The sequence below is a fragment of the Siphateles boraxobius genome, unplaced genomic scaffold, assembly GCF_051911475.1.
Source record: "Siphateles boraxobius isolate OS27281-9 unplaced genomic scaffold, OSU_SipBor_1 1, whole genome shotgun sequence".
NCBI lineage: Eukaryota > Metazoa > Chordata > Actinopteri > Cypriniformes > Leuciscidae > Siphateles > Siphateles boraxobius.
Genome location: NW_027508699.1, coordinates 701222 through 773310, shown reverse-complemented (window position 1 = coordinate 773310; position 72089 = coordinate 701222). Strand labels below are relative to the sequence as shown.

Below are 72089 nucleotides of genomic sequence, written 5' to 3'. Positions count from 1 at the left end.
ATTGGCCAAGTCAACAGGAAGAGGCCGGATTTCTCCAAGGTGATAAATGACGCTTCCCCCCTCCGCTCGCTCTGTTACTTCGCCGGTCTTTGTGTCATAATGTAAGGTCTCGCCTCCGGGCGAGCTCTTTGCCTTTCTTTTATTTGTTTCTAGTTTAGTTTGTGTTTTTCAGTCTTAGATAAGTCTCCGTGTTTAATTCCAATCGACGAGTGAAAAGAACACCGCGTGACATATCTCTTCAGCAAATCCATCTACAAGGGACCTTTAAACGAGCGCGCGCTCGTTTTGAAGGAGAAACACGCGCACGTGACCACGTGGCGAGAGACGCACACACGCTTCTTCACCAGCCATGCGAAGATGTGACGTTAACTCCGCGTGATTTCCCCGTAGAGATCTTTATTTCTTTTCTTTGTTAGTCAAAGTTTTGTTTTCCGTAGTCGACTCTGTTCACTTCCACAAAGTGAAACGAACTTAGCCGAACTATTTTCCTTTGGTAATGTTACCCCAAAGACTTGGAAACTCCGTTCAACATGCGCGCCAAGCAGCCCCCAGTGACGCTTCCTAAAGGACTCCGCTCACGCACGCGCAGGAATGCCGCGACACAGAGAGACCCAGAAACTTAAGTATATCTCTTTATAGAGCTTCTAAGAAGCATTAAGATGATGTTTTCGTGTTGTTACAGACAGGGGACTGTCAGGGGGAATGTTGCCAATGCTCTCTCTCTCTCTCTCTCTCTTCCTCTTCCCCTCTCACACGTGCCCCTCTCCATTGTCCACACTCTATGCATATCTCGTTCATCGATGCCTTATCGTGTATTGTTGTTTATTATGTTTGTAAATACATATATCCCATGTAACCGTAGTAAATACATAAGTAGTTCTGCCTTATTAAATTCATTATATTCATGTGATTGATGTACTGCCTTTTTGCTCATTTTCAAGTCCCTTAAGTGCCAAAAGATCTTATAGCAACAAGCTTACAAATTAAAGATACTTTAAAGAGTATGTGTTTATAGGGCAGGAAACCCAATTCTTGTGGCCACAGAATTGCTTTTCCTGAAATCCTATAAAGTAAGATGATATTGTGGAGTCCCACAAATATTAGTCTGACAATTGAGCTAATTAATTTAGCCTGTTTTGTAAGACGTGGTCCGTGTAGTTAATTGCAATCAACTTGTGGTTAAGTGCAAGGATACACAGACATGCATGCAGGTAAAATGACATCATCCCTTATCGGGAGTTTTATTAACATGTAAGACTGATCTAATCCAAACATGTATGAATAATTATTAATTACCAATTATTAATTATGATATGCAAATTCCCCACGGATTAGATCCGCCCCAGAGTCTTTACATAATTGGTGGAGAATGCAGGCACATTTTAAACTTGTTTTTGAGCAATTCAGTTTCAATCGATGTCTATATTGTGATTTAATATTATCGAACTCACTGGCTGACTGATTAAAGGCACAAAGCCGAGTCCATTTCAGCACATTAACAGCTGGAAATAATGTCTAACATTCCTTTTGCCATTGTTAATAACTAAAAGTAAAACTACAGTTTCATAGTATTAAATTTGTCCAACAAAAGACGAAGAAACCTCTTTTGAATTGTGACATTTTAATGTTAAACTCCCCTGTCCGAACGAGATTCTTCTGTCAGGGTGAAGACTAGATTTAGTGAAACGATGCTCTTTCACTATTCTTAAGAAAGGCCTGATATTATAATCGTTAGATTAACGATAAACTCCTGGTTAAACATTGACGTAGCTACTCAATTGTAAAAAACCTAAAGCATATTTAATCATAAGTGCTATTTGATAATATGTCATGGGAGTCGAAAAAACAGACGAATATTTCCTGTTTTATTTTGCACGACGCAGCGAAGCAATCCCGCCAGACGTGTTTGTTAAAATATAGCACCAAAAAAATCCAAAACCTAAAAACATTTTTAATCATAAGTGCTATTTGATAAATGTTATTTGGATCCGAACGACAGACGTATAATTCCTGTTGTCCATATTAGTGTGTGGAAGCGAAGAAATCCTTCCGTGCACACGTGTGTCGAATAGAAAAAACCCGCCGAGGTTTAAAATTCATAAGCGAACACGTGTGAATCATAGCGCTAATTGTTGTATGTGGGAATCAAAAAACCGATGCCTAATTCCTGTTGTCCCTCTGTGTGTGTGTAGAAAAAATTCCTGCCACGCCGTTGTGTGAAATATAGCCGAAGAAAAAGAAAAAAAACCCGCTGAGATTTTATTTTGGATAAGTGTGATCTTACAGAAAACAAAGCGTCTGCACGCTCAAATTTGAATCACACATGGAAGCAGGCTGGCTGTTATTCCGCTGACAAACACTAGAGGGCAGCACTGAGGCCTAAGTGCTTGACAGTTCTCGAATTACGCACCGCCCCCTGACTTTACCCTCCATGAGCGAAATAGCGCCATCTCGTGGACAGTAGTAACGAGGTCGTCCTTTCCTAAACAATCTCTCTCATCACAATTTCAGATTTTTCCAGTGAATTTCTGAAATTGTGTTTCTAACTTTCAATGCATGTGCAAGTTCCAGTTTTACTAACATGATTTCACTCCTGACTGTGTACACTTATTTTGAATTTGGTTCAAACCACAGTTGAATTTAAAATGTAAAAGTAAGCAGTAGCAGTTTCTGATGACCACTTAGGAGGAATGCGCCCCTTGTGGCCTCCCCCCTCTACGTCAGCTCATCACTTAGTTCCTCACATCATTCTTTTCTGAAGTGGCTTTCTCCCAGTTGGTTTTATTTTGGTTATTATCATTGATACCTCACCGTAGTCGTGATCATCATCAAATATAATGCCAACCTTTAATTTCCTACACTTAATCAAATTTGGTTTGAAACAAACAAATTTCAAGATCAATTTGAATTAAGTCTCCTTTCCTGTTGGGAATGGTTTTATGGCTTTATTTCTATATTTCCCTTTTCAAATTATTTTTAATAATTTTGATTTGATACGTTACGTTATGTATTTGATACGTTATGACAACTGTATCCTTACTATTCTAGAAGTTACTTAACATCTATGCATACGCTTGATTTGAATTGTATTTAAACCAGTTTGAATGCAATTTAAATCAAGTTCTCTGTCAGCCAGGTTGACCACTAGGAGGAAGTGGCCCAAACCCTTAGTGGCCCAAACGCGCCACTACAGCTTGCTTCCTCCTGTGCTCTTCCTGCTGCACTTAATCTCTTCTCTGAATGGAGGCTAGGTTGTTGTGATAATTAACATTGTCATAATTCCCTTTTTGTTTGTACCATAATTTTAGTAAAGCCTTTGCCTTTGATGACTTTTCTACAAAAAAAAATAGACACTCAACTTGATTTAGATAGAGAGAGCTTTAATTCACGTTGAGGTTCACTTGTCCTTCATCCTGTTTTGTGTTTGTAGGTAGAAATTTCTCTCGTGCTGTGGTGATTTGACAGTCATCTCTGCTTGGGGTCCAGCAAGCTGGTTCGTCTGACCTGCGTCACCAGCGCTGACTGAGCACGAGTCTCGGACTTTCCTGTATTTCTCCGTTGGTGCGGCCCGCAACACGACATCACCAATTTGGCACTGCCGGTTGTTTTCAAAGTCAAGTTGCGTGAGGGCACACATCGGTACAGATATACGGAAGGGCCCGAGAGACTGCTGTCCAAGTGTTTGGGGACTACAGAAAGACCAACCACGATGCTGACTCCAGCCTGAATGACCTCATTTCACCCCAGGGAAACTAGAAAAGGTATTAAATCCATCCACTTAGTATTGGCCACAGAATCTAGAGATTCCCCCGGTCATTGAAGTGTTTGGCTCCCTCCTCCTCTCCGAGCCACAAATCGCAGGCTTAGGCCTTCTCTTCCCCTGTAACACTTCCTGTGTACTATTAACGCCATTTCATTACAGACCTTTCCATCTTGGATGGTTGCATGTTACTTCAAACTTTGCTATCTTGCCATTGCTGTTTTCTGTTGTGCTCTGTTCCTTTCAGTTCACCTAGAGACAGAACCTATCTGAGACAACAAGGAATGCTGAATAATAGTTTGAAAACCAAGCCGTTAGCATCAACAGGTGATCCCTAAGCTACCGCCCTGTTAAAAATCTTTATTCAGGCCCATGCTGACCTACCCAAATTGTCCCACCAAATGATTTAACTGTCGGCATCAGTTAACCAAAATTTTCATACGCGGCATAGCCTGTTTTATAGCTTGTTAAACGTAGAACGAACCTGCATACAGATACAGATACAGATAGCTTTATTAATCCCCAAGGGGCAATTCAGTTCCATTGGTCTCTCTCTGTGTGTGTTGTGTTCCTCTCGCCCACAGTGAAGCCAGTATGTTCCGGTCCTACAGTCCCACAACCCGCTGGGACAACCTGGAGACATGGCTGAGATTCATGACACCTCCATTCCTGACCAAGGTCGCCAGTGACTCAGAGCCCCGAGCCAAGAGCATCGCAGACGTGGACAGGCTGATGGCGCACAAACCAAGCCAAAGCTCCCACGACAAAGACCGGTCAGACACGTCAACCTCACTTGCCAGCTCATCGCACAAGCATGTCTCCACGAAAGGAGCCGCATCGCCCTGGAGCACGAAGTCGCAACGCTAAGGATGCAAGCCGAGGATGACAACGACCCCGAGCTACAGAAGGAAGTGGAAAGACTTCAAACTGCCCTATCTGATCTTCATCTGCACATAGACCAAAGAGTGCAGTCAGAGAAAAGAACCAGAGAGGAACTCAACGAGAAACTCCGACAAAAGTGAAGCCCCTTGCAAAGAGCAGAGACTGAACTTAAAGAGACTCGAAAGCCACAGCCTGCAAAAGAAACTCGCAAGAGGCCCGTGCTAGCATCCACAAGCTCGTTCAGCAGAGACAAGATCTCGAACACGAACTTGACACCGTTCACACAGAGTTGAAACCCTCTTATAGACTGCAGAAGGACCGGGAAGGGGAAACGCACACCACAAAGTTTCCCTGACCAGCCAGTCCGCACCTTTCAGCCAAGAACCCAGAGCTGTACAAGGGGGTGAAAGCCCACTGTTCAAAACATCACCAGCCAGCCCACAAGAACCCCCGTCAGCAGCGAGGGGGGAAGAGCATTTCCAGGAGAGCCCCGGCCACTAACCACGGCATGGCTCCCAAAAGACTTAACAAGCTGGCCAGAAACATCCCTATGTCCACTCCGAACCATGCAGGAGGCAACAACGTGCACGGCACCCGCAGGACATTGACTTTCACTTACAAACTGTTACCAACGTCACCGCGTGGGACAGATTGTACCTGCTCAGAATCACGTCCAGTCGTGATGCGCGCAGCTTCCTCGACCGTCAACCAGAGACAGTCAAGTCGGACTACCAGCCGCTGCGGCAGGCCTTCACTAAAGAATTCTCTGATCCAGAATCAGACCAAAGACTAATCACAGCCATGGACCTCAATCAGTCCGGCATGGAGGATGATTTCAACTTCAGAACTTTGTCTCTCCGAAATCTGCACCCCACAGTGAGTCATCATCTAGACATCCTGGCCTGACCACAGAGCATGACTACTCAACAGCTAAAAGAAGCTTACACAAAGCAAAAGACTGTGTCCGAAAAGACTTTGAAAAACCCCACAATCTACTCTGTCTCTGAGCCCTACTCAGAGCTGCCTCTAGAGGGCGCCCCACAACACCATAGCCCTGTTTACAGAGAGTCAAGACCGTTCCAGGCCAACAGAGGGCAGCACTACTGCGATGGTGCTCGTCCAAGACACCAGAGCGAGGGCTTTGACAGATTCTGGGACCTGCAACAACCACCCGACCACCCAAAAGGTGGAGCCACATGGGAAACCGACCAATGGCCCAGAAAGAGCCGAGCCCCATCGACCAGACCATCAAGCCCAGACAGCCCAGAGCGGAACCCCTCTTGACATGCCACTGGTAAGCACAAGTCTGAACCCACATCAGAAAAAAAAAGTGCCGCCACATCTGAGACAGCTGAGACCCTGAAGTCGCTGAAAGAGCTTCTTCACAAAAGACTTTCCAAAGGAGACAAGAGGGACGAGACGGACATCCTATGTCTAAGCGTAAGACCTGAACCAGGCAACCAGAACACTGCTCGTCAGCCTCAGAGCACAGAGCTAACTGTCACATCACAAAATGACAGCATCACCCAGTCACCACAGCTGACAGCTGCCCAGCCTGAGCAGGACGGCACAAGCTCCCATGTTTTGGCTACCTGCCTCCGCAGCAAACCACATGAGACCGGCCCTAACCGCCCATCGATCACCACACCAGCCCCTACGCTAAGACTCCTGGGGAACCTGATCGAAAAGGGGGGTGGCCCGGAAACTCTACCTAGCCATCACTTTGGAAAATGAGGTGAGCCTGGAAGCCCTGGTAGACACCGGCTCAGACCTCACTTTAATGTCAGCTCAGCCCTTTGAAAGACTCGGCACTAAAGCTAAGAGCAAAGATCGAACTCTTATACCCCAAACGTGACAGCTGAACGTGCAGTCGTACAGCCAGACTCCAAGGTCACAGAGTTCCCAGGAACTCCAGCAGCCATCCATGGGTACACAGCCTCAGCACCAAGTCAAGATTCAAGTTCGCTACCCTGCACCTTCCAGCTCGCCAAAGACCAAGAAATGCTGCTCAACGATGCGTGAACTGAATACAGAAGGCCTCTAACACAGAAGGCCTCCTCAGAAAGGGTCCCTAAGATCCCATTGATTCCGAACTGCAAAACCAGAAGGCACACAGAATGAACACAATGCAAGACTCTGTAAAAGGGTCCCTGATCAGCATAGGACATAGAACTTGTAAAAGTAGATGAAAATGTGTGCTCAAAGAGTTGCAAAACTCTGCATTCGTAAAATTAGAATTTTACTGATTTAAAAATCTTAAATGGACGTGTAAATCTCAACGGCCAACAGACTATGAACGACTCTTTTGAAACAAACAGTTTCTAGATGCTGGTTGAATTGGCACTGCTAAACATTTCCATGAAATTGAAAGGTTACAGGAAACACTAGCTCCAAATAAGGCATACGTCACCTTGACGCCATAGTGTAGGAAAACCACCTGAGTTTAAACTACTGTAAACCTACAGGTGTGCATTTGATCATTGCGATCCAAACGGAACACAACATGCGATAAGCATTTTGATCACTGGTTGCTGGCTTGTCTAAATGCAGATAAAACAATAGCTGGAATTGACATCTCTACTGTAAGTGAAAGAGTCTTAGATTTCCAACTAATATAAGTAAGTTCAGCAGTAAAGCGTAAGTCTGTTTGAAAAAAAAAAAAAAAATCTCATCTCAGCAGCTTGTAAACTGTACCGATATCTATCCTGCTTTGGTTAAAGAAATCCAAATTGCAGTATTGCTAAACCTGTTTCTGAAAAAGAAAGCTCAGGACAGTGCTATATATACGTAGACCTGGGTGATGCTCCACTTTCTACAATGTAAAGGCCTTACAAATTATTGTTAGATTGATGTAATTCACCTAAAAATTTTAGCTGCATCTACAAGCAGAGAGCTACCTAGCGATCAAAACTGTTCACTCGCTGAAGAGCCAGCATTTATGCATGAGAGGGACGTAACTACATAGGCTTAGACAAGCTTTGACTTACAGCAAATCTATTTCCTTACTCTGTAAACAAATAGAATAAGTTGTGTAAAGTAAAGAGAAGAGTTCCATGAGTAAAATTAGCAAATGCCAAAACACATTTTGCATTTTACTAAATGTAACATCAAGTTCTTGAAAGACTTAAAGTATAGGCGCCCCCTTTTAACCCGTTTAAACATGCATAACTCATTAAAAAGGTGCAGACATTCTTCAGGTACTGTCGAATTGTTCTGACATGCTCTGGTTCCCATGACAACGACTTGTCACAGGAAGTGCTAACTCGTGATGTCACTTTGTAAACAATCCAGCCTAGGAGGCTAAGCTAACCTAACCTAGCGTCTATCCAGCTTAGGCTAAGCTAACCTAACCTAGCATCCATCCATCCAGCTTAGGCTAAGCTAACCTAACCTAGCATCCATCTAGCTTAGGCTAGGCTAACCTAACCTAACATCCATCCAGCTTAGGCTAAGCTAAATAATAACTTCTACAGTTAGCAGTTAGCATCATTTACTTGAAGCCTTAATTACAGCTGCTGTTTATACAGCCCAAAGTATTCTAGAATACTTTCTTTAACCCCAGTTAGGGTTTGTAATTCTTCACTTTCCGTACTTTCAATTCTGCTCAGCTAAAGTTCACCTTCACTAGTTTAGGCATAGTCCTTGCTGAGCACTGTAGGCTAAATCGCCAATTAAACTTAAGCTTAAGTACATGTAAAATGTGTAGCTAAAGAAGAATCTGTATAGTAATGAGAATTTTCATCAGCATGTTGACTAAACCTTTGAAGGGACACACAGAGTGGTCGTGAACACGCAACCGCTGTAACCCACCATGGAGTGTTGGTCCAAGCGAATTCAAAGTTTAGTCACTAGTGCTACTGACTATTCTCACATTCAGATCATTCCCGCTGTTTTGACCACTCACCTACGTTTTATTTTTATTTTTACTTTTATAATAATAGCAGTCAGCTATTACCTTGTCTTTTCGGTCATCTATATGATCCAATTCCATTTCCTCTCTTGTTGGAATGTGGTTCCATTTCCCATAGGGCCCAGAAAGGAAACAGAGACACCTTTATTTGTGATTTTGTTTATTTTCAACAAGTGCCCTCATTTTTATGACCCTGCAACACAAGTAATTTCAACGATTACTAGGGCATAACTATAGTCCTGAGGATTGATAATAAGCATAATTTGAATAGGAAAGCTGTCCTTTTTCCCCCTATCGTTCACTTCGTCAAGCCGTAGTGAACCACTACAAAAGTCCAGAGAAATAATTTAGTCATAAGAACCATCTTAAGTCATTTATTTAATCTCGGATAGGCCCTTTCCAGGAAATACTATCGGAACCAACATAAGTCTTAGCCTCCTAACATCCACAGCTAAGATAAGGATACAAGACACACTTCACTAGCTAGATACACGTGAAACGCATAGCTTTATGCTACATTCCTAGCGAACCCATTAAACCTTGTTTCTGAACTTTTAGGGTCATGCATTAGTCTCACCACAAGTGCGACAAAATGTCACAGAGCCTCTGCTTAACCTGACCTTAACGTTCCAGCTTACCAAAGACTATGACAAACAATGGACACTATGAGAAACCACCTCTCATACCCCTCCAACCACCCACGAACGCCGTCTGCACCCAACGACAACCAATGCCCCAGACAACCGACGTCAACCGGCACATGCTGCGTGCACAAGACAACATTCAGTGTTCTGCACCTGATGCCATCTCTGCGCCACAGCTTGTGGTGCCACAGTGCAAAAGGGGGGTCATGCCAATGTATGCCCATGACGCACCATGTGCTGCACAACGCAGCACCAGAGACACTTGCAAGACACCGAACCAAGTGGCATACCGGCGTCCTCAAAAGCGGAAAGACTGTCCTAGCCAACCAAGGACGACACTCGCTGAAATTTTTCCTCCCTTTCTCTTTCTCTCTCCCTTTCACTTTTACCAGGATGCTGCTGTGCCTCCAGCCAACCAGAGGGCAGCCGCAATCGGACATCTCACCAGGTCCGGCATCAGGCATTGTCCTAAGGGAACAACCAGGACTCCTTTTCTGCCGGACCCGCACTCAGAAAGTGTATGTGCCACCTGATCCTCGCAACGCCTACAGAACACAATACAGCTGGGTAGGGGCCGATGGACAGAAGACACCCTCACTCACGCTGAGGCCGATGTCGAGCACATGCTCAACGAACTTGAGAAAATGACTATCACACAAGCGGAGTTAGGTGGACACAACCACCGCTCCAAACAGTTCCGGGGAGCTTTGCCCGGAGCCGCCGCCACTCTGTTTAACACTTGTATGTCCAGTATGAATACAGTGAACCTACCCACCGTGAGGCGCCATGCAGCCGAAATCCAGACAGAGATTCCACAGATAAAAGAGCAACTCGCAACACAGAGTGCATCCCTGCAGACCATCGACAAGACACTAAAGGGGATTGTGGTAATTTTCAACACTCACAGCATTCTGCTGACCCAGAGATTGAACTCCATGAAACAGCTGTTTACTGTCTTCCAGAATGACTTTGCTCAAACTCAGCTGGTAACAGCCCTGATAATAGACACGCTGCTGGAGGTGAACTCCTCCATTGACAGCCTAGCCATGGGTAGAAATCCACCGCACCGGATACCCTTAAGCCTTGTGCAAACCGTGCTGGCTTCCGCCATCACCACGCCAGCTGTCTCTCTACAAATACACCTTGCCTACTCGCTGGGTAGTGCCAGCCCACTCTGCGTCGACCTCAAGCAGAGAGAAGTGGGTTTTGCTCCGGAACTTACCCATCATAGAGCCAAGCCGAATCTACCGGCTCAAGAACATTGTCAATGTCAGATTTTGAAAAGTAACACTCACATCAAGATCCGCACGCCGGACATGGTTGACTTCAACGACAGCTACACAAAGCTGTCCTTAGCTCCGAACCCGTACGTGTGCACATTGACCAAAGACACTCACTATCTCTGCCCTAACAAACCCTTCCTCGGAGACAACACTGACGGAATCTGCAGGCTGCAGATCAGCGACACCCGCTGCCCTGCCAAAGCTAAGCCTCGCACTCAAATCATCGAGACCCAAGCAGAGATTGTAGGTGACAGGGCTCGTTAACACTCCTGTGCGCACAGCTGCACTCAATTACAACCAGAATGACACTGACACCTGTGTGACCTCGCTCCACCAGAGCATGTGAATCCAAGTACCGAAAGGCGCCATCCTTCACCTTGACGACCTGGCATGGTACCATCTTCCAAGCAAAGAGCACAAATTAGAACTGGAAATCCCATCCTTCTCCAGTAACCACACTTTCACCCTAACTCCAGAAAGGGAGTTGTGGTTTGCGAAAGGGGGGGGGTCCCAGCAAATTGACATTTATCCTATCGATACAGCCCTCCAAGCTTTGTCTCAACTGCCCTACTTAACCACCACACCTGCTGTCCAATCCTGGATTGCGGCCGACCCTACGCTGTTACCTCTATCAACCACACCCAGACGCTCGACAGTCATCCTGCGCAAGAGGCTCAACGAGGTGCGAATATCTACAGCCAAGCCCACGGGACCCTCGGGAAGAGGGTACCACGCTGGGGGCTGCGTCGAACTTAATCAAGCTGAGCCCTCAGCCTCAGCCTGAGAGCACCTGCTACCCGATCATCATGATTCACCTGTCATCCGTCCATTGTGATGAGTGTTGTCCGATTAAGTCCACACAGGGACTTCATCAGACAAAAAGGGGGACTGTAAGGACTGGGCTAAGTGGGTGAATCTGAATAACTAAATACATTCTGCTAAAGACCAAAAATCTCTGAATGTAAATTAACCCAAACACACACACACAAACACACACACACACACACACACATTCCCCCACCAGTGAAGACCACACTCAGGACAGAGCGTGGTGTCCGATTACAAGACATTTTATGACTGATCGGAATGTCCCAAAGGAAGTGGATTCCAAAGCGAAAAGAAACTTCTTTTCTTTAAAAGACATTTAACCAGATATATTCAATGTGTTTTTATGTGTGTTCATTTCCAATGTCACATTGGAATGACTATGATTTTATCGTAGCTTAAAGTGAATTATAAATACCTTCATTATGCATTTTAAATATAACTGTCTATTCCCATAACTTGTACACATAGTTCTGGTCACCTCCAGAATGCTTTCGGTGTGATCAATCAGAATACGTACAGTAATATCCAGTAAAATATAGTTTACTATGTTTTCCATCTTTGGAGTGAAAAGAGACCAAAACTAACATCACTGGTGTTCTTAGATAACGGCGTTTACGACCCAAAGGAATGTTCACAGAACTGTGGCCCTCTCTGAATTCTAACCAAGGAGGAGAAATGAATCCTGTATTCATATATATATATATATATGCTATTATATATCCACTTGAGAATTGTATGAACAATGTATCTAAGTTCCCTATTTCATGAGTTGCCTTTTTGTGGTTTGGTCTATGTTTCTCGACAACTCTAATGCGATAATGTTTTAAACTTTGCCAACTAATGTTTAACCAAATCCATTTGTGGCAAGTTTGGTCTCGATAAACGCCAGTCTTCATTCCCCATTTGTTAATTGACATTACATTTTGCTAAACTTGTGACACATTAGTATTATAAGAATTGTGAAGATTCTGCTCTTAAACACCCTAATTTCGTCGGTTTCAAATGTCTCTCTCTTAGACAAAGAGCAATAAAAACCGAAGTCCCGCCTGTGAAATTCCAACCCTCTAATTGGCCAAGTCAACAGGAAGAGGCCGGATTTCTCCAAGGTGATAAAAGACGCTTCCCCCCTCCGCTCGCTCTGTTACTTCGCCTGTCTTTGTGTCATTATGTAAGGTCTCGCCTCCGGGCGAGCTCTTCGCCTTTCTTTTATTTGTTTCTAGTTTAGTTTGTGTTTTTCAGTCTTAGATAAGTCTCCGTGTTTAATTCCAATCGACGAGTGAAAAGAACACCGCGTGACATATCTCTTCAGCAAATCCATCTACAAGGGACCTTTAAACGAGCGTGCGCGTGACCACGTGGCGAGAGACGCACACACGCTTCTTCACCAGCCATGCGAAGATGTGACGTTAACTCCGCATGATTTCCCCGTAGAGATCTTTATTTCTTTTCTTTGTTAGTCAAAGTTTTGTTTTCCGTAGTCGACTCTGTTCACTTCCACAAAGTGAAACGAACTTAACCGAACTATTTTCCTTTGGTAATGTTACCCCAAAGACTTGGAAACTCCGTTCAACACGCGCGCCAAGCAGCCCCCAGTGACGCTTCCTAAAGGACTCCGCTCACGCACGCGCAGGAATGCCGCGACACAGAGAGACCCAGAAACTTAAGTATATCTCTTTATAGAGCTTCTAAGAAGCATTAAGATGATGTGTTCGTGTTATTACAGACAGGGGACTGTCAGGGGGAATGTTGCCAATGCTCTCTCTCTCTCTCTCTCTCTCTCTCTCTCTCTCTTCCTCTTCCCCTCTCACACGTGTTTCCATTGTCCACACTCTATGCATTTCTCGTTCATCGATGCCTTATCGTGTATTGTTGTTTATTATGTTTGTAAATACATATATCCCATGTAACCGTAGTAAATACATAAGTAGTTCTGCCTTATTAAATTCATTATATTCATCTGATTGATGTACTGCCTTTTTGCTCATTTTCAAGTCCCTTAAGTGCCAAAAGATCTTATAGCAACAAGCTTACAAATTAAAGATACTTTAAAGAGTATGTGTTTATAGGGCAGGAAACCCAATTCTTTTGGCCACAGAATTGCTTTTCCTGAAATCCTATAAAGTAAGATGATATTGTGGAGTCCCACAAATATTAGTCTGACAATTGAGCTAATTAATTTAGCCTGTTTTGTAAGACGTGGTCCGTGTAGTTAATTGCAATCAACTTGTGGTTAAGTGCAAGGATACACAGACATGCATGCAGGTAAAATGACATCATCCCTTATCGGGAGTTTTATTAACATGTAAGACTGATCTAATCCAAACATGTATGAATAATTATTAATTACCAATTATTAATTATGATATGCAAATTCCCCACGGATTAGATCCGCCCCAGAGTCTTTACAATGCCATATACATATAACGAAAAACCAGCAACAACACACAAAGACCAATATGCCATATACATATAACGCAAAACCAGCAACAACACACAGAGACTAATAAGCCATAGGCCTACATATAACGCAAATAGTGCGCAACGCTCGCGTGCCCAAAATTTCAACAATATTAAAGTTTATGCAGGAGGCAAATGCCTGCTGGCATTTTTCTTTAAGCAGTCATGACAGGAATTTTCCAAATAATCACATTTCACCTCCTCAAATTACGGTTGCAAATCTCTTTACACCACTTTCTTATGTGCGTATACACACACAAATGAAATGTCCGCAAGCACATTATATCATCAGCAGGTTCAGCATCTTAAACAACGACTAAAGAGCAAATGAAGCTTAACTTACATTTCAGAAACACGCACGGCAGGCATTCATCGCAGCAAAGGTCTTAACTGCATCCTCTATTTCGATTCTCTGTGCCAGTTCATGTTCTATGGAGATTGTTGCCAGTCCATTAACTCTGTTCCCTTTTCACAAAACGTTCCCCATTCAAAGCAATCGGGACGTCAATGTGAAACAGCCAGCCACCACTGTCAGTGAGCCGAGCCGCCGTATTCAAGCACTGAGGGCGCGCGCGCCGCGCCCATACCTTCGGTTCAGTTTCCCGAGCCCACGAAGTGCGGCGAAAACATTTTCGGTGTAACTGCCAGACGGTTCAGCTCGTCTGCGACAATCTGTGGGGTATCCATCTTCATTGAATTTTGATATAAGATAGAGCCGGCCAGAGCACAGCATAATAAGTAGCCATGCGGTTCACTTGGAGGGCGGGGGCAAAAGCGTCGGGTTATTCAGTGTGGATATACACACAGACAATGACACGCCACGCCCCCACTGCATGCTAGAATCTCCGAAAACAAGCCGATTTCAACCTCAAAATGTAAGCTTTTAAATATACCAATACTGCTATCTCAATAGGGTGACCAGACGCCCCGTTTTTCCCGGGACAGCCCCGTATTTCCACTCTAATTTTAGTGTCCCGACTTATTCTGAAAAAATCATGTCATCAATCATCAATTTCATCGTTAATATATATATATTTTTTTATATATAATAGGTTTCGTTTCCGAAAGGCTAAGTGAATATATATGTTACGTTCAAACCGTGTAGCGGGCGCATGACAGAGAGGGAGAGACCTTGTGTGTGTGTGCTAGTGTGCCTAATGAAGCGCATGTAAGACGCATTAATAGAGGGAATGCATTAACGTCACTTTCCCGCCGGAACACGCCCCCTCAGCCGGACTGAGTGGCAGAAGAGCAGCTGCGTGACTGGATTTAATAGGGGAAACTGCGAAAACGCAAGTAAAACAAACGATTATCAGTTTAAACTAAAGATTGGACTCAATATAGTGTTCCTTACAACTTACTAAAGATCCAGTGATCCATGGATATTAACATGCAGCCAGGAATCGTGTTTCCTTACATTTATATGTGCCTGATTTCGACACCAGGGAAATACATACAGCAAATTTGCCTGTGAATGCTTTATATAAATACAAAATAGGCAGGTCTAAATCCAGGTGATCACTTATCAATGTTATATATATCATCATATCGTCTAGAGACTTAAAACTTGTATAGTTTTTTGTCAGTGTTTATTTAAAAATGTCAAATTATACAGAATATACAGTGGTAAATATTTGATTGATGAGTTGTCACTGCAATATATAACAATACAATATATAGAGAATGATTTTACCACTAAATTCAGCATATTGACACAAAAAGGATAACTGCAAATCCACCTTTCGCTGCCTGGAGTCCAGTTGTTTCTATGAATTGTAGCGATCTATTTGCTTCTCTGTTCTGTAGCTTTAGGTAGTCTGTAAAAATATTCCTCATATTTCTTGTCAAATCTAGTTGTACAGTCAGTCTCAAAGCTCTTTCCCGTTTTAGACGCGTTTTGTGTGTTTTTCCGCAGCATTCACACTGAAAACCAATGCTGCCGCTCAGTCTTTTTGCCACTTGTGGGCGTAACTGCAGTCACTCCGGCCAACGGTGACGTCACGTGCATTCCCTCTATACGCATGCGTTCTGTATCTGTCCCGTATTCCACTCCGAGAAATCTGGTCACCCTATATCTCAAACATGGAGAGGCTTCTTCGTGATTTCAATTAACAGATTCTGCAAAAAAATGAAATTCACCAAATTTGAAAAAAACCTCTTCTTTCTCATTTTGCACGAAAGTTGTGCTGCCGACTTGTGTCCCTGGTTTCTGTGACGGGTCACCAGGATGCCATGTTGTAGATGTAGCATGTGCAGAAGTGCATTGAGATGCCGTAGGTCAGAAGAAGCAGCAAGGTCAGAGGTGGTTATGGGGTTTGATTGTGGGTCTGAGAGGTGTGTAACAATAGTTTGGATGGCTGCATCAGAAGTTTGGAGAGTTATAATGTTGTCATTGGAAATTTGGGGTGAGATGCCGATTTGGGAGGAGGCGGGGTTTTGCACGGCTGTGGTGTGCTGGTGGCGGATGATGATAGAAAAACATGGGTTGGGTGGGAGGGGTTCAAAAGTCCAAGGATCGCCATGTAGCACGCCAGCTTTGGCAAGGGCATCGGTTTGGTCGTTGTAGTCTTTGTCTTGCCCTGGTTGCCGTGAGTGGCCCGCGGACCTTATTCTAATAGAAAAGCATGACGTGTTTCGTGACTATGTCGTCGCATGCTTGGAAGAGATCTTGATGCTTGACATGTTTGTTGTTGGATGTTTTGAACCCGTTCTGTTTCCATATTGGTATGTGGCATATGAAGCTCAGTCGAGCATAGTTTGAGTCAATACAGATGAGGAGTTCTTTGATGTCGTGAAAAACAGCAATTTGGAAGGTGATGAGGATGGCTGCTATTTCTGCATATTGTGATGTGTGAGGGCACAGTTGGAGCCGTTGTGGTGGGCAGGGGTTATTGTTGAGCCAGACCACAACTGCTCCCGCCTCGAGGTTACCTTGGTGATTATATGAGCAGCCGTCAACATATGCTGTGGGCATCCCTTGAGACACGTTCTCCTCAAAGTATTTGTGGTTTGTTTGTGCGGGTTGTGGGTGTTCTTTAGGTTCAGGTAATGTGTTTTGGGGTGTCGTCGGAGCAGTTTTGACAGGCTGCCAGTCCATTGCCTAAGGCTGATTTGTGGTTTTGGGCATAGTGTGCCTCGACGTCACATCCTTGGAGTGTCATCAGCCATGTGGCTATGCGAGCGTTGGTGACCACACCGTCTCTGATTCGCTGGAACGTTAAGGAATGTTACAGGTTGGTGGCATGTCTCTATGATGACCTTTTGGGCACCAATGTAGTTTGAGAAACTTTGAATGGCCCACACTGTACAGAGCAGGGCCTTTTCGCAGTCTGAGTATTTGGACTCTGTTGGAAGCAGCGTCTTGCTAGCATAGGCAACCACTCGCTTATCTCTGTCATGAAGTTGGTATAGGCCCGCACTGAGACATTGGCTGGAGAATCCAGCTTCCAGGTAAAATTCTTTCCCTGGGTCAGGGTAGGCCAGACATGGGGCAGAGCAGAGAAGTTGTTTTAGCTCATTCATGGCCTGGTCTTGAGCTTCTGACCACACAAATGGTTGCCTGCTCCAATCTAGATATCGTGTGGCAGGTCTGGGACAATGAGGAAGTAGTGACTCAGGTGTCTGTTGTTCCAGCACATGTCTAAGGCATAGACAGTCTTAGAAGTAATCATGGTCAATGAGCATGGATTCAGAGGGAAGCGGTTATGCTTGGTGGCCTGTGGCAGTTCAGGCTTGTGTTTCTTCAAGGCTCTGAAGAGGTTCAGGCTGATGGCTGAGTTTTTCTGTCCATAGGGCTAGCATGGCGTCAGGTACAATCATGCCTTGAATGTCTATAGCTGTCATCAGTCGAAAGCCAGTTGAGTCTAGTTCAGTGGTTTTGAATGCACACAGAAGGGAAGTTTGACTCTTGCCACATAGCACTGAGTTTGGGACTTGCCTTGATCTTGGACTTGAGTTTTCGCTCAGTGAGCTGGAATCAGTGTCTGTGACTTGACACTGCGCTTCTGTGGAGCATTGTGAATGAGAGGGTAGAGGCTCTCGAACTTGGGCCCATATTTTTAGGTGCTTAAAGTCTATTAAGGACTCAAAGCGATTCAGCAGGTCTTTGACGCCTAGGTGGTGGCTTACTCCAGGTTGGAGGTTTCTCAGGAAGAGGGTTTTGAAGTTTAAGTCTTCCTCCATGTCGGGTTCATTGCGTGCACCAAAGTACGCTCGTCTGAGTCTATTGTAAAAGGCTTGAGGTGTCTCATGCCGGCCCTGTTTGGTTTCTAGGGCGGCGACCAGTCCTTGGTCTGCCTCTGGGTCTTAAATTCTTTAATAAGGGCTTCTCAGAGGAGGTGAAAGTCTGACTTGGTGTGTAGAGTCGGTCTCTGTCTGTCACACGGGATCTTATTTCCAAGTGGAAGTCGATATCTTGCAGGTAGGCCTGGACATCTTGACTCCCTGCCACATTTGGGGTGAATTTGTTGATGTTCCTGGCCAGTTTGTCAAGGTCTTTGAGTTCCAAACCACGAGCAGTTTCACAGTCGGTTTGGAGGGGCCCCTTTTTCTTGTCAGCAGGGTAGTGCTCATCCATGACGGCTGTATATGGTTTTAGTGGTGATTCTTCACTTTTTCTTTGATGTGGCAGTCCCAGGATAGTTGACGCAGCTCTGCTGGGCAGGGATGAGACCCTTCCTGTTGGTCCTGTGCTTCCAGTTCTAACTGGTTGATGCGTTGTTTTGCGCGAGTCAGCTCCTCCTCAAGGTGGGCTTCATTCTTGTCGCTCAGTTTGAGTGTGGCGATCAGCCAGTGACTCTTTGCTAGCTCTTTGTGGTTGTGATCTTGTAACATGATGTCAGATATGTTGGCATCCAGTTGTTCTTGCGTGTCCTGTAGTTGGTTCTCGGCTGCCTGGGGCAAGAGGCTGTGTGTTACAGCACTTAACCATGTCTCTAGGTTCTCCCAGTGGGAGATGGGATCATCAGTGTACAGCACCTCGGAAATTGGTTCCTCTGTCTGACAGGATCTTCAATGGCTTGCCTCGTCGGGCAATGAAACAGCGGAGAGCCATCAAGAAAGCATCAGTGGCTATGCTCTCCAGTAGGTCAAGATGCACACAGCTCGTTGTCATACACTTGAAAATCAGACCCCACCGCTTCTTGGTACGCCGGCCCATCTTGACGTTGTAAGGACCGAAACAATCGACCCCAGTCGACCAGAAAGGTGGCTTGTATAAGCGGAGACTGGCAGGGGGTAGGTCTGCCATCTGAGGTACCACTGGAATAGCGCGCCATTTCTGACATTAAACACAGCCGTGTTGATGAAGCTTAAGAGACTCTCTTCCTCGGAGGATCCAATATCTTCTCCTCATCTCGGCGAAAACCCGCTCGGGACCAGGATGTAGCAGTTTACTGTCATATTTCTTAATGAGCAGCTTCGTGACATGAGATTTGGGATCAAGGATGATATGATGTATTGCATCTGGGTCAAGATCTTCTGCTCTGCGTAGTCTACCTCCCACTCTCACTAGGCCAACAGCTTCATCATACACTGGAGCAAGCATGAGCAGGCGACTCAGTCTAAAGATGGACTTACCAGCAGCCAGAGCTTTCACCTCTTCAGGGAAGGACTTACTCTGAGCTTGTCTGAGGACATGTAGCTCTACTGTTTGGACGTCAGCTGCTGTCATGGTAGGGCTGCTCTGGTCATCAGCCGCCCCGTGAAGGTAGCCTTGAAGGTAGACTGTCCCAGTTGTCTATATCAGACATAAGTGTCGTGGTCGGATAGCAAGTGGTGACTCCACAGAACAAGGCCTTCCGAAGTTCATCCTCGTCAGCTTCTTGGGCTTCTATTAACTGAAGCACTGGCCAGGAGTCTGGATGTTGTCGGAGAAATGGTGGACTTCGGCTCCACCGGTTCGGCTGGCTGAGCTCGAGCAAGACTTTACCACGAGTAAGGTCATCTGCTGGATTGTCAATTGTATTGACGTACCGCCAGGTCGAGTTTTCAGTGTGCTCTTGAATTTCTGCGACTCTAGTTCCTACAAAGACCTTGTAGCGACACGAGTCGGAATTGAGCCACATCAAAACTGTCATCGCGTCAGTCCAGAGTGTGACTTGCTGTGAAGGGAGTGACAGTTCTGTCATAATGACTTTAGCCAGCTGGGCTCCGGCTAAAGCAGCACACAGTTCAAGGCGTGGTATAGATCGTTGTTTGCGAGGGCTCAATCGTGACCGAGCCATCACAAAGGCAATGTGCAGTTCACCTTGATTTTCTTAGGTGCGGAGGTAAGCGACGGCCCCGTAGGCTCTTTCAGAGGCATTGCAGAAGATGTGTGCCTCTTGTCTGGGTGACCCAATGCCTGCTACTGATGAGACATAGCATCTGGGAATTTTCACTTGTGGAAGATGGACTAGTTCACTCTCCCATTGTTTCCAGATATCCAGCAGAGCCTCTGGTCTGATCAGTTCATCCCAACCAACTCCCACTCTCCACAGGTCTTGAATCAGGATCTTCACTCGGGTGGTGAATGGAATCAAGTATCCTAGGGGATCATATTGTTTTGCCATCACCTTGTATACGTTCCTCAGAGTTGACTGCTAATACTCTACTGGTCTGTGGCGGTACCCAAGACGATCGGTAAGGCAGTTCCAGCGAAGGCCTAAAGCTGGCTCTTCGGGATCCTGTCGAGGTTGAGATAGCCCCAACTCAGTGCTTGCTGCTCTCGCTTCCAAGGGAAGATGCTCAACAACTGTGGGGATGTTAATGGCCCACTGCCTGATGTCAAAGCCTCCAGCTGAGAGCAGTTTACGCATCCGGTTAACAATGTTCTTGGCTTCATCAGCGTTCATGACACTGGTCAAACAGTTGTTGACGTAGAAGGCGGTCTCCACAAGGTGTAAGATGTCCTCATAACCGCTGCTGTTATCCTTCACATGCCGCTGAAGGGCGCATATGGCACAGCAGGGGCTGCATGTCGTCCCGAATGGCAAAACCTGCCACTCATATACCGATGGTTCCTCTTCCCTTTTCATACCTCTCCAGAGAAAACGGAGAAGGGGCTTACCTTCTGGTAACAGACGAACTTGATGAAACATCGCTTTGATGTCACCACTGATAGCCACAAAGTGTTCTCGGAACCGAATAAGTACACCGAGGAGAGTAGGACCTAAGGTCGGACCGGGCAACAGTTGACTATTGAGACTTTGACTGTTGTGCTGGTAGGAACAGTTGTAGACAATCCTCGCCTTACCATTGTGGTGGACAACGTGGTGCGGCAGATACCAGGACTCTGTGGAGCTGTCTACTGTGTCAGGAGGTAGAGGTTTGACATAGCCCAACTGTTCAAGCTTCTGTATTTCTTGACAGTAGATGTTAGCTAAAGCAGTGTCTTTGGCTAGACGACGTTCTAGTTAGGGGACATGGTGAAGTAACAATGAGAATGTTCACCAGTGATGTTGAAGTTGGCAGGGCCTTGCAATGTCCAACCAAGAGCAGTACGCACAGCCACAGGGCTCCCAGGAGGACCTGCTCAGATCGGTTGTTTGGGAAGCAGCAGATGTGGAAAGTCAGAGCCTGATTTTCAGCAGAGGAAGACCTTGCAGGTGGGAGGATCTATGCATGAGCGAACTTTACAGGATAGCTATGCTCAGACAGGTTTAGCTCACCAGCAGTGAAGGCATGAAAGATGTTGTCCTTTGTTTGAGAGAATGAGCTGGGGAGATGTCAAACGAGACAGCTGCTCCTTGTAGATGGATCACCCCATGGCGGACAGTACGCAAAGGCAAGCTCTCAGGCTATTTGTCTAAATGGAGATGCCGGACTGCTGAGGTAAGGATGAGGGTTCTCTCTGATCCGTCGTCCAGGATAGCAAAACCTTCCAGAGAGTGCTCGGCATTGTACAGGTGCATCTTAAATAGCTTTAACATGACTCTATGCGGACGACTAGGACGGTCAACATATATAGTGTCAGGAGCAGCACTGACCATTAACACTTCTTAGCCTCTTGGGAACACACTTCGTGGAGCACGGTCAGCTGTTGCTGTTTGCACACTTGGCAAGGCTTCTTGAGAGTACATGCCTCATGTTTATGGTTTCTGCCACACCTCCAACAGTCTCTGTCTTTAATCCAGGTGAAAATCTCTGTCGGAGTGAGCGTTTTAAATTTGTGGCATAAACTGAGGTAATGTTCACGGGCGTCGCAGTACGGTCAGTAAGGCTTCATACTAGGTGTACCTTTGGGTGACTTTGTGCTACGAGCAGGATCTGAAAGGGGTACCTTAGCTTGGCTCTCAGTGTTGTAAAACACGTTGGATAAAGGAACCTGGGATTTCCTTTGGCCCTTAACTGACTTAGGCTGGTCTTGGAACATCAGAGCTGCTCGAGATGAAATGCGCTTGGCTTGTGACTTTAACTGAAGCCAAACAGAGAAGTCTTCAAGCGTATAGGTCTGATCAGTGCCAGTCCTCAGGATGCCGCAGTTTATACTGTACTCCACAAACCCATCTCGATAGTTAGTAGGCAATTTACTGACCAGCCTGTCGACATGCGAGCCGCAATACAGTTCATAGCCATTCTCACCCTCGAGGGAGCGGAGCATGCCAACTAGACCTTGTACTGATAGGGCAAAGTTGTCAAACGCCTCTGGATCTCCAGATCTTACGTGAGGTGAGTTTAAGTTAGTACCAAGCTCGCTCTGCACAAGCTGACGCGGTTGCCCATATTTGTCTTGGAGAGCCTGGAGGGCTGAAGTGTACGGCTTTGGATCGTGCATGTAGGCCTGGGCTAGCTTGTAGGTGCTTGGCAGTTTCAAATGGTCGAGGAGGACTTGATATTTGAACTGCTCTGTAAGGTGAGCATGTGTATTGAGCAGATTATCCAAAGCCATCTTGAGCAGGGCAAAGTCTGACTCTTTACCTGAGGTGAAGTGAGGTAGAGTAGATCTAGGAAGGCCATAAGAGGTAGCAACTAGAAGCTCCATGAGGTCTGTACCCGGCGCTGTGCCCTGTCGTACCAAAGGTGACATATCAGGGTAAGGATAGGACAGCGTGTTAGCAACTGATAGCACTCGTTGTAAAGGTGTATCAGGTGGAGGCACATGTTGGATCTGGGCTTGGTTATAGACCATCTGTGGCTGGCGAAATAGGCCCATACTCTGTTCTACTGACAGTGGCGGAGCACGTGCGATAACGGCACCCACAGCTGGTCTAGGAGCCGACTGCGAAGCTGGGTTGATGATTGCAGGAGGAGGAGGAAGCATGGTCATATACGTAGGCTGAGGCTGGGCGAGTATACTACTAGTAGTATAAGCACTCACTTGTGGAGCGGGCTGTACGGATTGAGGACTGGTCGAGTCAGGTGGACTAATGACTGCACTGGAGACTGGTGTCAGAACATGAATAGACGGAGTAGAATGGAGAAGTCCATATGCACCTAGTGAAACGAGTAGGAGAGGCTGAGCTTCTGATGAGGACCTTAGGATGTACTCACATTTACTGAGGGGCCCGGAGCAACGGGAACTTTCTCTTCTTTCTTCCTTCAGGAAAGACGTGATCAGAGCTGCTTGCGCCAATTCCATCTCTTTCTCTTTCAGTCGCCGTTGCAGCATCTGATGCCTGGTGATAGCCTCTCTATTCTTGTATGCCATCTCTGTTTTCTCCTCCAGTCGACGTCTATGCCGTTCTTGTTCTCTGAGAAGTTCCTCCTTCTCATTGACGGCGTCTCTGGGTTCTTTGTCCAAAAGAGTACACTGCTCGTCCACTAGAGTCTGCTCCATAATCTGCCGCTGTGCTTCTGCTAATTCCATCTGCTTGACCTGTTCCTCCAGCATGGCACTCTGTAGCGCGGATAGCCCTTCTGCAACAGACCTCTTAGTTGATGAGGCCTCACTGACTTAAGATCTCGGCCTCCAACGATGAGAAGATACCAAGGATTGACATGACTCTGCTCTTACAAACGGCAGTGAAGGTGGATCAAGGAATCGGGATGTTGTGAGCTGGGGCTGCTGCTCAGAATTCCTCAGCTTCGGTGGCAAGAAGTACTGTGGCTCTCGGTCTGTACCCAACTTCAAAGTTTGCAAGGGATGCTAGTAACTGTATCTCCCGCTAAGGTCGAGAACGCACTGCTGGATCTGCAGATGGTTGTCCTGGCTCCATATTGTCTCCAGAAAGTTGTCAGATCCGGCTCGAAGGACCATGTGATAGAGTACGATACTCTGAAGGGATAATACTGGCTTGACAGTTTCCTTTGACAGGGCTACGGTCAAAGAGAAGGGCACGGAGAAACTATTCCAGCAAACTTTAATTATTGAAATTTGAGTACAGGCATCGGTGTACAACAGTTACATATGTTTTTGTGTGGTCTATAAAAGAAACAAAGAATAAAATAATATTAATCATGATGTACAAAGTATTAAATATGTACAAAATGTATACAGTAGTTTCCAATATAATAATACACATTGAATCAGAATACTAAACATATCAATTGGGTCAAATAAGTCGAAAAGAGCCATAATCAACTAATATACAGGCATACAAAGGGTTGATGGGCAAAGTATGAATTCTAAATGGATTTGGTGGTGCTTGCTTCCCTCTAGTGGAAGCGAGCGCAACTGCACCCCATGCGCTCAACACGTGAGGGGCTCATAGCCAGAGAATGCCGAACTACACTCTAAGCGTGCCTGAAGACGACACAGAGGCTAAACACGATTTAACTGTAGGACTAAGGGACATAACTGAAATATAGCACTCGAGAATACAGCCTAAAACTGAAATAGTGTTAAGGAAACAATTTCTAGTCTACTACGTCTTATAACATAGTCACATAATACCTATTAACTACAGAAACACACACGAAAGTATCAAACCCATGCATATAAGAGACTTAACAGGAAAACAGATGAAAGTAGACAATATCTAAACAAGTCCAATGGCAATATTTGCATCTTAGTACAGAATGAAACTTACTTTCGCTTAGGTTACGCACACGAGAGCTACCATCCCACAGAATGCAGAGTCGGTAATGAGGAAATGATGCACTCAGAAAGGAAATTACATCACTACAATTTCGAAATAAAACGACAGGAAATAAAATACTTTCTGACATACAGAGTGTTTTTTTGTTCTTTTGAAAACTTTCTGTAATTACTGACTGATTCTCACAGGTTCAATTCCAGAAATGTCATGTGTAGAAGAGAGAAGAGCAGAAAAGACAACAAAGGAGTTAAATGCAAGTGAGGAAAGGGATACTGACTCAATTAGCATGTGGATCTAGTCGACCAATAGTTCTGCAATGGTTATGCTAATCCACTATGTCTTGCTGCGATTAAATGCTTCTGTTATTTGGTGTACACCTAAATAAGGCAATGTCAAAAGGGAGCTGTTTCCACTTTATCATTAAACTCGCAGTGTTTTATCTATACATTTATGTCTATAACTCTGTACATGCACTACCACCAATGAAGATAGGAGAAGGGAAGATGGAGCGGAAGAGAAAAAGAATACTGGCAATCGAAAATTTAGGAAAACAAAGTTAAAAAATGAATAGTAAAAAAAAAATAGTTATAATAATAACAAAGAAAAGTAAAATTAACGTAAAATTAAAAGTAAATAAACAAAATTTTAATTATTGTTGTCTCTTTATTAAAACAAATTAACGAAGTTCCTCGTTGTTTATTTAAAATAAATGACAATGACAGTGTAATCCAAGCGTTAATAGTAATAAACATTCGAAGGAACCACCCATGATGGTATAGTGGTATAGAATGAGAGGGAAAACACATGAAAATGGAAAATAAACAATAAAACTGAGTAAATGAATGAAGTAAAATAAAGGAACCAAAATAAAAAACTAATAATAAGACAAAAGCAAAGAAAAATAGAATGATCTAATCGGTAACTGGTTTACTTAAACTTTGAAGGTCAAGATTTCCTACTACACAATTGAAGAGCTATTGCCAATGTAAAGTTTCTCAAAGTTTTGATAGGTGAGGGCCAATTTAGGAACCCAACATTGAAATGAGGGCCGCCAAAGGGGCGGGGGAGAAAAATAAAAAAAACTGAAAAGAAAATGCCATTTGAAATAATTTTAATGACCAAGTTGCATCTCTACAGGTTACATTCATTGCAAATAAACACATTTAAATTCATAACTGAGGCAAAAAAAAAAAAAAAATGCAATGCAATGCAAACAAAATCCCTGGGGTTCTCTACCCTCAACAGACAAATTTGGGATATAACAGTGCTGTGTGCAGTCCATCTCAAGTAGGCTACAAACTTATTTAGAACAAACAGTCTACTTATCAGCATAGGCCTTATTCAGGGGCAATTCCAGCTACTAAAGCACCACAGGAAAACCTGAGAGAGAGAGAGAGAGAGAGAGAGAGAGAGAGAGAGAGAGAGAGAGAGAGAGAGATTTTTTTAAATAGAAGCTTACTAAACAAGTCATCATCATTCATATCTATCATTGCCTGTCAGTCGCGTTTCCATTATTGCAGATTTGCGCAAATGTTTTGCGCTATTATTATCTTTTTTAACCCGTAACTGAAAACTGTCCCGTAACTGTCTTTTTAAAACGCAAAGTTGAACACCAAAATGCTGCGCAAAAAAGTAAATATCGACTTTTTCAGATTTTTGTATAAATGACTTTTTGCCCCTTTATTAAACATTTAAAATATTCACAAATTAAAATGGAAAACATGTCGATTTTACTGGTTTTCTAAGGCCAAATTAGAACTCCATCTCCGCTGTTAAGCAGATGCGCTTTTAGAGAGAAATGCACCTTTCATACGGATTGCATAATCAGAAGGTATTAGTTTTCGATTCGAATTTGTTTGTTTAAAGTGGACATTTCAAGCTTTAGCCTACATAGGCTATATTTTGTTTCAGTTCTCGCGCTCCAGTTCACGGAGATCATGAAAGTGCGTACTGATTGTTTTATTTTATTTTAAAAAAGCACAACGTTTTCTTGTTATTATGAGTTTACACAAATAAAAGTAGTTGCGAATAATGTATTATTATTTTCTGTATGACCAGAAATGATAGAGTATTTTAAGTTGTTTCTCCTGTTGATAGGAAAATGCAAGTGTTCGCGCCGGTGAAAAATTTGAAAGGTAATGGAAACGCGGCTATTAATAAGCTTGTCATTAAGTCACACTGAATATTGATTACATGGTCAACATACCCATGGGATTTGTGGTGCTGTTTTCGGTTGGCCACGATTCCTCTGATGTCCGGCTCCATCTCCGTCGTTGTGATACGAAGGACAGCATGTAGATGGCCATCTGTCAGCCTGGATCTCAGCTTGGATTTGTTGATGGCCATGGTGGAGAAGGTCTTCTCACAGATGTATGTGCTTCCGAATAAAGATACCATTCTGACAGCATGCTGGCGAAGTGCAGGGTATGTGGATGGGGAAAGTCCTTTGTAGAACTCGATGAGATTCTTGTCACGATATGCTGCTCTGGCCTCTGAGCTCTCCTGCAGGTCGATGAGCTCAAACTGCATTTCTGCAGGCTCTTCCTCAGGCACACATGAGAAAGGATTTTGGAAAAGGTTGAATGCCTTCTCGTGGTCCCTGAAATCGGAGAAGCGGTGGTCGAATTCCTCTCTGAGTTTTTGTATGAGGTTATGGTTCTTTTCTGAACGCAGGTGACTTAAAACTTGGCTCCCATATGTGTCTGTGTCATCTACGAGCGACTTACAGGCAGGAAAATGAGTGAGATCTCCCTTTCTGAGCTGTCCCTGCAGCAGTTCAAGTTTGCGCTGGAAAGCTTTGACGTTGTCAAATAGGTTGGAAATGAGCTTCCCATGGCCTTGCAGCTTCAGATTAAGATCACTGAGACAATTATTCATGTCAGCAAGGAACGCTAGCTCACAGAGCCATTTAGTGTCACTTAACTCTGTCACATATTGTCCTTTTGACTCCATGAACTCTTTTATTTCTTTTCTCAAGTTAAAAAAACGTTTCAGTGTGGCACCTCTGCTCAGCCACCTGACGGCAGTGAAGTATATGACGTCCCCAAAATCTGCCTCTGACTGCGCCAAAAAAGCCTTAAATTGGCGGTGATTCAGACCTCTGGACTTCAGGAAATTAACAGTCTTCACCTCACCTCCGTTGTTGACCACTTTCTCAGAGAGCAGCGACACGGCACCAGCCCTACTCCCGACCATTGCCGGTGCTCCATCTGTTGTGACACCGACCATAGATGTCAGGTTCACTTTGTAGGCATCAAGACTGCGACACACAGCATCACAAATGTCGACTCCCTTTGTTGTGTCTTTCATACTCTCCACGCTTAACAGCTCCTCGCCAATGTCAAAAGTTCTCCGTGACTGTACGGATGAAAATCAGCAATTGCGCTGTATCGGAAATATCCGTGCTTTCATCCAGTGCAATGGAAAAAGCTCCCTTTCCTAGCCCCTCCACACGTTTTACCAGTTGCTCTTTCAGATCATTGCCCAAATCTTCGATTCGTGTCATTCGACAAACTAACGTCACGGAACTTTGTTTTTTGCTCTAGACATAAAATATCGGCCACTTTCAACATGTAGTCTCGCACAAATTCTCCGTCACTAAACGGCTTGCTCCGCTTAGCTATTTCTTAAGCTACCACGTAGCTAGCCTGTGTTACAGCTTCACCGTTTTTAGCCAAATTTGTGAAAAGTGACTGCTGTGCAGTGTAGCCTCTTTTAAGTTGTTCAAGCTTACTGGTTTGCTCCTTGCCACTGAATTTATCGTAGGTTTTATGGTTTGGTATCATAATGGCGTTTTATATTGAAGTCCTTGCGCATTGCAATTACCTTCTTGCAGATCAGGCAAACGACTTTATCCGACCCGTGAGGTTCGACAAAGTAATCGTTTGTCCATTTATCTTGAAACTGCCTTTTCTCCTCGCTGACATGACGTTTTTTTCTCGAAGGGCCAGGCTCCCGCTCTGGCTCTCGCTCCATCATCTCCATCTTCAGACAACCACTGTTCCGTTGATGGCCTTCTGGGAGTGAGGTCAAGTGCGATCGGTCGGACCACACCTGTAATTACCGCTTATGCCTATAGATGCCGCTAAAGACCACTAAACGGAGAGATTCATTTTTTCAAAGCAATACAGTTTTACAGATGTTATCGTGGGCCGCCGCACTTTGAGAACCTATGGCCTAGAGTATAAAGTGATTACGATTAGATTTAACTCTAGTTAATTGTAGATTTGTCACACATAAATACTGTTACAGTTACTAAAGAAATACAGTTACTATGGTGACGCACAGCAACACAGTTCAAGACGCACGTGGGTATGTCTGTGTGCAGACAAAGTTCAACATTACATGAAATGGCGGCACATTTCAGTCTTATACAAACAATGGGCGCTTATTCTTATTCTATTACGATATGGCGCTCAATAAATCTCAGCATTTTGCGAGTGAGGAAAAAAATATATTTTTGAACGGCAGATGTACGATGGTTAATACAATAACGTTATTGCGATCTCGGCGGATCTTCCGGAATTCTTTGTGTCAGTTTCTCTGGACACGTAACACAATCTGCAGGATTTACTGCATCAATTTACTTGATCAAGATTAACAAAATACTCCCATTCAAATCAAACTCGGACACATGTAGTGGTACACGAGTAATAGTATCTTAACTTCACCAAGTGAGTCTATACAAACGGACATTAGTTAGCTACTCTAATGTCAACCTAGGGAGACAGGTTTGTTGATTTCACATTGGAATACGCAATAATTAATCAATCTAGCTCTAACAAGGCCTTTTAGGAAGAAAGTGAGGAACTCGCTCACTTCTGTCCTGGTGCGCTGTAAGGTGACCTTCTTTCGTCTCAACAGGCAATCTTAAATTTGTTTACTGCAGTTTTAACAATAACAACAACACACTTAAACAAACTAACAACTCGAGTTTAGATTTCATTCATTCACACACCGCCTATGCACTCGTAACGTTATACACATAAACAACAAAATACTCGTTTTCGTGTGTCTAATCTCTAATCTATCTATCCGGACCAATAGATGAGATACAATCACAAATTACTTGTTTTGTGCTTACAATTTAGTTTAAACTGCCCGCATACTCCACCATTTATGTAAGGGAACTAGGATCAATATAACTCAAATGAGATTGAATTACAGTAAATAAGAACCAAATTTATATATGCAAATTATTCAGAATTAATATGTAATCCTTTATCAACTATTCGTCCACCGATAAATTGAGATTAGGGTATATTATTAATTCTGGACAGAATATTATCCTGTGGCCTACGGTAATAATATCATAAGATTATGATCACTGATTATGAGCGAGGTAACAAAATCTACAGTTTAAGGCAGTAACTTGAGAACACAACACAAGATACTTGTATGTAAAATCAAGCAAAACTTTATTGAACTACTCTAATACACACAAACTAATGGAAACACACAAACATTCATTCAAACAGTGACAGAAAATTGGTGATGTTATTAACGGAGTATGAATGAAGTCCCAGATGTCTAGCGTTAGCCACTATTTCTTGACCGCAACCTGAGAGAATCAATAGCAATTCACACTAGCAATTCAACCTTCCTCCAATTCAATTCAACACAACCTCCAAGTGTAAATTGCAGGTTAACCACCACAACCAATTAATGTGTAGATTAAAGTGCTCAATATGTAAATATTTTAAAATTTCAGTCTTAAAATGCGTTAAAATAAAATTGATTGGGGTTTCTTCAGGTGGCATGTTTTTTACCGTAACTGGGTAATGACGTCATAAAAGGGAGTAGCAACCCATACTCTGCTAGATTCCTACTGTTTGTGGCTTGACTATGGACAATTTTGAACCAGTCAGGCGTGAGAGAGGGGAGGAAATTGCCAAAAATCATGGCCCTCAAAGATTTATCAATGCTTGGTGTGAGGGAAATGAGTGGAGGGTTGGCCAGTTGTCCTGGTGAGTAGCTAGAGCTAGCCTAGGTTAACCTGGTGCTAACCCGGATAACATTAGTGAACAAGCCAAAGTCTTTTCAAAAGCTTGTCGTCATGTAGAATAGCAAGGAGGGACAACAACTGAAGACATTATTTCCTTACATGGTGTTAGTATAGTCCTAATCAGAGCTGTAGAGATGCACACACTGCACAGGCACAATGGCGCTTTTGCTGGCATCTGCAGACAAAACGCGATTGCGTGTGCTAAATCGCACCTGCTTAGCGATGCTCATTGTCAGAAAGAAAAAAAGAGATCGATGTCCCTATTGCTGTGTTTGACAGGTGTTTGTGTGGGCTATGCCACCCAATGGAATCAGCAGTGGAGAGTATGTGCTGCCGTGAGGTGAACCCGTTTTGGAGTTTAGTGGAAGCAGCTCGACCCGCGCCGCGACCGGTTTTAGACGATTTGTGCTGCCTTTTCGAAAAATGCTACCCAAGCGCGAATCGATCACAGAGAATGTCGATTCATTCTCTATTGTTTCCATAATGGTGTAAATCTCACAATATTATGACATCATTATTTCATTTAAAATTTGTATGGGGAGCATATTTTGATATTTTAAATTTACTAGCAATTATCACATTTGAAATAACAAGTAAAGGTGACATTATTGTATATTATATGAAATACAATTATAATCAAATTGGAAGTTATGAGTACTGTATACTGTACTGTCTGTTTTTATTTTTAAAACGGTGTGAAAAGTAAAAATGATCATCAAATAATCCTTTAAGCTGACGTGCCTCACGCAGCATCCTGCTTTTGACGCATGATGCCTGAACCCGTTTGTTTTGCGAATAGTTTACACTAATTTCAGGCAGAATCACGGTAATCTCATAGCCAGCACACACGAGTATGTTTACAATTGGGTTATTTCATCAAAAACCATTTTTGCTTGCTGAGTTCCCCTTCAGGGACTACCGCTGCGTGTAATCGCAGTGGGAACTAGAGGATGGACGGCCGGGCCGGGACGAGTACCCGACGGGCCGGGCCGGGTTCGGACAGATATTTAGAAATTATGTTCGGGTTCGGGTCGGGCTCGGTCACATCAGCGCGATATGGCATTGAACATTTTAAATTTAAAACAGCTTATTATGTTGGTAGCCAATGTGCCTGATGCTTTCACGTGATGCAAACGTTCGTTTTTGTGATTAAAATACATGTAAAATATTACCATAACATCTGTCTTCCTGTGTGCGGAAATTTGTTTATGTAGCCGTGACAACGAAACACGTGCATGCGCGCCTGCGTTAAGTGCGCTTGTTTCTCTGTGCGCGCTGATGCACTCATCCTGCTGACATTTCCGAATGTCTTCCTACAGTTGCTTAACCCTGAATTGGACACTGGGGTCTATATGACCCCCAATCGACGTTTCCTTAGTAAAAAAGAATGGTTCCCTTCATCTCAGTGGAATAAGATTTGGTAACTTTTCCTACATTATCTATCTATCTATACACACACACAAAAACTGGGCTTGATTCGGTGGTTCTATAGGTACGTAAAAAAATGTTTTACACTTCTGGTCTTCGGGGTCAATATGACCCCACATTGAAATGAATTGGAAAATCAAAAAAAATTAGTTTTTTATTTTTCATTTGTCAAAAAAAATCAATAAATCCAGAATAAATCTGAAAATTTCCATACCGCAATGAAGTCCTGGTACTAGAGCACAAATGCAATGTGGAACGAACATGATCACTTGCACACACACGTGTACGTGCACACAAACACACATAAACGTATGACTCCAATAGAAAGCATTTTTATTGAAATTGGCAAATAAAATCAATAATTCCTGCATAAATTTGAAAATTCTCACACATAAATGAAGACCTGGTACTAGATCACTAATGCAATTTGGAATGAACATTAACACACACACATGTGTGCCCACACAGACACAGACACAAATACACACACAGATAGAGAGAGGTGTGACTGCAATAGAGAGCATCTTTATAGAAATTGGGAAATAAAATCAATAATTTCTGCATAAATCTAAAAATTTTCACACACAAATGAAGGTATGATATGAGAGCACAAATGTAATATGGAAAGAACTTGACTGCACACACATAACATACACACAGAGAGACACACAAACAAACAAACAAACAGGTGTGACAGCAAAAGCATTTTTATAGAAATTCGGAAATAAAATCAATAATTCCAGCATGAATCTAAAAATGTTCACACATAAATGAAGGCCAGGCATTAGAGAAAAAAACAATGTGGAATGAGCATGATTACACACACACACACACACACACACACGCACGTGTGCACACACAAACACACACAGACACAGGTGTTTATTCTTCACTCCTGTTCATATCCGCCTATAGCTGTATGTTTTTTGTTTTTATTTCCTTTTGAAAATTAATTTCTGATTCTAAAGTTAATCATTTTATACATTTCGATAATTGAAATAATATGAAATTGCAATCAAGTATTTTCTTTTAGTTGTAACTTGTGGCATTATGGCAAATTTATTTGGCATTACTGCAAAATTTATATAGCATTATTGCAATAACAAGATACTTCGAAAGACCTCAAACAACAACAAAAATAATTATAAACTTTGACAAAATATTGATTTAATGTATTTTAAGCGTTTAAATATATATATTCATAAAAAAAGCTTTTATAAGAGCAGTAAGTCACATCCAGAAAAATGAATGGATCTCTATGGGGCCTCTGCTGGAAGTATATGGTAATTACACTTTAAGGCTAAAAACATATTATCTACAAAAAACATCTAATCAGCAGATGGCAGAATTATGCATCTAACACCTAGACCAATATCCAGAAACAATTCCCATTTAAATTTGATCATCATTAATGTGTTTTTTTCATAAAAAATTAATATTTCATAAGTATGCTAATGGTGTAGTGGAGGAATTCTGCAGTAAATAGGTAAAAAAGTACTTCATATCTCCCAAAACACAGCATTAATGAATAGATTAGAAGTAAACAAAAAAAATTATATATTATTTGTATGAATAAAAATGTATATTTTTTGTACAATTACTCTATCAATTGTTGGGGTCATATAGACCCCAAAGCCGTGATTTGTAAACAGGAAATGAAGACCTTTTGTTAATAAAAGCAGGCTTTCCACACAAAAAAAATGGGATTTTAACTGTCGGTCTCGGGTCGGGCTCGGACATAAATATCTTTATGCCTGTCGGGCTCGGGTCGGGTTTGGTTACTGCTCTGTCGGACCCGGGCCGGGCTCGGACAAAAAAATTCGTCCCGATCCGCACTCTAGTGGGAACGCCCCCCAGCGTAACGCGTCTGAAGCATGAATGAAATCAGTCAAAGGAGAAATGGAGCGTCACAGCAAGTGACGTCATTGACCAGGAAGCTATAAATATCCCCTGAATACACAAGCCGCCAGCTTCTGTCACTTCAGCAGCGCTCTGTGTGTGTGAACTTAAATCTCGATTGTGTTTGTCTGTTCTGTCAGGAGTTTATCACTATATATATATATATATATATATATATATATTAAAAAACCAAAGAATATGAGCGAGCAGTATAATAAGTGTGTTTCCTCCTGTACCCGATACATCACGGGTGGGGATTCACACCAGCTATGTGTGGCTTGTTTGGGAGTTCAGCATGCCCAGTCGGCTCTCGAGGGAGTCGATTGTGAGCATTGCGAGCGCTTTCCTCTGAGAACTCTGCGCGATCGCTCTTCGAGGAGAGCGGTATGCTGCGAGCACCCCGAGGCTCGGGTCCTGCATCTGTTGAGGCAGAGCGGCGGCGCTTGTCTTGGGGCTCGCAGATGGATCTCACCGGCGACGTTGAGACGGGCCCCGCCCTATCTCAGCTTTCTCCGGCGGGATCCAGTGCCTCTCACCCGGCTCTGGAAGCACGCGCTGCGGCGGTTCCTTCTGCCCGGGTGGAGGCACATGATGATGTTGATTTAAGATTGTCCAGTTCTGAGGAGCTGGATGTCGAAAGCTTTGCATCTGAGGAAACTAGTTTGCCACATTATACTGCAAATGATGAAGGTTTGATGGATGTGTTATCTCGGGCTGTTGAAAAGCTTAGTATCGATTGGCCAGCTGATAGACAGCAGTCTAGAAATAAAAGTAAACTAGACGATAGATTTCTGTCTGCATCACCTCAACCTTCTCGCCGGTGCCTACCGTTCTTCCCAGACCTTCATGCTTAGGTTTCAAAGACCTGGGTTAGACCGGTTTCTAGCAGGATTTACACAAATTAGTCTAATGCTTATGGTAACATTTCTGGTGCTAAATCACATCGTTATGTGACGATGCCGAAGGCAGAGGAGACGCTCGTGAGCTATCTCTTGCCTGCTTCGTCGTCTTCACTTAAAGCACCGGCTCTTCCATCGAGACCACTAAAAAATACCTATGTGCTGGTGGGGAAGGCTTACTCGGCGGCTGGGCAGGCGGCTGCTTGTCTACATACGATGGCTATTATGCAGGCTTATCAGGCCGACCTGCTAAAAGATGCGTGTGAGGGGGGGGGGGGAAATTTCCGCTGATATGATTAGCGAACTCAGGCAGACTGCCGATCTCACTCTTCGTTCCACCAGATGGACCGCAAAATCTATCGGTCGGTCTATGGCAGCCATGGTGGCCACAGAAAGGCACTTATGGTTGAGTCAGACCTCCATGAAAGAAAAAGACAAGACTCTCCTTTTAAATGCTCCCGTTTCGCCTGCAGGCCTCTTCGGTGACGCTCTTCTTTCTGTCACGGAGAGGTTCCAGGAAGAGAAAAAACAGGCAGCTGCTTTTCATAAATTCATCCCTCTTAAAGTGCGTCACTGGGGCTGCTGAACGTGGGCAGTCCCAGCCTTCGAGTTCGTCCTCCAAAAGAGCACAGCAGAAGCGGAGTGTCGCGTCTCGTGCCCCCCCGCAGAGAGACTGGAGGGACGAGGCGGGGCGCTCTCCGGCGCGGCCTTCCCGGGGCAGGACTGATCTGAGGACAGTCATTGTCGCTAGGAAGGCCGCGTCGAAAAAATCCTGATGGGCTGAACGACAGGACTCTGAGGGTGGTCCCCATCGGGAAAGACTTGAGTTCACCGCACAAAAACACGGTGCCCTGTCTTTCTCGATGCCCTCAGGGGTCTGTTCTACTAACCCTGCCTATACAGGGCGTAGAGAGACTCGGCGAGCGGTTTCCCGAGGGACGCTCGCCCCCTCTGAGGAGGGTTGTGGAGTGCTCAGACCAGCTGTTTCCTGCCAGTATGTTACAGGGCGCTGCGTCTGTCACTCGGGATGTTCATCCAGAGGCCAGCCTCGAGAGGCTGGTTCCCTTAGTAGAGTTCCTGGCGGAATGGGAAATGCTTCCCAATGTTTCTCAGTGGGTCCTGAATATCATAAAGAACGGGTACGCTATTCAGTTCAGAACGCGTCCACCTCGGTTCAGAGGGGTTCTGCCTACTGTGGTGGGCCCCGAGCAGGCTCTGGTATTAGAACAGGAGGTAAAAACTCTGCTGCAGAAAGAGGCTATAGAACAGATTCCTCCACCCAGCAGGGAGTTAGGATATTACAGCCGGTACTTCATCGTTCCGAAAAAAGATGGAGGGCTGCGTCCCATTCTAGATCTGCGTCTCTTAAATCGCACTGTTGGGAAGCTCAAATTCAAAATGCTCACTCTCAAGCAGATCGTGTCACAAATCAGATCGGAGGACTGGTTTGTCACGATAGATCTAAAGGACGCCTACTTCCATGTTTCTATCCTCCCTCAACACAGGAAGTTCCTGAGGTTGGCTTTCGGGGGCGAAGCGTACCAATATCGGGTTCTTCCGTTTGGCCTAGCACTGGCACCCCGCACGTTCACGAAGTGTATGGATGCAGCTATAGCTCCGCTCAGGCTGCAGGGCATCCGTATTCTGAACTATATAGACGATTGGTTAATTCTAGCTCAGTCGGAACAGCAGGCAGTTCGGCATCGAGATGCTGTTCTTGCTCACATCAAAAGATTGGGGTTGAGGCTCAACGCAAAGAAGAGTGTTCTTTCTCCATTACGGAGAACCAACTTTCTCGGTGTAGTATGGGATTCGACGACGATGCAGGCACGATTGTCACCTGCTCGTGTTGGTTCGATTCTCGCCGCAGTATATCAGATCAAGCTAGGCCACTCCTCCACCGTAAAACAGTTCCAGAGACTGTTAGGTCTCATGGCGGCTGCGTCCAACGTGATACCCTTTGGCCTCCTGCACATGAGACCATTACAGAGGCGGCTCAGAACCAAGGGTTTCTCCCCGAGGGGAGATCCTTTTCGCATGATCATGAGTTCGCGACGGTGTCATCGCGCCCTGGTTATGTGGAAAGATCCTTGCTTTCTGTCCCAAGGACCTGTGTTGGGAGCTCCTTGTCGTCGCGTTTTGCTAACGACAGATGCCTCTCTCACGGGGGGAGCAATCATGAGTGGTCGCCCAGCTCGGGGTCTGTGGAAGGACCATCACCGTCTATGGCACATAAATTGTCTAGAGATGTTGGCAGTATTTCAGGCTCTGAAACACTTCCTCCCAGACCTAAGGTGCCACCATGTCCTTGCCCGAACAGACAACACGTCGGTGGTCTCTTATATCAACCATCAGGGGGGTCTGCGTTCTCGCCCGCTGTACAAACTGGCACGTCAGATCCTTCTATGGTCCCAGGGGAAAATTCTTTCTCTGAGAGCTATTTATCTCCCGGGGTATTTAAATCAGGGGGCAGACATCATGTCGAGGCAGGGGCCGAGGCCCGGGGAATGGAGTCTTCACCCCGAGGTGGTGGAGCTCCAATGGGAGCATTTCGGTCGTGCCGAGGTAGACCTATTTGCTTCCCGAGAGACATCTCACTGTCCACTGTGGTTCTCTCTCAGCCAGCCAGCCCCCCTGGGGTTGGACGCGATGGTACATCCATGGCCGAGGTCACGCTTGTACGCTTTTCCCCCGATCGCTCTGCTCCCGGGAGTTCTGGAGAGGGTTCGCCGGGACGGGCTCAGTCTTCTGTTAATAGCCCTGTTCTGGCCGTCCCGAGTATGGTTTGCGGACCAAGTGTCTCTCCTCGACGGCTCTCCCCTGGAGATACCGATCAGGAGAGATCTACTCTCTCAGGCGAGTGGGTCGATCCTTCACCCCCGCCCAGAACTATGGAGGCTGTGGGCTTGGCCATTGTCTTAGAGAGTCTCTCCCTAGCTCCCTTCGAGCCCAACGAGGAAGTTTCGGAAAAGTTCCTTACACTTAAGACTATCCTTCTTCTCGCTATCTCGTCTCTAAAAAGAATTGGAGATATTCAAGCACTCTCGGTGGCTCCCTCGTGCCTGGAATTTGCTCCTGGTTCGGTTAAGGCTGTTCTCTGTCCTAGACCAGGGTATGTTCCTAAGGTGCCAACCACTTCCGTTAGACCTATAGTACTGCAGGCCTTCTGTCCTCCGCCTTTTTTGACGTCAGACCAGGAGGAATTGAATTTGCTGTGTCCCGTTAGGGATTTAGATGCTTATGTCCACAGAGCTGCCCTGTGGAGGAAATCGGAACAGTTGTTCGTCTGTTTTGGGTCACCTAAAAAGCGGTGTCCAGCATCTAAGCAAAGGATGAGCAAGTGGGTGGTCGAGGCCATCTCACTCGCTTACGTTTCGGCCGGTCAGCCTTCACGTTTGGCTGTAAGGGCCCATTCTACCAGGAGTATGGCTGCCTCTACAGCTCTTCTTTCAGGGGCTTCTCTTCAGGACGTTTGTGATGGGGCAGGCTGGTCCTCACCGCACACTTTCGTCAGGTTTTATTCTCTCGATTTTAGCCCCACTCCTGGGGCTCAGGTTCTCTCTTCGGCTTGTGTCTCCTAGTCACACACGACGGGGACCTGTTCGTATGGGGATGTGGGTATTGCGTTCCCACTGCGATTACACGCAGCGGTAGTCCCTGAAGGGGAACGTCCTGGGTTACGTATGTAACCCTAGTTCCCCGAAGGGACGGACGCTGCGTGTCCTGCCATACTCCCGGCATCCCCTTGGGTCGCTTGCTTCAGTAACATTAGAATCTGGCGGCTTGTGTATTCAGGGGATATTTATAGCTTCCTGGTCAATTACGTCACTTGCTGTGACGCTCCATTTCTCCTTTGACTGATTTCATTCATGCTTCAGACGCTTTACGCTGGGGGGCGTTCCCACTGCGATTACACGCAGCGTCCGTCCCTTCGGGGAACTAGGGTTACATATGTAACCCGGGACGTTAGGTCTCCTCCAATATAACTGCTAGTCTACTTGCCGTTAGAGTACCGGTACCTCTAGGCACGGAGTCCCTTTTATGACGTCAAGCCCAGCCTAGTAGAAGGGAGAGGGAATGTAAAAAGTACCAACTTTTCATATTATATTCAGCATTTTGGTATAAAAAAACATACAAAACAATGGTGGGAGGTTCTTATCTTTATGTTTAATAAGCACATTGCATTATCTTCGTGAAAAATTTAACCTGCAATTTACACTTTAATAGGACTTGCACCAGTTCAGCGAGAATTAGGAGATTGTGTACTTGCGTTTGGATGCTCCTGTGAGCGTGTGCGTTCCCTTCTGTGACGAAGTTGCTGGAGGGAACCTCTTCGGTACTGATTGGCTGGCAGTCGGTCGATGATGCGTTCTGAGGGACAGCACTCGATGGTGAATGGTTGGTTGGCTTTGCCGGGTGCCGCTTCGTGTGCCGGTTTCCTGGATTGCGGGTTGCTATGCAACCGAGTTTCCTCTGAGTCTGGAGGAGCTGCAGGATAGGCTCTGAGAGGGTTTTCTTTGACGAAGTTCAACGAAGGCCCTTTCAGAAGAGTTGATGAGTTTTGAGTGAGCTCTTGGTGGTTTGAAAAGCATGTAAGCGTACATGCTAGACGATGGAAAGGTCTTCACAAAATAAAGCAAGAGCAAAAGTCACTGCAAAAGCAAAGCAAAAAGCAAAGCAGAGCTGCTTGTCATTGGGTTATAAGTAGGGGTGTAAATCGGACAGATCATCACGATACGATTCGATATCGATTCTCTCAGCCAGCGATACGATATTTGCCGATCCTTCAAAAAATGTTTTGATACGATTCGATTCATTGCTATATCGATCAATTAATCTATATTTAGATATTATGCGCCACTTAACACAACCAGTTTAATTTCTATTAACTCACAAATGCAACCAAAAGATATATAAGATGAATGTTTAATTAAACACTTTGAAAATTGCACCCTCTTTCCCAATTGGGACATTTACAACAACACAACAAAAATAAAAATAAATAATGGAGGGGAGATTGATAAAAATCAATCTGTCACGGTGTTGTGCGGGTAGAAGAAGATGGCTGAGTCAAAAGCTCCAAATCAAACAGTTTTACTGATCAAACTCACAGGTACAGACAGGCAGGCAGAATGACGGGCAGAAACACACACTAAACACATCAATATAACTTTAACAACCGACCAGGACACACTGAACAGAAGCAAACTAAATACAAGCATGAATCAAACATAACAAGGTGAAAACAGGTGACACTGATGATGATAACGAGGGACAGGCTGGTAAGTGAGGGAGTGAGTTCAGGTGTGGAGACAAGAAGGATTCTGGGAAGTGTAGTGAAGATGACTAAGACAGACAGGTGCAGACGAAGACTGTGACACAATCAAGCTTATAATGGTCAATAAAGTCAATAAAGCCTTCCAGTCTTTTGTGCCAACATGTGCAATAGTACCTGAGGTGCAAATAGTGCAAATAACTGAGGTTCTCTAGTTAAATAAATAAATTAAATAAAAAAAAATGATATAAAAAATGCAAAAATAAAACTTAAACTTATCTGACATTTGACCTTTCACACAACATAAGATCTATGAATCAAACAAGTGCTACAGTGCAGTGGTCTCTTTTGAGAGGTTTTTCTTTAAAAAAAATCAACTGATCAACGTGTTCAGGAGAGAGGACACTGCGTTCTGAATTGACAATGTCACCTGCTGTGCTAAACACGCGCTCAGATGGTACACTGGTACCAGGAATGCTCATGTATGTTTTGGCAAGGTTTGCCAGGAGGGGAAACTCAGTTTGATGACTTTCCACCATTCCAACACCTTACCCCCCAAGTTCAAAGATGCAGTGTCTCTGTACTTAACAACTTCAGCATGGGCCATCTCTTTAGGGGTCTTGACAGTCTGGCTAGGGTCAGCAGTGCAGAATGTGTCACCAAACAGATCTTCAAAGGGTTTTGACTTCTTGAAAGGAGGAACATGTTCTAAAATTACAACAAAATAACGCATGGCTTAGTTATGTCAGAGGAAATAAAACATGTGCCTCTTACAGCTGTTAATTGATAAATAAAAGCACATCACATTTTCAGGCTGTTAACAGCAAAGAATAGACAAATGTTTAAGTACAGTGTGTGTAGTGTACATACACACCTTCTTCAGTGGTTTCAGCTTGGAACACTGGCATCATTTCAGGGTCGCCATCATCATCATCATAAGAAGTTTTGTCAGCAGATGAGTGAGCCGTTACATTTTCAACCTGTGACACTGTGTCATTCTGTAGATTATAACACAGACACACACATAGCAAATTAAGAGGTAGTGCATTTTAATGAATTTATAAAATATATAAATTTATAAAACATTGCTGAAACTAAAAAATATATTCTTACTTTCTGGATCATTAATTCTGCCGCCTCATGGATGAGAAACTGGAAGGTTTCATCTCTTTCCTCTTCACTTAAAAAAGGCAGCTTTTTGAATCTGGGATCGAACGCAGATGCTCTATAAAGAACTGGTCTCACATCCATATATCGATGTTCTAGATCCTTTGCCATTATCTGCTTCATCTCTGTAATCACACTGGAGTCTTCAGCCGTGACAGTGAAATGTTTCAACAATTTAGCTTGAACAGGTGCAATAACAGATACAGTTGGCTGCTCTTCCTCACACATTATGGTGGTGGCAGTTTTCACTGGTGAGAGAAGCTTAACCATATCTTCAGCTACAGTGATGTTAATTTCTTTGAGGGTATGCTGCAGGTCATTTGAGAGATTCCTTAGTTTTTTGTCCAGCAGTGAAGCACACACTGCAGCTTGTTGCTCCAAAAAACATTCCAGCATATCAAAGGAGCTGTTCCAGCGAGTGATCACATCTTGTTTAAGCTTGTCTTATGGTAAATGGTAAATGGACTGCATTTATATAGCGCTTTCACAGACCGAATGGCCACCAAAGCGCTTTACATAGTTGCCTCACATTCACCCATTCATACACACATTCATACACCGACGGCGGTGTCAGCCATGCAAGGCGCCACCCAGCTCGTCGGGAGCAGTTGGGGTTAGGTGTCTTGCTCATGGACACCTCGACACTTGGTCAGGTGGAACCGGGGATTGAACCACCAACCTTTCGGTTTGTAGATAACCTACATGAACCACTGAGCCACTGCCGCCCCATTTCAGGCCTTTCTGTGTTGCCAAGTTAATGGTATGCGCAAAGCATTTAATGTGAGGTGACAGATTTGCCTCTGCTCCAGCTATTGCCATATTACTGGCATTATCGGTGACCAGTGCAGGATTTTTGTCAAGTATATTCCACTCTTCACAAGCTTCTCTCAAGACTTTACCAAGATTTACCCCGGTGTGCGAGTCATTCAAAACACGTGTCTGCAGAACATAATTCTTCATTTGCCAGTCAGTGTCAATATAATGACAGGTCAAAGTTACATAACCTTCGGTTGTACAGGATGTCCATCCATCTGTAGTGATTGCGACTCATTCTGCATCAGTTAGTGTATGCTGTATTTTCTCTTTCACTTGTCTGTACAGCTTCGGAATGCAACTTTTACTGAAGTGCTGTCTTGATGGAATGCTATATTTCGGCTCCAGAGTATGTAGTAGGTGACGAAAGCCTTCATTTTCAGCTACATTGTAGGGCCTCATATCCTTGCATATAAAAAAAAGCGATCGCGGACGTAATGCTTGTTGCTCTTTTGGAGTTGTGGGCTAATGTCGGGGCGAAGAAGTTCTTCATGCATGGGGGTGAGAGAGGCTGTTTTTCTTCAGCTAAATTAACGTTACTCTCCTCGATTCCGTGTTTTCTTTTCAGATGCACTGACAAGTTTGTGGTGTTTCCCGAATATTTTAGCTTGTACTGGCAATGTGTACACATAACATGGGTTTTATTTACCTGGGGCTCGTTCTTCGTACGTTGCTTAAAACATCCGAGATCAAATGAGACATCCAAGATGATATCATCGTGCTAATCATGATCCGGCTAATTGGGTTCTTCGAACACACCTGTTGTTTATGATTAGTATCGCTGGATTGAGTTATCTGAGATAATTGCGCGTTCATGCGCTGGGTTAAAAGGGGATATGTATCGATAGTAGAAACAATGATCAGCAACGCTGCTATTGGCTGTTCAGCATGGCCAAAGAACGCACCCAGTTTTTCTCCCAAGGAGAACAAGAGCTTTTAATGGAAGGTTATGCCGAATTTGAATCTTTAATTAAAACGACAGGGAACACCTCGAAGTCTGCAAAATCCAGGAGAGAGGGCTGGCAAAAAGTAGCAGACAAATTAAATGCGTAAGTGCTGTCCATGGTAGATGTTTCTATCACTTTCTACAGTATGTATTTTTGCATTTTAATAATTTCATATTTATTTTGTTCTTTTATGTCAGAGCCTCCGCGGGACCCACTAGAACATGGGGACAAGTAAAAGTGAAGTACAAGAATATTCTACAAAATGGTAGCCTTTAATTCTTATACTGTCTTTATTTTAAAAAGCCAATTTTTTCCTCTTTTTAAAAGCCACTGTTAAATAATGTGTTTGTCTGTTTATAACAGCCACCAAGAAAAAGGCTGAAAAAAAAAAAACAGGTGGTGGTCCTGCATCACCACAATATACCCCAGCAGAGGAGCTGGCCCTTGGGTTGAATGAAAACCGACCCATTGTGGAGGGCATCCCTGGGGGCAGCTCTTCCTCAGACCCAAAGCCAGGGACCAGTAGCAGCAACACCTTTATTACTGGTAGGCTAAATGAGTTTTCAATTCTCTTAGTACACTGTAAAATTATTTGTTGCTGCATTAAATGAAGTATAATCCAAATGGCTTGTACAGTAATTTAAACCGTTTGTGAAAGTGAAAACTTCTAAACTTTTAGTTAATATAAAATATATTGCCATGAGTTATTGATCACATTATATTTTTTACAGTGTAGTTAATTGTAATGACAATGTTTTTTTGTTCCCCTCTTTTGTGCAGTTTTACATAATACACCAACACTTTTACCTGTTCCCAAGCAAGTGGTGGCTGAAGCATATGCAGTAAGTTGTGTACTTTTTCTAACTTGCATAAAGGGAAGAAAGTGCAACACTTTGTAATACCCATTTATTTCCATTGCACAGGACAGTGAAGAAACCATCTCAGATGACTGTCCTTTGGAGGAAGAACCTGTAAGTGCATAAATAACTTTACACTAATTTGTATATACTTGTGTACCTATTCTTTCTGTCTGCAATATGAGTTGCAGGAGTCCACACCTACAGAAAGGCCTACAGAAAGGCCTACAGAAGAGTCTGCACAAAGAACTGATACAGAGGTGGACAGTGTTGTACTTTTACTTTTTACTTTTGTTGCATGAGGCATGTTTTGACCCTTTTTCTTTCACAAAATGACAAAGGGTGACATCCGTTCCCTATATAAACGGCATCTTCAACAAAAAATCGAGTATTTTGACCTGAAAAAACACAAATTAAGAGGAGAAATTGAACTTGACAACTTGAAAAAGAGAAAAATTGCACTAGAGATAGAGTTGCTTCAAAAGGACCTTCAGAGTAAGTGCTAATACATCATTTGACACATAGAAGTATTGCTGACTTTACATAACTATCTCTTATTGCAGGCAAAGGATGACTTGTTGGCTTTTCTTTATAAAGAATTGTTTAAATAAAACTCCAGGAACTACGCATTTTTGTCTTGTCTTTTATTACACATTCAAAAATGGTGTTCCACAATTCTGTCCCGTGCAGCTCTGCCACTAGGTTGGTCCAAGTGCATCATCAGGCTGCACCCCCACCACAGGGGTCCTCTCCTTTCTGATAGTGGCAATGTTATGCAATATGGCACATGCAACAATTATGTCACAGGCCCTGTCAGGTGCAACCCTCAGACCCTTCAGACACTGAAATCTTTCCTTTAGTTGCCCAAAGGTAATTTCAATGCGTGCCCTTGCGTCATGAAGTACTGCCTGCAGGCATAGCCCCGGTCACCAAGCAGGACCCCGTCAAAATTCCCTGTATAATGGAAAAATGCAGTTTTGTTAGGCTCAGCATAAGTGTGTGTAATACTGTGAGCTTGACATTCATACTGTGAGCTTGACATCCAGCGCCCCCGTGCAAGCCTCTACACCTTCTTGCCTGGAAGGACGATAGGAGGAGGCTTACACAGAGTGAGTCTGACACTGTTGTTCCGTGATAACCCATACAGTGAGATATTGGATAACACTGGGAAGCGTGCCCTTCTGTTTAGGAAGGAACGCTGCGGAAGCCACTTCTTCAAAGAGTTATGTGGAAATACATATGGACTAGCCCGAAGGCTGTACTGCATATGAAATTATGCGTGACTTAGCCCAAAGGAAAGACATGGGCTTTCGATAGAAGCAGCCGTGGAAATATACACATATGGGATCCCGTAGGGTCACACATATGGAACCCAGCCCAGATCCGGTTCTCAAGGATTCAGCGGATAAGGGCCTGGCGCCGGACGCTTTTTACTCTGGAGCAATAAGGGTGCACAGTAGGGTGCAGCAAGCAGACAGAGCGAGGCCTCTCAGTGCTTCTACCCGTCTAGGGTGAGAACACGGGAGGAGACCGGCTCTACACGAAGGCTATAGTATCTAGCGAACGTGTTAGGTGTGGCCCAGCCCGCAGCTCTACAGATATCTGTTAACGAGGAGCCAAGTGCCAGCGCCCAGGAGGATGCAACGCCTCTCGTGGAGTGTGCATGCAACCTGAGCGGGCAGGGCACGCCTTGAGCTTGGTAAGCCAGGTCTGTGTCTGTTACACCGCTGGTTTTAAGGCCAGCGGCAGAACACAAACAAAATGAAACAAAGGATTTACCACCCGGCCCTCTTCCGGGGGAGGGAGCAAAGCAGTCATCGTCTCCTGGAGAGCAGTCCCTTCCACCTCTGGGTCGCCCGTCCTAGGGCCGCTTACCCATGACTTTGCCGCCCCTCTTGGCGGGGGCCTGGACGGGGGGGGGCGCCCTGCCTGCCTGCCTGCCTGCCTGCCTGCGACTGGCTCCACGGCACCCTGCCTGCGACTGGCTCCACGGCACCGCTTAGATGCAGCCTGCTGCTGCGGCGCGGGAGCAGGGGCAGACGCAGGCGGACGCCCACGGCGACGAGCAGACCAGGGAGCCGCGGGCGGTGGGCTGGAGGCAGCAGCTGACCGCCGAGGCAGGATGTGTCTAATGGCCTCAGTCTGCTTCGGCACAGCCGAGACCTGCTGGGCGAAATTCTCGACCGCGTCGCCGAAGAGGCCGGTCTGGGACACGGGGGAGTTAAGGAACCTGATCTTGTCGGTCTCCCGCATGTCAGCCAGACACAGCCAGAGGTGGCGTTCCTGGACCACCAGTGTGGACATCGCACGACCCACTGACCGCGCAGTGACCTTCGTCGCACGGAGCGCGAGGTCAGTTGCAGCACAAAGTTCTTGGAGAACTAGTGGATCATGACCACCCTCGTGCAGGTCCTTCAGTGCCTTGGCCTGATGAACCTGCAACAACGCCATGGGGTGCATGGTAGAGGCAGCTTCCCTACAGGCCTTGTAAGCCTTGCCGGTCAGGCAAGTTGCATAGCAACGGCCCATTCCACTGGCGGGATAAGCGTGTATCCCTTAGCTGCCCCGCCATCAAGGGTGGTGAGGGAGGAGGAGCCACCGAGATGGTTTCTGGCAGTAAAAGGTGCCGTCCACGTCCCTGTGAGCTCCTCATGCATCTCCGGGAAGAAAGGCACTGGGGTGGGTTGCTGAGAACCAGCGTGCGCCACCCCGAGATACCAATCGTCCAACCTCGAGGGCTCGGGACACGGTGGAGGGTTCCACACGAGCCCGATCCTGTTGGCGGCCCGGGAAAGCATGGCCATCATCTCCGGGTCCGACTCGGGCACCGCTGGCACACCTGAAGGAGGCAGCGGCTCCGAGCCGTCATCCGCGGAGAGGTCTGACCCACCCTCCGATGCAGCGATCGACACCGGGTCGTCGCAGGGAGCGCCGAACGAAACGACCGGTACATCTCGAGGATGGTCCAGAACGTTCCGTTGGCAGCTCAACTGGTTGCAGAGCATTAAAGGAGTAAGGTTTCGTAGGGGGTTGGTGCACCGAAAAAAGCGCACTCACTGTAATCCTCAGGTCACCCGTGTCACTGCCCGAAGCAACCCGCGAAGGGGGGTTGGAACGAGGTGCAGGCACGGGGACTCCGCCCCTTTGCATGGTCATCTTCCCACAATGGGTACATGACTCATCCAGGAACGCTGCATGTGCGTGTTCGAGGCCCAGACACACGAGGCAGCGATCGTGACCATCCCGAGACCCCAGGTAACGACCGCATCCAGAAACACACAGATAGAACGTCATCTTGAAAAAGACGCAAACTATCTGTGTAAGCTCTTTTAGGAACTACTCTCACTGGTGCTGAAAAACACAGGGGAACAGTCACAGCGATCACAGACGGGAATGTGCACCCGTCTGTGCGCTGAATCTCTCGTTGGAGGTCTTACCAGCCGTTACAACAGCCTTTGAGCGCTCTGAGGCGCACCTTACCAGCTGTTATAACAGCTTTTGAGCGCTCGAAGCGCACCTTACCAGCTGTTAAAACAGCTCTTTCTTTTTGCTCAGTTTAAAACATAAACAAGAAAGAAAGAGAGAGAGAGAGAGACTTCTCGCACTGTCGTGTTGTCACGCCCGCACCGCTGAAGGAGAGGTTCAGAGAGGCTTGTAATAGCAGACTTCGACTGAAGCAGAGGCATCGAAGTGTTTGGCTCCGAAGCAAAAAGCTAGTGTGCAATCGCACCATCCGCTCGTTTGTACCCGCGCTAACGCGGGCGCGCAGCTGATGCAAATGATTGCACGCCAATGTGTATTGGCTTGTTTTAGTTTCACTCGAAGTAGATTGGCCTCTCTAGCGAGATTCCTATTGGTCAGTCATGACCTACGTTGTAGTGACTGACCGATAGGGAATCAATGTTAGACACACAAAGAGAACTCCACAGATTGTATAAAACATACATCAGAAAGAGCTTTATTGCCAAGTGTGCTTGCACACACAAGGAAATTTCCTTGGTACTGAAGCTTCCAGTGCACATATACAAATACAGATACAACAAGAAACATAGTAATACAAATTCTACAAATAAAATTATTTTAAAAAAATATGAAAAAAAAACTATAAAAATATAAGGTCACAGTTGGGTTTTGTCAGAATAAACATTTACAGATTATGAACATATGTACAGTATTTTGAATAGTATGAATAAATATAAATAAATATAAATATCACCTGAATTTTTAAGATATTGCACTAAACAGTGGGAGTATTGCACTTACAGGCATATGCCTTGGGAGATATGTTAACTGTTCAGAAGGGAAATGGCCTGTGTGAAGAAACTGTTCCTGTGCCGAGATGTTCTAGTGGCCAGTGATCTGAGTCGCCGTCTTGATGGTAACAGTACAAACAGGAGGTGTCCAGGGTGAGTGGAGTCTGTGATGATTTTACCTGCTCTTCCTCACTCTGGAAGAGTACAGGTCCTGGAGGGATGGCAGGGGGGCACCAATGATCCTCTCCGCAGTCCGGACTGTCCGTTGTAGTCTCCTGATGTCTGATTTGGTAGCTGAACCAAACCAAACAGTGAAGAAAGTGCATAAAACAGACTCAATGACTGCTGAGTAGAACTGAATCAGCAGCTCCTGTGGCAAGTTGAACTTCCTCAGCTGGCAAAGGAAGTACAGTCTCTGCAGGGCCTTTTTCACAGTGGAGTCACTGTGATTGTCCAACTTCAGGTCCTGAGAGATGGAAGTGCCCAGGAACCTGAATGACTCCACTGCTTCCACAGTGCTGTTCATGATGCTAAGTGGGGGGAGTGCTGGGCTGTTCCTCCTGAAGTCCACGATCATCTCCACTGTTTTGAGCGTGTTCAGCTCAAGGTTGTTATAACTGCACCTGACAGCCAGCTGTTCAACCTCCAGTCTGTAAGCTTACTCGTCACCGTTTTAGATGAGACTGATGACAGTGGTGTCGTCTGAAAATTTCAGGAGCTCGACAGTGGGGTCTTTAGAACTGCAGTCATTAGTGTACAGGGAGAAGAGCAGTGGGGAGAGAACGCACCCTTTGGGGGCGCCAGTGCTGGTGGTGAGAGTCCTGGATGTGTGTTTCCCCAGTCTCACTCGCTGCTGCCGGTCCGTCAGGAAGCTGGAGATCCACTGACAGATCGAGGATGGTATGGAGAGCTGGGTCAGTTTTGCTGTGAGAAGACCAGGCATGATGGTATTGAAGGCCGAACTGAATTCCACAAAAAGGATCCTAGCATAAGTCCCTGGTCTGTCGAGATGTTGCAGGATATAATGCAGTCCCATGTTGACTGCATCATCCACAGACCTGTTTGCTCTGCAAGCAAACTGAAAGGGATCCAGCAGGGGTCCAGTGATGTCCTTCAGGTGGGCCAGCACCAATCTTTCAAACGACTTCATGACCACAGATGTGAGAGCGACAGGTCTGTAGTCATTAAGTCCAGTGATTTTGGGTTTTTTGGGGACAGGAATGATAGTGGACATATGATACATGATACTTAAGTTATATGGGAGGTAAATACTGGTGATTAATTCAGCTTATTGGAAGCAATTTTGAGACCGTTGTTTGTTAGAAACCACGAGTGGGTTAATTTCAGTCTCTGGTTATTGGAGACAAAAGTCTCTGGAATTTACAGCTGCAGAGAAGAGGAGTCCCTGGTTTAAGGTCTGTGGTGATTCTGGGCCATGGGAATGCCTTAGCACCCTTCGTTTCCTGATAAGGCTGTGGATTTATGCATTGAGGTCACCACAGGGTTTCTTGACCATTTGGTCTTAAGTATGGGGAACAAAGAGAAATCTTTTCCTGCTGTCCAGGCATCGCTGGTGTGAGATTAGACAGGCACTGGAAGGGAAAGGGGGTACCATCTCCTTGAGCCATCTTGGCACCATGACTGTGTTTTATGACTTACTAATGGTTAGATGGGGAATCGTTCCGAACTGTGGAATGTGGTGTTGTGTTCATTAAAGGGCCTATTCACGGATAATCCTACAGTAGTTAATTAGTATTACTCTTTACTTACATTTATAATTATACTGTAACAAGTACACCTTCAAATAAAATGTAACTGAAAATCCACCTCCAGTAGGCTTTTAGCTGTGGCCGGAAATTACATCACTCATAGTTCTGTCATGACAACTCTTAGGAGATTGGTATGGTACTAGAGATTGTCATGTTAATGGATATGGAAATGTTAATATATTTGGTTTTGGCGGAATAGATCTGCTATGCTGCTGCTGCAGAGGAAGTACCGAGACTTGCTACTGCAAACACCTTCACAGATGTTTATGTGAGCATGTAAGAAATGCTTCTGCTGCTGCACATGAAACATACATTAATTAAACTCGTTGCAGATTTATACAGGCGAAGCTGGGGAGGGGGGAGGGTTTGCGCTGCAGACTGTAACAGCAAACAATGCCAACTATTTGAATGTTTGAGCAGCAAGCTCATTGCCCGCTGATGCAACAGCAACCAATCAGCTGTGCTATGTAAATAACGATGTGAATGCTACCAATTAGTTAAAGACCTATCAGCCTGCACCATTCAGACTTTCATGCCAGAACTACGTAATTAGTAGTCACAGAGGAAGGCAAAGAGTGTTGCCAGTGAGATGATGGTTGTGGTCACCCTCTGACCCTTGGTACTTTTAATTGAGTCTAATAGGCTTCTGGGTGTTTAAATTAGAATTTTAAAAGCTCACTTGAACATTCCATTAATGTAAGTCTATGGGATTTTTACAGTATTGATCATCATTTTAGGAAAAACGAAAGTCCAATCAGTTAGAAATTATATAGCAACCCGAGTCAGAACAGTCTGAGGTCTGAGCCGAGTTTGGTGGATGTATCCTTCTAGAAGGAAGCTCTAAGGCCACGTACATACTGCAGCTAAACTCAGTAGTCAGTTCACATTTTAGTGCTTAATCCTGTTCTGTACACACACACAGTTCAGTAATTTAAGGTAGTGACAACTGTATTTACAAAAAATTGACAAAAAATGAACATCTAGTGGCGTACAACAAGAGATATGAGAGACGGCAGACGAGATATTCTGTTTACAGCATGGTAATTAGCATTGTTTGCTGGCTTTGACCGCTCAAGGTTGAACACATTGTGGTTTTGAATCATTTTAGTCTGTCTGAGGCTTAGACTGTAGCTGTTGAAGACCAAAAAATGTCTACAATCTTTGAATATTTGCAGAAATTATAACAAAGGGATTTTTGCAGGATGGGAATGTGCCATTTTTTATCACTATTGGCTTTCTTCTACAAAGAAAAACTGACCCTTGTTGTGTGTTTTCATTGTATTAGACATATTTTACAGTATTTTTTCTATATTCTTCTATATTCTTGAACTATATATCTTGTCAGATCTGTAACATATTTTATTGTTTAGCCCAGTTGCTGCCACATTAGCCTGCAAGAAGAACTTCCATGGGTGAAAAGGTGAAATGTTTTCTGATTCAAAAAAGGGGGAGGGGGAGAGGGAGGGGGAGGGGGGGGGGTGGAGGGGTTGCTGAATGTACCCTCATCCCAAAAAGGATTTATTTACTCAGTGTGTGTCATATGTCAAAGTAAGATATTAATAGACTAAAAATAAATAATTATAATACACATGAACTTTGAGATGGAAGCTGTGACATATATTTTGAAGCAATAAAGGTTTGACTTATAACTGATTTTATTAGGTTTGTCTGTGAGCCTGTCCATGCATTTCTTGTGTCAAGAAAGCTCATGGGTGAAAAAAAGGGGGTCAAGAAAGCTCATCATATATCAAAATATATGAGGTTGCCCATGTATAGATTCTGCTTAGTTTGCATGATCAACTTATATAAAAGCCAAGAGGGTAGAGCAGAAGAGATTCAGAGAAGACCTCAGAAGTTTCATCAAGTGGTAAGAGCCTATGCTGACTGTGACTGAAATGAATTTGACATCATCACTTATGCGTCTGTACTCAAAGTAATTGTGTTTTTATTTATATTAATACATTTTAATGAATTTATTTTTTTAATCCAAGGGTAGTGAACATTTCATCTGGTCTAAGGGACAAAAGGCAAGTGATTCAGTGTGTGGTTTAGGGTAGATGAAAACAGTTGTTATAGTCTGTATTATAGACGAAAACTGGAGAAGCATGCTGTTTTTAAAAACGTATGTAATTTATTTACAAAGAAATGTGTTTAAAATGTATTCGTAAGATGAATTTAAGGAAGGGGTCCCATTGACCCTTTATTTAGTTGCCAAACATAGGCAGCTATTGTATTTGTTTTTTATAGTGTTGATTGAATTATTGAATTTTGTTTTTCTTCTTCCACTTTTGAGTCTATGAGAGCCGATAAAACACCTTGTTGGAAAGTTAAAATTTATTTAGTTATCATTTGACCCAAATAAAGGGGCCTTTCGACACATTTCTGTGCAGACTCAGTTTGTGGAAGCAAAAAAAGAAGCGGGAAAGGGCCAATTGATGATGCTATAATAGAGTGAAACATGAATTTGGCTCTAACTACAGAACTTTTGGTCTGATTAAATTCAAAATTGGGATGCAGTGTTGCTATTATAATCCATGTTGAAATTTGCATTAATACAAATCATTAGAAATGTCTTAACTTTTATCATACAATATTGAAATAATATAATAAAAAAAAATCTGTCAGAAATTTCTTAATATTTGTCAGGGAATCTTATGCATCCATTGAGTGAAAAAAAACTCAAGTACACTTATCTAAAGAGCTTTAGCTCTCTTTGTGAGGATTAGTGAGTACACACATGCAATGTAATGTCCGTTTCATTCATACTCTTAGAACTAGGATACACTGGGGCTGAGAGTCCAGAAGTAAGACTAATAGTCAGCAGGGAAAATCTCTGTTTTGCCTGAAACTTCATATATGCCACAATTCATATTGTACTGTATGTGCTGTCCCCTGAAACCAGCATTTCAATTTCATCACCAGAAAGACATATTCAATCGGCATTTTTGCCATTAATGGCCCCTTACCTGCTTCTTGCTTGCTATCTAAATGTTTATCTAGTATTGCTTTATGTGTCTGTATTCACGTGTAAGCCTAAACTTGGGAATATGCCTCTTTCCTAACACAATTCATGTGTTTTATATTTTATGTTTCTTGCCTTTGTTGAATATTTATGAAATTTGTTAAGGATAAGTTGATATTTTCTCTCTTTAGTAAGCCGCCACCATGAGTACGGACGCGGAGATGGCCATTTATGGCAAAGCTGCCATTTACCTTCGTAAGCCTGAGAGGGAGAGAATGGAGGCTCAGGCCAAACCATTTGATGCCAAGTCTGCCTGCTATGTGACTGATGTCAAAGAGTTGTACCTCAAGGGAACAATCAAGAGCAGAGACGGTGGCAAAGTCACAGTTGTTCTGCTTGATACTAAGGAGGTATATTTGAATTTCCATTTCATGTAGATGCTCATTAAATTACTTATTACATTGTTTTTTTATATCTAATATCTAATTTATCAAATTTATAGGAGAGGGTTGCTAAGGAAGAAGATGTCTACCCAATGAATCCTCCCAAGTATGACAAGATTGAGGACATGGCCATGATGACCCATCTCAATGAAGCCTCTGTGCTGTATAACCTCAAAGAGCGTTATGCTGCATGGATGATCTACGTAAGTTCTGAAACGACATAAAAAAGCATTTAAGTTAATTTTTTTCTGTGTTGTTGGAATCTGACCAAGTCTCTGCTCATTTCAGACCTACTCTGGACTCTTCTGCGCAACTGTGAACCCCTACAAGTGGCTCCCAGTGTATGATGCAGAAGTGGTGTCTGCCTACAGAGGCAAAAAGCGTATGGAGGCCCCACCCCACATCTTCTCTGTCTCTGACAACGCCTATCAGTTCATGCAGACTGGTAAAACATTATGGAATTGATTATGGATTAATTAGATGTTGCTGTTAATATAATAAATATTTACCGGATATTTTAAAAATTTCAATCAACAGATAGAGAAAACCAGTCTGTCCTAATCACGTAAGTATTTTCATTTAATTTCAGACCATGACAAAAATAAAAAGTATAACATATGGAAAATTTATGGAGATATTTACAAAATTGAATTTAAGATTAAACATAGATTGAATCTACTTTGAAAAGTCTACATGTCTTTCAATCTTCTGTCTTCTAATCTCTTATAAACCAGTGGAGAATCTGGTGCTGGAAAGACTGTGAACACGAAACGTGTCATCCAGTACTTTGCCACAGTTGCAGTGTCAGGTGTCAAGAAAGAGGCCAGTAAAATAAAGGTACGAGATACAAAACGATGTCATATATATTATTTTAACAGATGATGATATACACTCATCTCAAAAACTATACGATATGTGAATTTGTGAAATGCCTATAAATTGAGTTTAGTCATGAAATAGAAAAACAATTGAAAATAAATGAAAACCCTTCAAACATCACAGGGCTCTCTTGAGGACCAGATCATTGCTGCCAACCCTCTGCTTGAGTCTTATGGTAATGCCAAGACTGTGAGAAATGACAACTCCTCTCGGTTTGTAAGTTAACCACTGTTTATTTACAGAAGAGATGGTCAGTTGTGTTAAATTTTACTGTACATAGGTTTCTATATAGATATTATAATAATTATCATTATTTATGTATTACGCTATTATGATTTAAACAGGGTAAATTCATCAGAATTCATTTCGGCACAACTGGAAAACTGGCTAGTGCTGACATTGAGACATGTAGGTGGACACGACTTCATTGATCCATCCTGAACATTTGACTTTGTCTGTCACTCTTCAGATGATTGTTACTCAAGTACATTCTCTCAACAGATCTGCTGGAGAAGTCTAGAGTGTCGTTCCAGCTTCCAGATGAGAGAGGCTACCACATCTTCTTCCAGATGATGACCAACCATAAGCCTGAGATTGTTGGTAGGTGCACATATTTAATTCACTCAATGTTTCAGAGAATATTTTAAGATGCTCTTTCATAAATGCTGTGTATTTTACAGAAATGTCGCTTCTCACCACCAACCCCTATGACTTCCCCATGTGCAGTCAGGGTCAGATCACAGTGGCCAGCATTGATGATAAAGTTGAGCTGGATGCTACTGATGTGAGTCATTGCTATTTGAATATTGACATATTCTATTTAAATATGGCAAATCATATATTGTATTGTTCTCTGTAATTTACAGGATGCTATTGACATTCTTGGTTTCACAAGTGATGAAAAAGTGAGCATCTACAAGTTCACTGGAGCGGTGCTTCATCATGGTAACATGAAGTTCAAGCAGAAGCAGCGTGAGGAGCAGGCTGAGCCTGATGGCACAGAGGGTGAGACTTGTGTTATCCTGGGCTTTAAAATAGTAACCGTAGCATCGACTTTGCTGATAAACCACAGAAACTGGGTATAAAATGTTTAGTGTAAATATAAACTCGAAGTTCCGTGCATATCAATAAATCTAAAAATAAAAGGGAAAGTACCTAGTGCCTGATTTATTTTAATTTTACACAAAGGACTCTATAGAGCAAAGATAATTTATTTTAAAATGTAATAAACAGAGGCTGACAAAATCGCCTACCTTCTGGGTTTGAACTCTGCTGAAATGCTGAAGGGTTTGTGCTACCCCAGAGTCAAGGTCGGAAATGAGTATGTGACCAAAGGCCAGACCGTGCCACAGGTATAGTAACATTTCCAGCATGCCATGTGTTTAAACTAAAATTCTGGCTAATTATTGCAGAAGCAGAATAAAATATACACTCTATTCTACTTACAGGTGTACAACTCTGTTAGCGCCTTGGCCAAATCTATCTATGAGAGGATGTTCTTGTGGATGGTCATTCGTATCAACCAGATGTTGGACACAAAACAACAAAGAAATTTCTACATTGGCGTGCTGGATATTGCTGGCTTTGAGATCTTTGATGTAAGATGTGATTCTTTTATCTCTTTTTATGTCAAAATGAATGATATTCAGAAGGTAGTAAATGTTTCTGTCATTTTTTTTGTCCTCCAGTACAACAGCATGGAGCAGCTGTGCATCAACTTCACCAATGAGAAACTGCAACAGTTTTTCAACCACACCATGTTTGTGCTGGAGCAAGAGGAGTACAAGAAGGAGGGCATTGTCTGGGAGTTCATTGACTTCGGCATGGACTTGGCTTCTTGCATTGAGCTCATTGAGAAGGTTATCAATGGTTTATGAATTTATTAATTTTCATTGATCCTATTATCAAAATCTCCTATTTTTGATAATAAACAACATTCTTTTATAAACAGCCCATGGGTATCTTCTCCATCCTTGAAGAGGAGTGCATGTTCCCCAAGGCTTCAGATACTTCCTTCAAGAACAAGCTATATGATCAGCATCTTGGGAAGAACAAAGCTTTCGAGAAACCAAAGCCTGCCAAAGGCAAGGCTGAAGCCCACTTCTCACTGGTTCACTATGCTGGAACTGTGGACTACAATGTCACTGGCTGGTTGGATAAGAACAAGGATCCACTGAATGATTCTGTTCTGCTGCTGTACCAGAAGTCTTCTGTCAAACTGCTGGCTACTCTCTACCCACCTGTTGTTGAGGGTAAAGAAAAAATCTATTTAACAAAACTTTGATTCAGTTTTGAACTTTCTTTCTTGTTTTTGCCTTTATCCATGTTCATTTGTATTTTTATCTCAATAGATACTACTAAAAAGGGAGGCAAGAAGAAGGGTGGCTCCATGCAGACTGTGTCTTCCCAGTTCAGGGTATGTATAGAGATGACATCACAGCAATATTGATTTATTTGAGAAAAAAAAGAAAAGAAATACAAAGCATGCCAAACTTTTTCTATTCTCCACAGGAGAACTTGGGCAAACTCATGACCAACTTAAGGGCTACTCACCCTCACTTTGTGCGTTGCCTGATTCCTAATGAGTCCAAGACTCCAGGTAAAGTATAAAAAAAAACTTACCGATATTTTGGTTCTCAATATATATGATGAAGTTAATTTACCAAGTTCATGGTGTAAACTGTTTGTTACAGGTCTCATGGAGAACTTCCTGGTTATCCACCAGCTGAGGTGTAACGGTGTTCTGGAAGGTATCAGAATCTGCACAAAGGGCTTCCCCAGCAGAATACAATATGGTGACTTTAAGCAGAGGTAAATGGGACCACATGAAAACAGCATTTCCTAGGAGGCTCCTAATTAAAAGATATTAAGTATTTTGATACATTTTCCACAGATACAAGGTGCTGAATGCCGGTGTTATCCCAGAGGGACAGTTTATGGATAACAAGAAGGCCAGTGAGAAACTCCTGGGATCCATCGACATTAATCATGACGACTACAGATTTGGACATACAAAGGTTCATATTTAGCTTTACAAATTTAAAAGATTCAGTGATCATGGTCATTAAGCTTGTACAGTTTAAATCAATATATTTTGATTTACTGTTTTACATAAATCCAGGTGTTCTTCAAAGCTGGTCTTCTTGGTGTTCTTGAGGAGATGCGTGATGAGAAACTGGCTGCTCTGGTCACAATGACTCAGGCTCTCAGTCGTGGTTACCTGATGAGGAGGGAGTATGTGAAAATGACGGAGAGGAGGTGACTATTGTCATGAGTTAAGATGACATCAATGATAACTGTGCAAACTTAATGATGATTATGATTTTCAATGATAAATTATTCACAGGGAGTCGATTTACACCATCCAATACAACATCCGTTCATTCATGAATGTCAAACACTGGCCATGGATGAAGGTTTATTACAAGATTAAGCCTCTGCTTCAGAGTGCAGAGACTGAGAAGGAGCTGGCAAACATGAAAGAAGACTTTGTAAAATGCAAAGAGGCTTTGGTTAAGGCTGAAGCCAAAAAGAAGGAGCTTGAAGAGAAGATGGTAGCACTGCTGCAAGAGAAAAATGATCTGCTGCTGCAAGTAGCATCTGTGAGTATATTTTATAATTAACTGAATACTGGCTCCATTAAAAATGAGCAAGGTTGTTTCCAATGAAATAGCAACCTATTTTACTAACAGGAATCTGAGGGTCTCTCAGATGCTGAGGAGAGGTGTGAGGGTCTGATTAAAAGCAAAATCCAGCTTGAAGCTAAACTCAAGGAGACAACTGAGAGACTGGAGGATGAGGAAGAAATCAATGCTGAACTGACAGCCAAGAAGAGGAAACTGGAGGATGAGTGCTCTGAGCTGAAGAAAGACATTGATGACCTGGAGCTCACCTTGGCTAAAGTGGAGAAGGAAAAACATGCCACTGAGAATAAGGTTAGAGATTGAGTTGGTTTAAGATTAGATCTCTATCTTATATATTGATATGGAATATGAATTGTAATATTTAAGCTTATTTGGAACAAATAATCATACAGGTCAAGAACTTGACTGAGGAAATGTCAGCTCAGGATGAGACCATTGCTAAGCTTACGAAAGAGAAGAAAGCCCTCCAAGAGTCACATCAGCAGACACTGGATGATCTTCAGGCCGAGGAGGACAAAGTCAACTCCCTGAACAAATCCAAGACAAAGCTTGAGCAGCAAGTTGATGATGTGAGTTGATTATGTAAATGAATTATATTAATTCATCAAATCAACTGTTTTTTGCTGTGAACATATTTTATATATCATTGTCCTGTAGCTTGAGGGTTCCCTTGAACAAGAGAAGAAGCTCCGCATGGACCTGGAGAGAGCTAAGAGAAAGCTGGAAGGAGACCTGAAATTATCCCAAGAGTCCGTCATGGACCTGGAGAATGACAAGCAGCAATCTGATGAGAAAATAAAAAAGTAATTAAAGCAGCAAATCTTTGAAAAGATTGAAATCTTTTATTGTTGTGTTATATTTTTTTTACAACTACTTATTGTTGAACAGGAAAGACTTTGAAACAAGTCAGCTGCTCAGCAAGATTGAAGATGAACAATCTCTAGGTGCTCAACTCCAGAAGAAAATCAAGGAGCTTCAGGTATTTTGAGATTTTTTATTATGATCATTATTATCAAAATCAGATCACCAAAAATCTAATTAAATACTTTCCACCATAGGCTCGCATTGAGGAACTTGAGGAAGAGATCGAGGCTGAGCGCGCTGCTCGTGCCAAGGTTGAGAAGCAGAGAGCTGATCTCTCCAGGGAACTTGAGGAGATCAGTGAGAGGCTTGAGGAGGCTGGAGGAGCCACTTCTGCTCAGATAGAGATGAATAAGAAGCGTGAAGCTGAATTCCAGAAGCTGCGTCGTGATCTTGAAGAGTCCACCCTCCAGCATGAAGCTACTGCTGCTGCCCTCCGCAAGAAGCAGGCAGACAGTGTGGCCGAGCTGGGAGAGCAAATCGACAACCTGCAGCGTGTCAAGCAGAAGCTCGAGAAAGAGAAGAGCGAATTCAAAATGGAGATTGATGATCTTTCCAGCAACATGGAAGCTGTAGCCAAAGCAAAGGTTGGGAAATATTCTAAAGAATATATGTGACCCATACTGGCAAAATGAGTTGGAATATGCATGGGCTAATTACGAGCTACAGGCAAATGACAATTTTGGTGAATTTCATTAAGCCCTCTTCTAGCGATCAGAATTATTTTTACATTTTCTGAGAGGTGTACCTTCCTAAATCTTTCCTTTATTTTAATAATCCATGAAAACTTGCCATTTTTCTTGGCTCGCTTCTCAACCACTGGTGCTTCCCCTCAGCACAAGTTTTAATATACATAGCGAATTCTCAATGGCATAAGTCTGAACCAATGAAATATGATTTTAAACTAATGCTGATGTAAACAAAACGATCTTACTCGAACTGACTGACAGATCAACACAAAGCACAAAGACGCCTCTCAGACAGCAGGCAACAGAATTGCAGTATTGCAAATATCTGTCTTGGCGAATATTCACGCAAAGATTATCTGTTATGCCTTAAGTGAACGTTTGGTTAACTGTTGGGGAAAAAGATCTGATATGTAACATTATATTAGATACGTGCATTACAGTAGGTCTCAATATACAGGCTGCTGTCTCATTAATGTTAATCAAAGAATTGTGGTATCATGGAAAAAATATATATATATAATTTTCCTATAGATATTTGGTTTTGGTGTGTACCAAATTTGGTGGTATTACCAGGGATTTTAAGGTGTGGTTGCTAGGTGATTTTGTTTTGGATCCTTCAGAAAACTTTAACTAGATTTTTCTCAAAATTTATTTTGCTGACTCTATTGACTTCAAATAGGTGTAGCGCAGTCCTTTTTTGTCTGATTCCAACAAATCATATATCATCATACATGAAGGTTTTTTAATAACAATAAAAGTAAATAACTAATTTTTGAAAATTTGCTCATTGTGACTCATTTTACCATTACGGGTCACATAAAACAAGTCTTGAAGTTCTTTCAAATATCTAATGACTTTTGTATTTGCAGGGCAATCTTGAGAAGATGTGCCGCACACTTGAGGACCAACTTAGTGAAATTAAGTCCAAGAATGACGAGAACATCCGTCAGTTAAATGATCTCAGTACTCAAACTGCAAGATTTCAAACTGAAAATGGTAACTCATGAACAAATTAATATTATATCAAAAGTAATTAATGTCAATAATTAACAATAATTATCAATAACAATCAATAATAATTATCAACAAAAATTTATCAAAAATAATTGTGTATTAAGATTATTCAACTGTACATTTCTGGTTGTAACACTGATAAAATCTTGCATCCATTTGTTTTGAAATAAACTGATAGAGACAGAGTAAAGTCTGACACTAATGAATCTAAATCTATACAGGTGAGTTTTGCCGTCAGCTGGAGGAGAAGGAGGCTCTGGTTTCTCAGCTCACCAGAGGCAAACAAGCTTTCACTCAGCAAATTGAGGAGCTTAAGAGGCTTATTGAAGAGGAGGTTAAGGTAATAAAGCATAATCAATTCATGCACATACTTGTCATTTGCTTTACTGTAGAGACAAGCTAATATTATGCGACTTTGTCACTTAGGCTAAGAACGCACTGGCCCATGCTGTGCAATCAGCCCGTCATGACTGCGACCTGCTCCGTGAGCAGTTTGAGGAAGAACAGGAGGCAAAGGCTGAGCTGCAGCGGGGAATGTCAAAGGCCAACAGTGAGGTTGCTCAGTGGAGAACCAAATATGAAACTGATGCCATCCAGCGTACTGAGGAGCTTGAAGAGTCCAAGTATGTATATTATTGTATAATATTCCCAATTCTTACAGCTATTTTATAGATTAGATTAATTCAAAATAATGTGTATTACTTAACAGGAAGAAGCTGGCTCAGCGTCTGCAAGAGGCAGAGGAACAAGTTGAGGCAGTGAACTCTAAATGTGCATCTCTGGAGAAGACCAAACAGAGACTCCAGGGTGAGGTGGAGGACCTCATGATTGATGTGGAGAGAGCCAATGGTTTGGCTGCTAACCTTGACAAGAAACAGAGGAACTTTGACAAGGTAACAATTTTAGTCATATTATATTCTCTTTCTAAAGTATTGCTGGAATGGGCTTTGTTCAACATTTTTTAAACAAACCGATCCTAAAATATCTCCACCAAAGGTCCTGGCAGAATGGAAGCAGAAATATGAGGAAGGTCAGGCAGAGCTGGAGGGTGCCCAGAAAGAGGCTCGTTCACTCAGCACTGAACTGTTCAAGATGAAGAACTCCTATGAGGAGAGCCTGGATCAGCTGGAGACCCTCAAGAGAGAGAACAAGAATCTGCAGCGTAAGAATGAAACTGTTAAATTAAAAAAAACTTAAAGCGATTGTTCACCCAAAATTAAAATTCTTTTAATAATTACTGACCCTCATGTCATTCCAAACTCGTGAGACTTTTGTCCATTTTCCGAACACATTATTGATGAAATCTGAGAGCTCAATTCATATGGATTAGTTTTATGATCTCTTTATAACCTTTTTGAAGCGTCAAATAAACAAGTGTGTAGTTGTCTATGGAGGGACAGAAAGCTTTCAAATTTCATCAAAAAGATCTTCATTTGTGTTCTAAACATGAACGAAAGTCTGACGGGTTTGTAATGACATGAGGGTGAGTAATTATTTAATGATAAAATTTGCTAATAATTTTATAATATATAAAATTTTCATTTTTTGGTGAACTTTCCTTTTAAATGTTCTAATTCTCAGTGAGCATTAAAAAATAAGCACATATGATTAATGAATGTGCATTATGATAATTACTATATGTTTTTCTCTCTATAGAGGAAATTTCAGATCTGACAGAGCAGTTAGGTGAGACTGGTAAGAGCATCCATGAGCTGGAAAAGGCCAAGAAGACAGTGGAGACTGAGAAGTCAGAGATTCAGACTGCCCTGGAGGAGGCTGAAGTGAGTATCTGAAGATCGATATGGAATTCTTGCTAGAACCATCATACTGTATGTATTTTCATTCTTATATGTAAATGTTGTTTTATTTTTCATAGGGTACACTGGAGCATGAGGAGTCCAAGATTCTTCGTGTCCAGCTTGAGCTAAACCAGATCAAGGGAGAGGTTGACAGGAAGCTTGCAGAGAAGGATGAGGAGATGGAGCAGATCAAGAGGAACAGCCAGAGAGTCATTGAATCCATGCAGGGCACTCTGGACTCTGAAGTCAGGAGCAGGAATGATGCCCTGAGAATCAAGAAGAAGATGGAGGGAGATCTTAATGAGATGGAGATTCAGCTGAGCCACTCTAATCGCCAGGCTGCTGAGGCCCAGAAACAGCTCAGGAATGTTCAGGGACAACTCAAGGTATGCATAGGAATTCTTCTTTTTGAATTTGGGGTGTATTCATATTTTTTTTTAAATAATCTAACATATGGTAAGTACAGCATAGCAGAAACCACATCAAAAGCTCATTCTAAAGCTATTTTTATGTTCAGGATGCCCAACTGCACCTTGATGATGCCCAGAGAGGACAGGAAGACATGAAGGAGCAGGTGGCCATGGTGGAGCGCAGAAACGCTCTAATGCAGTCTGAGATTGAGGAGCTTAGAGTTGCTCTGGAGCAGACAGAGAGAGGCCGCAAAGTGGCTGAACAAGAGCTGGTGGATATCAGTGAGCGTGTTGGGCTGCTGCACTCTCAGGTAAAGGCATATTTTTTCCCTGAAATTAAGGGAATTGATAGCATCATTTAAAATGCTCAAACTTTTGCTTTCCATTTTGTAGAACACAAGTCTCCTAAACACCAAGAAGAAGCTTGAGGCTGACCTTGTTCATGTCCAGAGTGAGGTTGATGACACTGTACAGGAAGCCAGAAATGCAGAGGAGAAAGCCAAGAAGGCCATCACTGATGTGAGCAACAGTAGCTGCCAAATGTTTCAAAAGATGCTTGCATACTTAAAAAATGTGGATCTAATGACTTTCTGTATTAAATGCAAAAGGCTGCAATGATGGCAGAAGAGCTGAAGAAGGAGCAGGACACCAGTTCTCACCTTGAGAGGATGAAGAAAAATCTAGAAGTCACAGTGAAGGACCTGCAGCACCGTCTGGATGAGGCTGAGAATCTGGCCATGAAAGGAGGAAAGAAACAACTCCAGAAGTTGGAGTCCAGAGTAAGCCTCTTTATAGTTATGATATGGGCAAAGTGAAGTTATATTATGATATGTTTGAATAAAAATAATATTTTCTTTAGGTCCGTGAGCTTGAGGCTGAAGTTGAAGCTGAGCAGAGACGTGGAGTTGATGCTGTTAAAGGTGTCCGCAAATATGAGAGGAGAGTGAAAGAGCTCACTTATCAGGTATGACCCTATTCGTCAGAAGTTTGTTCAGACAAAAGAGTCTGTGTAATAGTGTATGTACTGACAATGCCTATTTTTAGTGAAGGATCAATGCTTCATCGTTTAAATATGTATTTTTTGAAGACTGACGAGGACAAGAAGAACATCACCAGACTCCAGGATCTGGTGGACAAACTGCAGCTGAAGGTCAAAGTCTACAAGAGGCAGTCTGAAGAGGCGGTATGTAAAATCGAATTGAAAATTTTGAAAAAAAAAAAAGTATTTATATTGGAATGGTAATTTGATGGAACATGATACATGAACCATTTAAAAAAAAAACTTTAGGAGGAGCTAGCCAATGGTCACTTGTCCAAGCTGAGGAAGGTGCAGCATGAGCTTGAGGAGGCTGAGGAGCGTGCTGATATTTCCGAGTCTCAGGTCAACAAGCTCAGACTTAAGAGCCGTGATTCTGGAAAGGTTAGACGAAGCAGATGATTTTTTAACATATTATTTATTCAACTTGTTTATCCAAATGCATGAACTACCTTTCAGCAGATGTAATGGAACTATAATAATTGCATTATGCTGATGTTACATATCCTGTATGACATTTGTACATCTGTAATCTCTTCATTATGTAAAGTTAAGTACATTTTTGTTAATAAAACTAAAGTTTGCCTCTTCCTTCTTTCCCAGGCCAAAGAAGAATGAATCTTTAACACTTGAAAGGAGCATTTACTGAAGTCATATAATATGAATGTTCAGTGTAAAAGTACCTTTCTTAATAAACTTGTTTATTTCAGCCAATAATTAGCCTGTGTGATTTTTCAACAAGATACACTATTACAACACTAATATCTGATCTATATGATTACATTAAATCTTATTATACACATCATAAGAGTGCTGAGTATCAAGAGTGTCTTGAATCAAATTTGAACTTTTAAAGGTTCCATAAAAGTTAAAAAGGTTTCATAAAATTTAATTCTCATGTTTACTGAATGCAATTTAGACCACAATATTACTATCTAAATAATAATAATAACAACATACTTTATTTTATATAGCAGCTTCTCAAGGCACTTTACACAATAAAAATACAAATAGAAAAATAAACAATAATAAAAGTAAAATATAGCTGCAAGTGTAGTGGCAGATTTAAGGGGTCTGGTTCAAGCCTGCAGATTTCAAAGTTTTCTAATTCAGGTCTCAAAGAAAATCTTTCAGAGTCGAAGTTCCAGGTCTCAGAAGAAGAAACTGTAACTGACTTTACAGTGGTCAACATTCAGGTCTTATACCATTTTCTTATCGCTAGGTACACAAAGGGCATCTGTATTGTTATCTTTTTACACAATGGGCATCTGTATTGTTATCTTTTTTCTTCCTCGTGTTCTCGCAACCATTAAAAAAAACATCTCCCCCAGATATTCTTCTATTGGTGGAACATCTTAAACATTTTATATAATATGTTTCTCTTCCAGTGCTTCCCAAAACCTGCATCTCTCCTACAAGTTTTTGGGGTACTTTTCCATTCTCTTATCCCTGTGACCCAGTTTTCTGTGACCTAGTTTTCTGCTTGGCATTACAGCATTTAGACGTGTGCATGAGACAGAGGAGATTCCCCAACACATTGTCCCAAAGGGGTATCTTCATGAGCAAGCCTCTCTTCACCTGTCTAGCAAACATGGTCAATATAGACCATCCACTTGTTCTATCAATAGGCTTTTTGTCACAAAGGTACACTCTGGAGTGTTACGGCCGACTCGTGGCTGCAACAATATAGGAAAACCAACACAAACAATCAATATAACCAACGTAGTTTATTAAATAAATCTAGGGGTTTCACAAAGTGCAACAATAAATGTTATGCTATATGGGATCTTCCAAAGTGCCGACAGACGCCAAATCCCGCTATTACCAGGAGAACAAGAGGTGAACCGTGGATTATTTCCCCGTACGCAACCCCCTCCATGCTCGAAATAGGAACCTATATCTCCACCTCCTAATTTGAATCAGATGTTCCTCATCTCCACCGCGACCTACAAAACAAGAGATAAAAGAAAAACAAAACACACACCATAACACCTCCCCTCTTAAAAGAGAGGATCCTTGTAAAGGACCTCCTGCATGTGGCCTTCTTAATCTGGTTCCCCCTTTGCAACTTGAATACAGCAACTCCTGGCGCCTAGGAAAAAACAGTCACAGATGAGAAAAAACAAAAAATCAAATCAGTTGAATCAGTCGCAAGAACTCTCACACTGGACACGAGACAAGGCATCAGCCAGAACATTTTCCACACCTCTTATGTGTCTAATCTCCAAAGGATATGGTTGCAAAAAGAGAGACCACCGAATAAGACGCTGGTTTGGGCTCTGCAAAGAGTGCAAAAAGGTGAGTGGATTGTGGTCTGAAAATACCACAATTGAAAAAATGCCACTTGTTACATAGACTTCAAATAACTGCAAAGCCCAATTCAATGCTAATGCCTTTGCAACAGTGGAATAATGCAGCTGGTGAGACTTAAACTTTCTAGAGAAATAAGAGACTGGTCTTTCTATACTCTGTTCATCAGTTTGTTCATCAGCACAGGGGCAGTGCTAAGCAACAGCTTCACATTCTCAAAAGCTTGTTTACACTGCAAGGTCCACTCAAACTTTACGTTTTTCTTCAACAAATCAGTTAAAGGAGCTACCACTGAAGAAAAATTTGAGCAAAAGTTCCTGTAATAGCCCACCATACCCAGAAACCGCATAAGCTCTCGTTTTGTGTTAGGTGGAGGAAAATTATCAATGGCAAAGACCTTAGTGCGCACGGGACGCACTTGACCCTGCCCACCTACCTTCCCCAAATAGGTCACAGTCACCTTGGCAAACTCACACTTTGCCAAGTTGACCGTGAGCCTAGCTTCTGCCAAACGCTCAAAAAGTGCTTGGATGCGTAAAAGATGATGCTCCCACTTGTCACTGTATACAACCACATCATCTAAATAAACAGCACATCCCTTCAACCCAGAGGTCACGCGGTTCATCAAACGTTGGAAAGTAGCGGGCGCATTTCTAAGGCCAAAACTCATTACCAAATAAAAGTATAGCCCAGAAGGGGTAATAAATGAGGCAATCTCCTGTGCACGAGTGGTCAAAGGCACTTGCCAATATACTTTCAATAAATCAAGTTTACTGACATACTTTGTAGAACCGACAGAATCTACACAATCTTCCGTTCGGGGCAATGGGAAAGAATCCGGTTTTGTTATATTATTTACCTTCCTGTAATCAGTACAGAAACGGTACGACCCATCTGACTTTCCCACCAGTAAACAAAGTGATGCCCAGCTTGCAAAGGAAGGTTTAGCGATGTTATTTTCCACCATATATTTTTTTTTAAACATTTGTTTATTGATTTTTTCAGTGACATAACAAAATCAAGAGGTAACAATTCGGGAATCAAAACAGTGTCCAATACAACTAACAAAAAATTTAAATAAAATAAAAAAATAAAAAACAACCCCCAAAAACAAATAAATAGAACAGAACAAAACAAAAAACACAAAAAGCAGTCACCCACTGCTAAATAAAAGCCCAATATGTTCACTTACAGAGAGATAAATAAAAAAACATCCCAGCATGCTACAAATTTCACAAGAAAAAGCTCACAATTAGAAGACAATCAGGGTGGCTACTCTGGACTAGCTGTAAAAGTCAATCCCTCAACATGTGCAAAAAATGGACCCCAGGTTTTATTAAACTTTGCAAGAGAACCATGTATCGAGCACCTAACTTTCTCCAACTTCACAAACTGAAGGATGTCCCTGATTCAAGACGAGTGAGAAGGCGGTGCAGGAGACTTCCACCTCAATAAAATCAAACGTCTAGCCAATAAGGAGATAAAGGCTACAAAGTCAGCTTTATATTTAGGAAGCTGCAACATAGGAGGCAAAACCCCAAACACAGCGGTACATGCTGTTGGGTCAAATTGAACCCCTGTACAAACAGAAATAGAATTAAATATCTGCGTCCAAAAATTATGTAGTAAAGGGTAAGACCAGAACATATGGGCATGGGTAGCTGGAGCCTGACGACATCTAATGCACAAGGGATCGACATCATTATAGATTTTAGAAAGCCTAACTCGAGTGAGATGGGTACGATATAGAATTTTGCACTGGGTCAAACCATGTCTAGCACAAATTGAAGAGGAGTGAACCCGACGCAAAATGGCCTCCCACAGATCCTCCGAGATCCCTTCCCCTAGATCCTCCTCCCATTGGGTTTTAATTTTATGCTGCGGGGTAAGCTGCAAAGAATAGATAAGATTGTATAAACATGAAATAGCACCCTTAATGGTAGGCAATGGGGTTAAAAAGGAGTCAATTAGAGAGGCATCTGGGAGATTTGGGAAGTTGGGGCTAAGATTGCGAGTGAAACTTCGAACTTGAAGATATCTAAAAAATGCTGCCTAGGCAAATGGAATTTCTCGGAAAGTTGCTGGAAGGATGCAAATGTACCAGCAATATACAAGTCCCTAAATGCCTTGATGCCGTAGTCAGACCACAAAGAAAAGGCCCCATCTCCACCTTATATTTAATCTCAGAATCAAGATGACGTTGTTTATCCAAAGAAACACGATAAAAACGCTGGCGTTTTGGTTTTGCGTCAACGACATTTATATTGTGCTCCATCAAATGAGTGCGTAAAGGAGAATCTGAAAACAGCATAGGGAAAACTGAAATCAAAGCTAACAATTCAGTTCTCTGATGAAGAGGCAAATGTTGTACAAAATCCTCCAAGTTGTTAAGCGTTTCAGAGTTGTTAAGACGGGGTTGGAGCATGCCATCTTCAGGTGCTTTAACATCCTCAGCAACTTCCATTACAGATGAAGCAACAGCCACTTGCTGCACTCTCAACCTCTTCAGTGGACAGTGTGGCAGAAAACATTTCCTTCAGGGTAGAATCCTCGCGTTGCACCACCACCAACTCCTGGTGAGAAACGGAAGGGAAAAGATACCAAAGACCAGGAATCTTTTTCTTTTTTCCACAACCAGATTTAAGCTCTATACTCTGAATTTCAGACACTCTTTTGCTCATTGCCGACAACAAAAACGAGTCTCCATAGGAGGACTTTCCACAGAGCTACTTAAACAACGCCAATTATTTTTTTAAAGATCTCTATGAGTCAAAACATATTCATCAGCAAGGACCGCCGCGTCCTCTGCATTCTGAATATTGCGCTCTGTTACGAAAACAGCCACATTTTCAGGTAAGGTGTTTTTAAATTGTTACAACAGTAACAGCTCATAGAGAGAATCAAAATCATCCGCTTGTGAAGCAGAGCACCAACGATCAAACAGAATCCTTAGCTCTCTTGCGAACTCAGTAAATGACTGCTGTATACCTTTTCGTAAAGTCCGAAACCGATTCCTGTAAGTTTCCGGAACTAACTCATATGCCTTCAGCACCACGAATTTTACCTTGCGTACACTTGACTGTCACGGACACTTAGAGTAGAGTAAGCTTTTTGAGCTTTTCCATACAGTACACACTGCAAAAGTAGTGTCTGCTCACAATCTTCCCACCCCATAAGATCTGCCAACCGCTCAAACAAAGTAAAGAAAGTATCCAAATCATCCTCATCAAATGTTGGCATGAGGTTAAGAGAACGAGCAACATCAAAAAAATTTGGAGCTGGACTAACTACTTGGGCCTGCAAACCCTCAGAATGGTATCCCAGCTTACCTTATCTTATTAGAGCAAACCTTTGAGCTTCAATGTCCAACTTTCGCAACTCAACTTCTTGATTTATCCGACTCTTCTCCATTTCCAAGAGCAACAACTCCTTCTGCTCTTCAAACAACAGGGATGAAGGAATACGAACAGGAACATCACTTTCTCCAGTAACACTTACAGGTTTCCCTGATTCAGATACAAGAATACCCAAATCAATAAGAGCAGCTTTAACAACAAATTCCACTCCCTCCTTTAAACTCGTTTCTTTAGTGGTACGGCTGATTTCATATTTTTCTTCTACTTCCAATAAATGTTTTTTAGAAAGCTTATTAAAGCTCTCCTTAGTAGGATACTGAAAACACTCATCTAAAAAGGTAGTCATCTTATTTTTATATATATATATATATATATATATATATATTTTTTTTTTTTTTTCTCTTTTGTCAAACCTCACTTTTAGTGACCTTCCCCATTACCTACACACCACACTACTGTCATGATTCTGCCATCATGTCCTTGATTTTTCCTAGTCTTGTGGCAGGATCATGACAGACCCATGTTTTGTGTACAAGTACATGGTCTGTTGTTTGGGCCATGTGCTTGTGTTGTCTCATGATGTAACTCAGCCCCCTTGTTACCCTCGTCTTGTCATTATTGTTTAGTCAGTTTCACCTGTCCTCGTCATTAATGTTCCCTATTTAATCCCCTTGTGTTTGCTGTCTTGTGTTGGGGTCGATTCATTGTGATGGCCAGTGGACCTGACACATTGGACACTCGACGGTTGTGGATTTGGCGGTGGGCGACAGCTAAACTGTGAATGGGCAGGAAATGGCAGAAGGAAGTGAGGAGAAGTGATGGCCAAATGAAGCGTTTCAAAGCATTATTGCTTTCTGATACAATTGTGTCGAAAATGGTTCATTACTCGAAGATTCATTCAGATAGAAATTGCAGCACCATCTCCTGGTGAAGTAAATGTAATGCAATAAAGCTGACAACCATAAAATGCAAGTAGGCTTATATGTTAACGCCCCGTTTATTACGTGTTTACTGAGGCGATCAAAGCTGAAACAGTGTTAGTGTTACGTACTGGCAGGAATGAAGCAGAGAGTGAATCCAATCGCAAGCACTTTATTTAACAAACTAGTAATCTCGAGGGAACTCAGAACAGGAACACGAAGACGAAGACAGGAATAGCAAACATAACAACATCAAGAACTCACAAGGACTGAACTAAAACACAGGGTTTAAATACAAGGGAACACAAGCTAAACAAGATAACGAGGGGGCGTGGTTAAACTGAAACACCTGGGAAGACTAATCAACATAACGGGGAACAGCTGAACATGGGACAAGACACATGGCAAACAGGGAATCACATGACAGACAAGAACAAGGAACAAGACACAAAACCCACACCGTGACATAGCCCCTCCCCTATGGGCGGCTCCCGACGCCCATAAAAAACAAAAAACAATAGTTCAGGAGGGTGGTGAAGCGGAGGCGGTCTTGGGGGAGGGACGGAGGGCCAGGTCCGTGCAGGGTAATAGGACCAGGGCATTGCAATGGCCGACCTGGGTCGAGAAGCGTGGGCAACCAGGGCGGAGCAGGAACTGCAGACGACCAGGGCGGGGCAGGCAGCGCAGGCGACCAGGGCGGAGCAGGCAGCGCAGGCGACCAGGGCGGTGAAGCCCCTTCGGGCGGCCAGGGCGGTGAAGACCCTTCGGGCGGCCAGGGCGGTGAAGACCCTTCGGGCGGCCAGGGCGGTGAAGACCCCTCGGGCGGCCAGGGCGGTGAAGACCCCTCGGGCGGCCACGGCGGTGAAGACCCCTCGGGCGGCCACGGCGGTGAAGACCCCTCGGGCGGCCACGGCGGTGAAGACCCCTCGGGCGGCCACGGCGGTGAAGACCCCTCGGGCGGCCACGGCGGTGAAGACCCCTCGGGCGGCCACGGCGGTGACTCAGGCGCAGGAACAGCAGACACCGGCTCAGGAACAGCAAACACACACCCTGGCTCGGGCTCAGGAACAACAGACACACACACTGGCTCGGGCTCAGGAACAGACAACACACACACTGGTTCGGGCTCAGAAACAGACAACACACACACTGGCTCGGGCTCAGGAACAGACAACACACACACTGGCTCGGGTTCAGGAACAGACAACACACACACTGGCTCGGGTTCAGGAACAGACAACACACACACTGGCTCGGGAACAGACAACACACACACTGGCTCGGGTTCAGGAACAGACAACACACACACTGGCTCGGGAACAGACAACACACACACTGGCTCGGGTTCAGGAACAGACAACACACACAATGGCTCGGGAACAGGAACAGACTCTGGCTCGGAGGCGGCCCTCTTGTCCGTAGACACTGGTTCAGAAGCGGCCATCTTGTCCGTAGACACTGGCTCGGAGGTATTGAGGTGAACAGTCTCTGGATCGGCAGACGTGACTTGAACAGTCTCTGGATCGGCAGACGTGACTTGAACAGTCTCTGGATCGGCAGACGTGACTTGAACAGTCTCTGGATCGGCAGACGTGACTTGAACAGTCTCTGGATCGGCAGACGTGACTTGAACAGTCTCTGGATCGGCAGACGTGACTTGAACAGTCTCTGGATCGGCAGACGTGACTTGAACAGTCTCTGGATCGGCAGACGTGACTTGAACAGTCTCTGGA

The 72089-nt window shown here is 43.4% G+C and overlaps 1 protein-coding gene and 3 long non-coding RNA genes across 4 annotated transcripts; all 4 read left to right on the top strand.

Moving 5' to 3' along the window:
* The first annotated feature begins 43117 nt into the window (after positions 1-43117).
* Positions 43118-43563, top strand: LOC143755222 (uncharacterized). Its single transcript, XR_013209476.1, has 3 exons — positions 43118-43256; positions 43352-43419; positions 43518-43563. It is a non-coding gene; the product is annotated as an uncharacterized LOC143755222 (long non-coding RNA).
* Positions 43564-43572: 9 nt separating this feature from the next.
* On the top strand, positions 43573-44093 carry LOC143754172 (uncharacterized). The gene is made up of 3 exons (XR_013208470.1): positions 43573-43700; positions 43935-43996; positions 44078-44093. It is a non-coding gene; the product is annotated as an uncharacterized LOC143754172 (long non-coding RNA).
* An 11-nt stretch (positions 44094-44104) lies between these two features.
* LOC143753668 (uncharacterized) lies at positions 44105-44586 on the top strand. The gene is made up of 3 exons (XR_013207832.1): positions 44105-44271; positions 44353-44506; positions 44575-44586. It is a non-coding gene; the product is annotated as an uncharacterized LOC143753668 (long non-coding RNA).
* Positions 44587-51810: 7224 nt separating this feature from the next.
* LOC143747515 (myosin heavy chain, fast skeletal muscle-like) lies at positions 51811-64487 on the top strand. Its single transcript, XM_077240343.1, has 41 exons — positions 51811-51900; positions 52025-52064; positions 53191-53405; positions 53498-53641; positions 53727-53883; positions 53976-54003; positions 54173-54275; positions 54441-54533; positions 54662-54725; positions 54819-54917; positions 54998-55101; positions 55184-55322; positions 55551-55669; positions 55766-55915; positions 56006-56176; positions 56269-56569; positions 56669-56733; positions 56829-56916; positions 57011-57128; positions 57211-57334; positions 57439-57575; positions 57664-57919; positions 58010-58252; positions 58354-58530; positions 58619-58764; positions 58850-58940; positions 59020-59409; positions 60381-60507; positions 60747-60865; positions 60952-61148; positions 61235-61418; positions 61522-61687; positions 62182-62306; positions 62402-62710; positions 62842-63045; positions 63128-63253; positions 63343-63513; positions 63594-63698; positions 63822-63917; positions 64023-64154; positions 64374-64487. The coding sequence occupies exons 1-41, from the start codon at positions 51826-51828 to the stop codon at positions 64386-64388; spliced, it is 5913 nt and encodes a 1970-aa protein (XP_077096458.1). The 5' UTR covers positions 51811-51825; the 3' UTR covers positions 64389-64487.
* Positions 64488-72089: the final 7602 nt, after the last annotated feature.

Excerpts from the sequence above, each read along its gene's own strand:
- LOC143747515 (XM_077240343.1), top strand. The coding sequence starts at position 51,826 with ATGATCAACTTATATAAAAGCCAAGAGGGTAGAGCAGAAGAGATTCAG. Across the intron at positions 51,901-52,024 it reads CTCAGAAGTTTCATCAAGTG|GGTAGTGAACATTTCATCTG; the intron begins GTAAGAGCCTAT and ends TTTTAATCCAAG. Across the intron at positions 53,642-53,726 it reads ATGCTGCATGGATGATCTAC|ACCTACTCTGGACTCTTCTG; the intron begins GTAAGTTCTGAA and ends TGCTCATTTCAG.